The sequence below is a fragment of the Cnephaeus nilssonii genome (assembly GCF_951640355.1).
Source record: "Cnephaeus nilssonii genome assembly, chromosome: X".
NCBI lineage: Eukaryota > Metazoa > Chordata > Mammalia > Chiroptera > Vespertilionidae > Cnephaeus > Cnephaeus nilssonii.
This window is the reverse complement of record NC_137071.1, coordinates 23979415-24051503: the sequence shown is the minus strand read 5'-3', so window position 1 is coordinate 24051503 and position 72089 is coordinate 23979415. Positions and strand designations below refer to the sequence as shown.

Sequence of the window (72089 nt, the reverse complement as noted above, 5' to 3'; positions counted from 1 at the left end):
TCAGGCCTCCGCTCTCACCCACCTTGGCCTGGTGCCTCCTGCTCACCTGCTGCACCATCCCACCATGGTCCAGCTCTTGTTGGGGCCCATCGGGGCCAGCAGCGCCTTCACTGCCACCTGCAATGTTCCATGCCGCCCCTTGATGGTCAGTGTATGTCATAGCAAGTGGTCGCACTCCCGGTGGAACAATTTGCATAATAGGCTTTTATTACATAGGATGTTTTCTGTATTAGATTCAGAAATTCCATTTTCAAGTTCTTCTGCACATTGACAAATACACAGTTACATTTTTAACAGTTTCAGTGTATACAAAAGACTTCAGTGGGAATTAGGTGACTCTGGTCAGGAGAATTTTAATTTTTACTTCCTTTTCTATATCCTCATTTGAAAAATAAAATCCATCTTGCTGTGTAAATATCTAATGAAAAACTGAACACATTCAGATCACTAGATTCTTCTTAGAGTGTCAATCTTGCACACATGAAAGGAATCTCAAGTAGCCTGGAAGATTTGGACCTTCAAAGTATATAACTTTTTTTTTTTTATCATTGTCTACTTCCCCAAACTCCATTAATTTCCTGAACAAGAAAAGACTATGATTCATTTTAAGTGTTTTCTATTATTAAATGTAAAATGTTTCTTTCACTCTTATAAATCATGGGCCAACAAGGAGCATATTTGCGAAGTCATTCAATTTCAATAAATTAATCATATTGATGTTTGCTGTTCATTTGGGCTTATGAAAGAAATATCTAAAACTCAGCTGAAGCGCTTAACTCACATGTATTTTGGTCCCAAAGGTACCCATGCCTGTTTTAGCACAGTGTCCTTTAGTACAATGAAAGGACAGTACCTTCTTGGGGAAATGCATTAGGAACGATTTGTACATGTAGACAGAAAGCACAAGCATTGCTATTAGGTTTGGGTCACAAATGTGACCCATTTTTTTAAGGAAGAAAAATATAAATTGTGAAGATAGACAGATTAATTAAAATATATTTAAAAAGTGAAACATAGTACAGTAATAACTATTATATTTTTAAATTTACTGATGGTCAATAACTGACATAAAGAAACAGCAAACAGGAAAATTTAAACTAAATCAGAAGAGCTTGCCCTCTGTGTTAAAAGATTAATTAGAATTACTAAAGGATAAATGAGTTGTATTCTTTGTACAATACTGACCTCGCAGCCTCATAGAGTCTTTAATAATGTCAGAGCTTAGAATACTAGACTCTAGAAACAACTAATGTGACTGAGACGCTCCTCCTGTCTTACAGAATAATATACTATACATAAAAAGTGGGCAAACTACTAAGCAATAAAGAAAGGATGGCAAGAGATTTTCAATAAAAACCCATTGGAGGAGGTTGCATTTGAAATGGGCATTAAAGAGTGCTAGGATAGTGACTAGGTTATGTTTAGGGTAAGGAAATGGTATATTCTATCAAAAAGAAAAAGCTGTATTAGACACTCAAGATATATAAAACTGTATAAGCTATATAAAACACTTAAAGGCAAGGAAATAGGTAAGCATAATTAATGCTTGTTCAATAATGAAAAGGAAGTACAACTTTGATCATGCATAAGATAAGAAGGATAAGTAGTCAGTGATGAGAAAAAGGAGTGTCAGAGCCTCATTTAAAGTTTTGGATGTCAGAGTGGTGTTTGAACAAGGAATGACAGAACAAGGGTAACTATTCAGGCAGATCAAACAGAAGTGGTTGGAGAAAGGACCATGAAAGACATATTACATATAATAAAACAGAAATGATAATTATATTGATAAGCAAAAATAATTAGAAATGGGAGTAGGGAGATTTTTTAATAAAATTGAAAAGTATGGAGGAATAACAAACAGTAGAGCCAATAAATATATCCAAAATGTAAGCTGGAGCCAAAAATAGGACCAGGATCTAAAAAGGGAAGGATCCCTAGGATCTCTTAGAGAACAGTAGAGGTAGTGGAGGAGAGTTTTTCACAGAAAGGGAGTATTGAGATAGATGTGAAGTGAGGATTAAAAGACATACTGATACCAAGTAAGCCATCATCTTTCTGCACTTGTATAAAATGAAGATCAGCTATGTCTTGATGTCACATACTCAAGTTAGCAACTGAAAATTATCTGGGCCTGAGCTGTAAATGCAAGTGGTAAAATATTAGAGAAAACCTCAAATGCCATGCAATTGATGGTATTTGGTAGCAGTTATTAGAGAATAACACTATCCTCTCTGATAATCCAATAGTACCTATTTCTTCATAAACTCCTCTCCTTTGGAAGGCGGACAGGTTTGTTCTTTCTCTCTTTTTGTCAACAAGCAGTAAGGCTTACTGATAAAAGTGCCTTGGGAGGGGATTGTTAGTAAAAAAATAAGGGAGCTGGATTGCCTCAGCAAGGTAGAAAGCTGCTTGTGATTATGATAATACTAGAGGCCCGGTGCACAAAATTCATGCATGGGGGGTGTCCCTCAGCCCAGCCTGCACCCTTTCCAATCTGGGACCCCTTGAGGGATGTCCGACTGCCCGTTTAGGCCTGATTTTGGTAGGATCGGGCCTAAACAGGCAGTCGGACATCCCTCTCACAATCCAGGACTGCTGGCTCCCAACTGCTCGCCTTCCTGCCTTGCTAATTGCCCCTAACTGCTTCTGCCTGTGAGCCTGATCACCCCCTAACCACTCCACTGCCATCCTGATTAATGTCTATCTGCTCCCCTGCCAGCCTGTTTGCCCCTAACTGTCCTCCCCTGCAGGCCTGGTCACTCCTAACTGCCTTCCCCTGCAGGCCTGGTTCCCCCCAACTGCTCTTCCCTGCAGGCCTGGGTCCCACCCAACTGCCCTTCCCTGCAGGCCCGGTCACCCCCAACTTCCCTCCTCTGCCGTCTGGTCACCCCTAACTGCTCTACCCTGCAGGCCTGGTCACCCTCAACTGCCCCCCCCTGCCAGCCTGGTCGCCCCTAACTGCCCTCCCCTGCAGGCTTGGGTCCCCCCGCAACTGCCCTTTCCTGCAGGCCCGGTCGCCCCCAACTTCCCTCCTCTGCCAGCCTGGTCACCCCTAATTGCCCTCCCCTGCAGGCTTGATTGCCCCAACTGCCTTCCCTTGCAGGCCTTGTCCCTCCCAACTGCCCTCCCCTGCTGGCCATCTTGTGGTGGCCATCTTGTGTCCACATGGGGGCAGCCATCTTTGACCACATGGAGGTAGCCATCTTGTGTGTTGGAGTGATGGTCAATTTGCATATTACCTTTTTATTAGATAGGCTACCAGGACCTCAAAGTTTTTCATCTGTATTCTGTGGTTTCACATTTCTTCAATAGAGACTCTATTACACAACAGACACAAGGAAATGATTTAGCTACTAAATTTTAGGAGATCAACAAAATAAAAAACAAAATTAAATACTTTAATTCTTGGATTTACTTTTGTAGCCTAAGAAGATAAATATCAAAATGAAAAATATGTTCCTGTGCTATTGGCCAGCCTATGGGTGTGATCCAAAGAAGGCTGTCTAGGGTTATGGAAAATGTGTTTGTTGGGGAAAGCAGGGGAAATTAGTAGCAGAATACTCTGGGTTCAAGTTTTGGGTTAATAAAATTCTTTTGAATCCATTTTTAGTATATATGACTTAAAATAGGTAACAGTATCAAGCTCATGAAGTAATCTTTGAAAAAATACATAATAGTATGGGTATGCAGTAATTTGACAAAAAATATTTCTCTCAAAGGAAAAATATACTTGATAATTAAGACAAGGTGAGAAAACAGATAAAACTGTTTAAATAAAAGAACATTCATAACAACATTCATAACTTTCCTTATGATATATTTCAATAAAAAAGCAAAAGAAATTATACCTTTGTTACTTTTTTGTTTAAAAATGTTAAGATAAATAATTTTTTTTAAAAACAAGATTCTCCTCTGAAATGTCTTTAAAACCTAACAATTCTTCTATCTCTAAAGATCTAACCAAAAATAACTCCAATTTTTCAGATCTTTGATTTTTTTCTTCTGAATATAGTGTTTTGCTATTGGACTAGTGAAGATAGGGGATTAAACCAACAAATTATAGGGGCAAGGGGCGGACCTCATACAAAAAATGCTCGTGGGGGAAAAAGGGAGACATATGTAATACTTTCAACAATAGAGATTTAAAAAAAAGAAAAAGAAAAAATGCTGGAGTAGAAATCTGGTAAACTAGATGCAAGTTCTATTGTACAGAACCATGACCTTGGATGGATAGCATTATATTAGATTCCCTAGGTCTTAGTTTCCTCATCAGTGATTGGAAGATAAGAGATGATCATGACCTTCATGGTCAAATTAATATACAATGATTTTGTGATATCACCAGCTTTTACACTAGACCCTATCTATATAAATAGCAGTATTCATCGATGTATTATAATTCTAAAGAGGACTCTGTTGATTGCCTCCTTAATAGGTGTTTATCCTTTCTTCTTCACTAATAATCCTACTTTTGGTGGGTGTACTATTCCCTTTACCAAAGACTGTTTTATCTACAGGTATGGTATGCAATTCTGGACAATAAGATGAAAAGGGCACTCTTCTATGTAGCTACAGGGAAAAGTTTGCCTCCTAGAAGAATAGAAGCACAAAGGAGAGGTGTCATTTATCTTCCACTAGGGATAGCTGAATGAAGATTTTATATAAAAACTTTAGTAGCTTTCTAGGGTCTATTAATGCAAATACCTAAAACAAAGTCACCAGGCTGGGAGGGCTAAACAAAAATGAATTCCTTATAATATTGATGGCAAATTAAATAATTATTCATATAACTTTCTACCGTTGGATTTAAGGAAATACAAATATTGAATTATTTAATTTTTAAAACACTTGTACTCATATATGCTGTTATTTGTGGCTTAAAAATCTTAAGTGACAAAAATAAAAGTGAAACAAATATTTAAGTACAAAGTTTGAGTATCTATTCACCTTTAAGTCCTTCTAGTGTTTAGTATATACTATACAGTAAAATTTACATAAATGTTCATTAATTTTATTTTTTGATATCTTACTTTCTTTATGCATACATACCTTCTATGATGAGTCAAACGTTTCCATAATTTTTGTTGTTGTTCTTAAAGAAAATCTGAATCAGCAATGGACAAATGAAAATAAAAATATACCATTTACAATACCACACACAAAAAAAATGAAATACTTAGGTCAGTGATGGCGAACCTATGACATGTGTGTCAACACTGACACGCGTAGCCATTTCTGATGACATGCGGCCGCTAAGGCGGCCACATGCCGAGGATGAAACATTTGCAAAATAATGTTTTTTCCTCAAAGTGACACACTACCCGAGTTATGCTCAGTTTTTTGGCGAAGTTTGACACACCAAGCTCAAAAGGTTGCCCATCACTGACTTAGGTATAAATCTAACAAAATATGAACAAGATCTATATGATGAAAACTAAAAACTCTGCTGAAAGATATCACAAAACTAAGTAAGTGGAGAGAAATTCCATGTTCATGATAGGAAAAGTCAGTGTTGTTAAGATATCAGTTCTTCCCAACTTAATTTATAAAGTCATTGAAATTCAAATAAAAATCCCAGCTAGTTATTTTGCATATATTAGCAAAGTGATTCTAAAGTTTATGTGGAGAGGCAAAATATCTAAATAATCAACACAATATTGAAGGAGAAGAACAAAGTCAGAGCACTAGCACTACCTGACTTGAAGACTTACAATGAAGCTACAGTAATAAAGACAATGTGGTACTGATGATAGAATAGACAAATAGATCAATGGAAAACCTAGAAATAAGCTTACATAAATGTAATCAATTGACCTTTAACAAAGGAGCAAAGATATTACAGTGGAGCAAAGATAGTCTTTTCAACAAATGGTTCTGAAAATATTGGACATCCACATGCATAAAAAAAATAATCTAGACACAGACTTAATACCCTTCACAAAACTTAACTCAAAATGGATACATGTAAAACACAAAACTATAAAACTCCTAGGAGATAATATTAAAAAAAATCTAGATGAACTTGGGTAGGGAAATGAAATGTAGATACAACAGCAAAGGCATGATTCATGAAAGAAATAATAGACATTATTAAAATAAAAAACATAATATGAGGAGCTCCCAGCCAACCTCCTCTATGAGCTGAGTGCCTGACCTGGCCCACCCCCTCCACCAATAGAGCAGCACACAGCCAGGCATGCCCCCTCCACCAGCTGAGTAGTGCCCAGCCTGGCCCTGCTTGCCCCCCCCCCACCACCAGTGAAACAGCTCCCAATTTGGCCCACCCCTCCACCAACAGAGTAGTGCTTGGCCCAGCCCAACGCCTCCACCAGCAGAGCACTTGGCCCACCTCTTCACCTTGACATGAAGCATGCCTGAACACATAGACCTGCCACCCCAACCCAGCACTCCTGATCCAATGGCTCTAGATCAGTGGTTCTCAACCTGTGGGTCGTGACCCCTTTGGGGTCGAACGACCCTTTCACCGGGGTTGCCTAAGACCATTGGAAAACACATATTTCCGATGGTCTTAGGAACCGAGACACCGCTCCTCTATCCATCTCCAGGCGGGTCCACCCACATGCAGATACGCCCACATACGAGTACCCGGCATGATGACATCATCACGCCAACCCCATCACATACACCCCATACAAATACAGGTGTATGTGACAGGGTTGGTGCCATAATGTACTTATGCAGACCAGTCACACATATGTAGAGAGCAGCTACTGTGTAGAAAGCAGCTGCTGTGTTGAAAGCAGCTACTCTGTTAAAAGCAGCTACTGTGTTGAAAGCAGCAGTATTGGAGGTAAAATGACACTTCATGAATTATAATTACTGGGTAAATGTAAAATCGTGTACTGTAAAATCATCAACTACTTCATGTACAATATCATGTCGTCTGCAAATAAAGACAGCTTTACTTGTTCTTTTCCAATTTGGATGCCTTTTATTTCTTCTTCTTGTCTAATTGCAATGGCTAATACTTCCAGTACTATGTCAAACAGGAGTGGTGAGAGTGGGCATCCCTGTCTTGTTCCTGTTCTTAGGGGAAATGTTTTTAGTTTTTGTCCATTGAGTATGATGTTTGCTGTGGGTTTATCATATATAGCTTGTATTATGTTGAGGTATGAGCCTTTTATTCCCATCTTGTTGAGAGTTTTTATCAAGAAAGGGTGTTGGATTTTGTCAAATGCTTTTTCTGCATCAATTGATATGACTATGTGATTTTTATCTTTCAATTTGTTTATGTGATGTATCACGTTTATTGATTTGCGGATATTGTACCATCCTTGCATTCCTGGGATAAATCCTACTTGGTCATGGTGTATGATCTTTCTGATGTACTGCTGGAGCCAATTTGCTAGAATTTTGTTGAGGATTTTGGCATCTATGTTCATGAGGGATATTGGTCTGTAATTCTCTTTCATTGTGTTGTCTTTATCTGGTTTTGGTATTAGGGTGATGCTGGCTTCATAGAAGAAGCTTGGAAGTGTTCCTTCCACTTGAATTTTTTGGAATAGTCTGAGGAGGATAGGTTTTAGTTCTTCCTTGAATGTTTGGTAAAACTCTCCTGTGAAGCCATCAGGCCCCGGGCTTTTGTTTGCCGGAAGCTTTTTGATGACTTAGTTATTGGCCTATTGAGCTGTTTAGATTCTTCTTGATTGATTTTTGGAAGGTTATATTTTTCTAGGAATATGTCCATTTCCTCCAGGTTGTCCAGTTTGTTGGAATAGAGTTGTTCGTAGTATTTAGTAACAATCCTTTGTATCTCAGCAGGGTCTGTTGTTATTTCACCTCTTTCATTTCTGATTTTGTTTATTTGGGTCCTCTCTCTTTGCTTCTTGGTGAGCCTGGCTAAAGGTCCATCAATCTTGTTTATCCTTTCAAAGAACCAGCTCTTGGTTTTGTTGATCTTATGTATTGTTTCTTTGGTCTCTATGTCATTTATCTCCGCTCTGATCTTTGTTATTTCCTTCCTTCTGGTTACACTGGGCTTTTCTTGCTGCTCTTTTTCTAGCTCTTTGAGTTGTAGGGTTAAGTAATTTATTACCATTGTTTCTTGTTTTTTGCAATAGGCTTGTAGAGCTATGAACTTCCCTCTCAAGACTGCTTTCGCTGTGTCCCATAGATTTTGGATTGTTGTGTTTTCATTGTCATTTGTTGCCATGATGTTTTTTATTTCTTCCTTGATCTCTCTGGTGACCCAGTCCTTGTTTAATAGCATGCTGTTTAGTCTCCATGTGTTTGATTTCTTTGGATTGTATTTATTGTAGTTGATTTCCAGTTTTATGCCACTGTGATCTGAGAAGATGCTTGATATAATTTCTATCTTCTTGAATTTGAAAAGACTTTGCCTGTGACCCAGCATATGGTCTATCTTTGAAAATGACCCATGTGCACTTGAGAAGAATGTATATTCTGTGGCTTTGGGGTGAAATGTTCTGAAGATGTCAATTAATTCCATCTGGTCTAGTGAGTCATTTAAGATTGCTGTTTCTTTGCTGATTTTTTGTTTAGAGAATTTGTCCAGTGGTGATAGTGGGGTATTAAAGTCTCCTACTATGATTGTATTGCTATTAATCTCTCCCTTGATATCCTCCAGGAGTTTTTTTAACTACTTCAAAAAAAAAAAAATCTGTACCATGGGAACTTAATCTGGATGCTGATTGGTCTTTTTATATTCAGCTGTGGTTGATGTGAATACTGCCCCCTTGTGATAGTAACAGGTATGTAAAAAAACAACAACACAGAGAATGGTAAATCATAGGAAACTTTAATGAACTGTATTGACTGAACTATGCCATGTATCATCTTTTGTGTTATTAAAGCTATTGTTATATATTATTTTCATTAGCAAACCATCCCATGACAATGGATCGTGTAGAGAAGAAAGTTAAGAAAAGAAAATATAGTGAGGATTTTTTACAGTATGGTTTTACCTCAATAATTACAGCAGGAATTGAGAAACTACAATGTGTTATTTGTTGTGAAGTTCTATCAGCCGAATCTATGAAGCCAAACAAACTAAAACGCCATTTTGATAGCGAGCATCCGAGCTTTGCCAGCAAGGATACCAACTATTTTAGAAGCAAAGCTGATGGACTCAAGAAAGCCAGTCTTGACACTGGTGGCAAGTACCACAAACAAAATGTAGCAGCCGTTGAAGCTTCATATTTGTGGCACTCAGAATCGCCAGAGCTATGAAACCTCACACCATTGCTGAGGATTTACTGTTGCCAGCGGCCAAAGACATTGTTTGAGTTATGATCGAATTTGTTACAAAATTGAGTGCAATTTACTTATCTAATGACACTGTCCACAGAAGAATAGATGCCATGTCTGCTGATATTCTTGATCAGGTAATTCAGGAAATTAAATCTGCTCCACTTCCAATATTTAGTATCCAGCTTGATGAATCTACAGACATTGCAAACTGTTCACAGTTACTGGTTTACATGAGGTATATTAATGATGGCGACTTTAAAGATGACTTTCTTTTTTGCAAACCTCTTGAAACGACAACTACTGCACGTGATGTATTTAACACAGTTGGTTCATTTCTGAAAGAGCATAAGATCTCTTGGGAAAAGGTTTGTGGTGTTTGCACAGATGGTGCTCCAGCTATGCTTGGATGTCGATCTGGATTTCAACATTTGGTACTGAATGAGTCAACAAAAGTCATTGGAACTCACTGTGTGATTCATTGGCAAATATTAGCAATGAAGACGCTGCCACGAGAGTTACAAGAAGTAATGAAAAACGTCATAAGTTCTGTCATTTTGTAAAGGTGAGCACTTTAAACAGTCGCCTGTTTTCGCAACTATGCAACGAGTTGGATGCGCCAAACAATGCTCTGCTATTTCACACTGAAGTGAGATGGTTGTCGAGAGGAAAAGTTTTAAAACGTGTTTTGAGCTTCGTGATGAACTCAAAATGTTTTTTTAATCAGAAAGCAAGACCGCAGTTCGAAGCACTTTTCAGCGATAAAAGTGAACTGCAGAAAATAGCTTACTTGGTTGACATCTTTGCCATCTTGAATGAGTTAAATTTATCAGTGCAAGGACCAAATGCAACATGCCTCCATTTGTCTGAAAAGATCTGATCATTGCAAATGAAACTTCAGCTTTGGCAAAAAAAATTGGATGAAAATAAAATTTACATGTTACCTACCTTATCTGCTTTCTTTTTTTAAATATTTTTTATTGATTTTTTACAGAGAGGAAGGGAGAGGGATAGAGAGATAAAAACATCAATCAGCTGCCTCCTGCACACCCCCCCACCGGGGATGTGCCCGCAACCAAGGTACATGCCCTTGACCGGAATCGAACCTAGGACCCTTCAGTCCGCAGGCTGACGCTCTATTCACTGAGCCAAACCGGTTTCGGCTTATCTGCTTTCTTTGAGGAACATGACATTGAACCAGACAAAAGGATTACGATGATAATTTCTGTGAAAGAACACTTGTACATGCTTGCAGACGAATTTCATCGTACTTTCCAAATCTACCTGACACCCCATTTGCACTTGCCAGAGCCCATTCACAGTCAAAGTTGAAGATGTTCCAGAGACAGCACAAGAGGAGTTAATTGAACTTATTAACAGTGATGCAGCGAGAACTGATTTCTCTACAATGCCAGTTACAAAATTCTGGATAAAGTGTTTGCAGTCATATCCTGTTTTGTCTGAGACTGTGTTGCGCCTTCTTTTTCCATTTCCAACAACATATCTTTGTGAGACAGGGTTTTCAAGCTTGTTGGTTATCAAGTCTAAATACAGAAGTAGACTTGTTGTGGAAGATGACCTTCGTTGTGCTCTTGCAAAGACTGCCCCGAGAATTTCTGATCTGGTGAGAAAGAAGCAATCTCAACCTTCGCACTGACGTTGGCTTTTTATGCACACTGTCGCAAAATGTAACAATGTAGTTTACTGTTGTTATATTAAGACTGTTACCCATGCTACCCCATGCTTCAAGACAAAATTTCATTTATTTGTAATTAGAAATAAATATTTCACAATATATAATTACATATTGTTTTGTGATTAATCACTATGCTTTAATTATGTTCAATTTGTAATAATGAAAATACATCCTGCATATCAGATATTTACATTATGATTCATAACAGTAGCAAAATTACAGTTATGAAGTAGCAACTAAAATAATTTTATGGTTGGGGGTCACCACAACATGAGGAACTGTATTAAAGGGTCGTGGCATTAGGAAAGTTGAGAACCACTGCCCTAGATGAATGGCCCCACTGCCTTGACATGGGAAAAACGACCCTGCCACCATGACCCAACTCCCCCAGATCCACATACCTGCCACTGTGACCCACTGTACCTGAACTGGCACCTCTGAACAAACAGCCCTGATGCCTGACACTACCTAGTAGACGTGATCTGACCCCCACCCCCAGAAACAAGGACCTGCCACAGTACCCCAGTGACTAACCCAGCTCCACCAGATCAGACCCACCACTGGGACCCTGCAGGACCTGACATCTCTGGATGCACGGACCCACTCCTGTGTCCCAGCCTGCCTCACCCTGGACTACTGGACTGATAACATGAGGAGACAAAGAAACAACCACCAAATGCAAGTAAAGATCAACCACCAGAAAAGGAACTAAAAGAAATGAAGGCAAGTGATTTATCAAAATAAATAAATAAATAAATAAATAAATAAATAAATAAATAAATGTAACTTTTAAGGGTGCTCAAATAAATTAGTAAGAACTACAAGCAACTTAAAGGAACTATAAGGAACTAAATGAGAACTACAGCAACATGAAAGAAAAGGTTGAAATGATGAATGAGAATCAATAAGAAATGAAGAATGACATAGCTGAAATAAAGAATACTCAGGAAGGATTCAACATTTGACTAGAAGAAGCTGAGGACCAAATCAGCAAATGAGAAGGTAGAAAAATACACCCATTAAGAGCAGTAATTGGTAAAAGAAAAAAAAGAAGAGTTCAAGGGAGTTTTGGGACAACATGAAACATAACAACATCCTCATAATAGAGGTTACAGAAGGAGAAGAATCTGAGCACAGAATAGTGAACTTGTTTGAAGAAATAATGACAGAAAACTTCCCTGATCTGGTAAAGTAAAAATTCATACAAGTCCAGAAAACATAGAGTCCCAATCAAGATAACCCAAAAAGACTCACACCAAGACACATCATAATTAAAATGGCAAATGTTAAAGACAAAGAAAGAATCTTAAAGGCAGCAAGGGAGAGACAGAATGTTACCTATAAGAGAGCTACCATTAGACCAGGGGTAGGGTACATTTTTTCTGCCAACGGCCATTTGGATACTTATAACATTATTCACAAGTCATATCAACTTAAAAATTAGCCTGCTATATTTAGGCAAACATTTAATTAACAAACCCATAATGCCTTGGCAGGGCCAAACCAGATGTTTTTGTGGGACTTATATGACCTGTAGGCCAGATGTTCCCCATCCCTGCATTAGACTGGCAATAGAAACACTTGAGGCCAGAAGGGAATGGCATGAACTATACAAAGTAATGAAAAGCAAGAGACAGAATCCAAGACTACTCTATCCAGTAAGGCTATCATTCAATATTGAAGGTGAAATTAGTAGCTCTGCAGACAAAAAAAAAAAAAAAAAAAAAAAAAAAAAAAGGATAAAAGAGTTTATTACCACCAAACCAGCACTGCAAGAAATGCTTAAGGGACTGTTGCTAGAATAAGAAACAGAGAGAGGATGAGGAACACAGTCATAAAGAATGAAAATGGCAGCAAATTAGTACCTATCAGTAATATCTTTACATGAAAATGGCTTAAATGCTCCAATCAAAAGACATATGGTAGCTGAATGGATAAGAAAACAAGGCCCATATATATGCTATCTACAGGAGACCTACCTCAAAACAAAAGACACACAGGATGAGAGTGAATGGATGAAAAAAATTTTCCATGGAAATGGAAATGAAAAAAAAAAAAACAAAACAAAAAGAAAAGCTGGGGTAGCAATACTCATATCCCACGAAATGGACTTCAAAATGAAGGCCTTAACAAAAGACAATTAAGGCCACTTCATAATGCTAAAGGGACCGATACAACAAGAGGATATAACCATGGTAAACATATATGAACCCAATATATGAGCACCCAAATATATATAAAAGAAACTTCTGGAGGAATTAAAGGGAAAGATCCACAGCAATACAATCATAATGGGGGACATCAACACCCCAATAGCATCACTGGATAGATCTTCTAGATAAAAATTCAACAAGGAAACAGTGCGCCTAAATAAAAAACTAGATGAAATGGTTTTAATCAGTATTTACAGAACATTTTAACCCAACACTACAAAATAACATTCATCTAAATTGCACATGGGACATTTTCAAAGTTAGACCTCATGTTAGGACACTAACTAAGTCTCTACAAATTCAAGAGGATTGAAATCATATCAAGCACCTTCTCAGATCACAATGGCATAAAACTAAAGATTAACTACAATAAAAACACCCCAAAACATTTAAACAGATAGCATGTTATTAAACAACTAGAGGCTTGGTGCACAAATTCTTTCACGGGTGGGGTCCAGCCAGCCTGCCCCAATGGGGCTGATTGGGCCAGGCCAGGGGGGCATAGGGGACATGGGGGGGGGGCAATCAGGGCCGGGCTGGCCAGGGGGAGGGGCCGCAGGAGGTTGGTGGGGGGGGGGGGGGCTTATTGGGGCCCTTTTCGGGCCGGTTGGCCACTGCAGTACTTTCTCCTCAATTTTATTCTGAATCTAAAAATTCTCTGGGAAATAAAGTCTATTTTAAAGGGAAATAATGATAGGAAAATAAGAATATAACTATATATTTCTGCTGGCAGTTTTCTATAATAGCGCATGTTATTGGCACAGAAACTCATCCAGTTGCCTTCCATTTGCCAAAGTAGACATAAGAAAGAAGAAATGAAACATTAATAAACAAATGCACTGCTGAATTGCATAGTATATTATTGTGCAATGCTAAGCATCAGCAATAATTACCAGTGAAGGCATCCATTTAAGATTGATCTTTTAAAATCTAATTCTTTCTACCATGTAATGTGGTAGATAAATTAGGCTAATAAAATGTTAGGGCATTGGAACTGACTGGCAGAAGCTTGATTATTATTCACTACGTTAACTGCCTACATATCCATTCATCAAACCTTAGACATATGTACATTTTAAACCAAAATATATTCAAATTTGTTAATTTAAAATTTTAGCTAAACAATAAAATAAACATATCATGACACACCATAGTTATGAAAATTTGATTTAAAAATCAAAGGAGTGAAGCACATATAATACTTGCAATGAGTTTCTTTTAAATTTAATAATGCTTTAGCTAGTTTTTAAAGATTAAATTTATTGGGGTGACCTTGTCTAACAGGGTCATATAAGTTTCAAGTGTTTATTACTATGACACACAATCTGTACATTGCATTGTGTACCTACCAATCAAAGTCAAATCATCATCTTCTTTCACCATATATTTGGCCCCTCTACCATCCATCCACCCCCTTTCTTCTGGTATCCACCATACTGTTGTTGTCTGTCTGTGTCTCTCTAAGTTTCAGTTTTATATCCCACATATGAGTGAAATAGCATCGTTCTTAGCTTTTTCTGACTTACTTCTTTCTCTTAGAATAATATTCTCAAGGTCCATCCATGTTGTCACAAATGACGGTATTTCACAGTTTCTTATGGTTGAGTAGTATGCCATTGTGTTTATGTACCATATCCTCTTTATCCAGTGCTCTACCAAAGGACACTTGGGTTGTCTCCATGTCTTGGCCACTATGAATAATGCTTCAATGAACATAAGGGTGCATATATCTTAGCAAATACGTGTTTTTGAGTTTTGGGGGTTAGATACCCAGAAGAGGGATTGCTGAGCCATATGGTAAGTCTACTTCTAATTTTTTGAAGAAGCACCATACTGATTTCAATAGTGGCTGTGCAAGTTTACATTCCTATCAGAAGTAAATGAGGGTTCCTTTTCTCTAAAACCTCTCCAGCACTTGTTATTACTTGTCTTATTGATAATAGCCATTCCAATTTTATTTTCTTCAAAGAAATGGCTTATTACATCTCTTGCTTCAGTGAGTGCAGTCATGTGCTGGGACATCCTTGACCTCTACAAATGCCCCATTGCAAAAAATAGTCTTTGCTAGTGACATTGGTTTCCTAGAACATGATCACTAATTTCTGTAATACAATCAGACAGACAAAATAACACTTTTTATATTATAACTAGAAGCCCAGTGCACGAAATTCGTGCACGGCAGGGGGGTTGTCCCTCAGCCCAGCCTGTACCCTCTCCAATATGGGACTCCTGGAGGGATGTCCAACTGCCCGTTTAGGATCAGGCCTAAACGGGCAGTTGGACATCCCTCTCACAATCCAGGACTGCTGGCTCCCAAATGCTTGCCTGCCTGCCTTCCTGATTGCCCCCTAACCACTCTGCTGCCAGCCTGGTTGATGCTTAACTGCTCCTCTGCCAGCCTGTTTGCCCCCAGCTTCCTTCCTCTGCCAGCCTGGTCACCCCTAACTGCCCTCTCCTGCAGGGTTGATCACCTCCAACTGCCCTCCCTTGCAAGCCTGGTCCCTCTCAACTACCCTCCCTTGCAGGCTGGGTGCCTCCCAACTGCCCTCTCCTGCTGGCCATCTTGTGGTGGCCATCTTGTGTCCACATGGGGGCAGGATCTTTGACCATGTGGGGGCAGCTATATTGTGTGTTGCAGTGATGATCAATCTGCATATTACTCTTTTATTAGATAAGACTAGCGTTCCCGTTGCAGGAAAAATCCTGCAATAGGGTTTCCTGCTGCACTCTACCCCACCCTGCCTGCTCTCCTCCCTTGTCCCCCGCCCCGCGATCTCCGCCAGCCCCCCTGCTTTTCTAACTTCTCCGCCAGCCCGCTCTCCTTCCTTCTTCTCTGGCCCCGCCTCCGTTCCTCCCTTCTCCCCCGGCCCGCCTTCTTTGCCAGCCCGCCTGCTTTTCCCTTCTCCCCCAGCCCCGCCTCCGCTCTTCCCTTCTCCCCCGGCCCCGCCTTCTCCGCCAGCCCCCCTGCTTTTCTAACTTCTCCGCCAGCCCGCTCTCCTTCCTTCTCCCCTGGCCCCGCCTCCGCTCCTCCCTTCTCCCCAGGCCCACCTTCTCCGCCAGCCCGCTCTCCTTCCTTCTCCCCTGGCCCCGCCTCCGCTCCTCCCTTCTCCCCCGGCCCCGCCTCCGCTCCTCCCTTCTCCCCTGGCCCCGCCTCCGCTCCTCCCTTCTCCTCCCCCCCCCGGCTTGCTTGCTTCTCTGCAGCTTTGCTCCCTTCTGCAGCTCTTGGCTTCTTTCTACGCTGTTGCGATATGCAAATTAGCCGCCATCTTTGTTTGGATAATTTGCATATTCATCCTGATTGGTTGGTGGGCGTGGCTTGGCTAGTGGGCGTGGCTTGGGTGTAGAGAAGGTGCGGTCAATTTGCATATTTGTCTATTATTAGATTAGATAGAGGCCTGGTGCATGGGTGGGGGCCAGCTGGTTTGCCCTGAAGGGTGTCCCGGATCAGGGTGGGGTTCCCTTGGGGCGTGGGGCAGCCTGAGCGAGGGGCCTGTGGTGGTTTGCAGGCCGGCCATGCCCCTTGGCAACCCAAGCGGAGGCCTGGTATCTGGAATTTATTTTCCTTCTACAATTGAAACTTTGTAGCCTGGAGTGGAGCCAAGCCTGCTGTTCCCTCCGGGGTGGCAGCCATTTCTATGGTAGTTAATTCACCTTCTACAATTGAAACTTTGTAGCCTTAAGCGGGTGAGCCCGGCCAGGGTGTGTGGAAAGCTTTGCTTCCCCTGTTGCTGCCGGCAACCCTGGCCTGCTCTCTCAAGCTCCATTCTGCCGCCATTTGTTTGAATTTGTTTACCTTCTATAATTGAAACTTTATAGCTTGAGTGGAGGCTTAGGCCTGCAATGCTATGGGAAAGCTTGGCTTGTTCTGTTACCTGGGAAACCTTGTTCTCTGTGGCTGTAGCCATCTTGGATGGGGGCTAATTTGCATACTCGCCCTGATTGGCTGGTGGGTGTGACTTGGTTGGTGGGCATGGCTTGTGTAGCAGAGTGATAGTTAATTTGCATATTACCATTTTATTAGCGAGGATAAAGAATGCATTTCTATATTATGATAGAGAAAGAGATAATTGATTAACAGAGGAGTTTGATCAAGGAGATAACTAGATATTTTCCAGTAAAATAATGCGATGGCAAGGGATAAATATAGTTGAAAGAAGACGGTAAAAAGAGCAGCTAAGCATGAAATGTCATAGACATTTGAGTGGCAAATTCTGAGGATGGTTTGTAAGAAATGACAATAGTGTGTAGAGGTAGAAGAGTGTATGGGGGGATGAATGGTGATGGAAGGAAACTTGACTTGCAGTGGTGAACACGCAATGCAATATACAGATGTAGTATAAAATTTTACACCTGAAGCAACAATGACAACAACAAAAGAAATGACAATGAATTAGCTGCATGGATAGGACAAAATGATATTGAGAGTTTTCATGTAAATTCTGCCCAAACACATTCACAGCCTTCTCCACTATGAACACCCCATACCACACACTGGTAAATTTTAAGTTGAATAAATTAGGTTTTGCTTTATCAAAGGCAGGAACTAAGTGGAATGTATTGATCACAGGCAAAATCTGATTTTAACTTTGTTTTACAAATTGGAGTCTCTGAAGAGTACATTAAAAATTGGGTACTGGAATTATCAGGGGGAACACTTTGTAAAGTATATGATTGTCTAACCACTATGCTATACACCCGAAACTAATACAAAATAATATGCAATGTAAACTATAATTGAAAAAGTAAAAAAAAAAATTAAAAAAGAGTGTCTAGGGAGTACATTACGAATTGGAGACAGACACTAGAATCAGGCTATATTGGCTAATGAGCTCTGATAATTTATCTCTACTGCTCTCTGATTTTCCTTCTGTGATTCTGACAAGGGATACCTAAGAGTCAATATTTGATTACTAGTGGCAGAAAGAGCAAGAGCGATGTGAGAAGCAATTGTGAAAACAAAGGTGAAAATATTGCACTTGAGGGAAGGAATAGGAAGAAGGAAAAGGGGGACATGGGGAAATTGTTAAAATGAATTTGGTTGTAATGAACAATCTCAATGGTTTGGGTGATGGTCACACTTGAAAGAAAGCAAAGTTTAATTTACTTTCAGAGCAAATTGGTGGCAAATTTTTAAGTAGAAACTCTTTTTCCAAGAAATGTGGAATGTTGGGGAGGAAAAGTGTTAATTTATTGCCACAGTGACTTGTAGAATGTAGGGGTAGCTTCTGTGTATTTGCTGAAGTAGTGTCATATAACACATACTATATTTTTATTAAGCAATCCATTTGTATGTTAGTCCATTTAAATATTTATTACCTTCTCAAAATGTCTGTTGCACTTAAATTACTCTTCAAAAATGTGTACACAGCTGTAACTACTTTATCAGTATCAATATTTTTTTCATAGAAAAATTTGGGTTTGCACTAAAGGCTTTTTTTTCCCCCAGAAAGAGAGCTCAGTTATTTTTTCTTATCTCACTAAATAATATATTTGAAACAAATTGTTCTACTATGTAATCTTAGGCAGTACAATACAGTCATTTTATAGTAGTTCTCAATTCCGGCTGCACATTAAAATGCCCTGGAGAACTTAAAATAATAACACACCCAGGCCCCACTCCAGAACAATTAAATATGGGGAGGAGATGTTTGAAAAGTTGCCCAGGATTTTCTACTGTGCATCCATGGAGGGTTGTTTCTGGGATCAGGTTACCAGGCCAAGAATCTGGACCCTAACACTGTCCAGCTGCTTGACTGTGGGCTGGTTACTTAAAAACTCCTTAAGCCTCTATTTTCACATTTGTAATACAGAGATATCGAGCATTAATGAAAACAAAGTGAGGTAATTACAGAATATATAAAGTGCTTAATATATGACCTAGTATTACTATTACAATAGACTCTCTCTCTCTCTCTCTCTCTCTCTCTCTCTCTCTCTCTCTATATATATATATATATATATATATATATATATATATATATATATTTTCGTAATCCTCACCCAAGGATATTTTTCCATTGATTTTTAGAGAGAGTTGAAGGGAAGGATAGAGACAGGGAGAGAGAAACATTGATGTGAGAGGGACACATCGATTGGTTCTCTCTCGAATGTGCCCCGACAAGGGCCAGGGGTTAAGCTTGCAACCGAGGTACCTGCCCTTGACCAGAATTGAACCCAGGACCCTTCAGTCCGCAGGCCGACGCTCTATCCACTGAGCCAAACCATCTATGACTAGACTCTATTATTACAGCTTAAATTCCATTTTATAATTGAAATAAGGTACAGTCTAGTCACCAGAGATGCTTTATCCACAGGTTCACTCCCACGGTTTCAGTTACCTGTGGTCAACTGTGGTCTGAAAATAAATGGAAAATTCCAGAAATGAACAATTCATAAGTTTTAAATTGCATGCCCTTCCGAGTAACATGATGAAATCTGTCCATTCACCTCTGTCTCACCGAGGATGTGAATCATCCCTTTGTCCAGCATCTCCACTCTATATATGCTCCTGCCCATTAGTCACTTAGTGGCCGTCTGTTACCAGATTAACTGCCGCAGTACTGCAGTGCTTGTGTTCAAGTCACCCTTATTTTATGTAATATTGGCCCCAAAGCACAAGAGTAGTGATGCTGGCAATTTGGATATACCAAAAGGAAGCTGTAAAGTGCTTTCTTTAGGTGAAAATGTGAAAGTTCTTAACTTAATAAAGAAAGAAATCATATCCTGAGGTTGCTAAGGTAAGAGTGAATCTTATATCCTTGAAATTGCTGCATTTATAAATTAAACTTTATCATAGTTATGTATGTACAGGAAAAATGTAGTATACAGTATATATGGTTTGGTACCATCTGAGGTTTCAGGCATCCATTGAGGGGCCTGGAATGTATGGCGGGGGTGGGGGGGCTCCTTTATTCCCTGTAACTAAGTCAGTCTCCAGCTGGATTTTGTAGCTATCACATGGGTGTTTGTAAACATTCCAATCTCACCTTTCCTAGTGATTTGCTAGACATAGTACTTTCTTGTTACTGTGAGAAAAGTACAAAAAGAAGCATCAACCATAGGAAGTTAAATTCATTTCTCCCCTGCTGAAATGCAAAAAAAAAAAAAAAAAAAAGGTGCAGAATTCTACTTTGGGGCTTGAAGCTATTTTCCTTGCACTTTAAATGATATTCATCTCAGTCTTGCATAAACTAATGGGATCCTGGTGTGCTCTAACAACATTCAAACTGAAGAGCAGTGAGTAGTTTCATACTTTTTCAAGCATTGCAAACTCTTTTAATCTCAGACCATGTACCAGATCCTCTATATGAGAGTACTTAAATTTTACTGCTTTTTGAGAAAACATGACGAAAAGTTACTCTAAACTCAACAACTCTTTAAAGTAAAACTTCATTTTATTAACTATTAGGGCATGCATTGACATCTATAACATCATGTTTTAAAATGTCAGGCAAATTATTTGTCAGACTCTTTGATGCACATAACACAATACTGGACCTAAACTGTGTCTCAGGTTTCTGATGCCCCTCAGGTATCTGCAGCCCAGAGATCAGGATCTATTTTCAAAGATGATGGAAACCTGTTGGTAACTTTACCATTGCAAGTCTATTATTAACATTGATCAGAGATATTTTTGATGGATTTCACTGATCTCTTATTGGAAAGGAACAACACATGCAATACAAAGTTTGCCTATTTTCCTCATTGGAATTATAACCAATGTGAATATTTTGAAAATCATCCATCTTTGAAAAATTAAATGAGATAATGCTACCTTCTACTAAAATTGGTACATCACAGTTCCTGGTTAATTTTATATTTTACTTCTGAGCCATTCCAGTATGGTCAGGAGTTCCCACATAATCCCACCTTCTGCCACCATATTCCTACTGAAAGTGATATATTGAAAATATATATGAAAATATTAAATGGAAAATATTATAAGTTATTGGGTATATTCCTACTGAAAGTGATGCCAGACCATCTTCTGGTTTCATTTAAAAGATGCTGTAGATATTTCATTATATATAGCCTAGTTGATCTCCAATATCTGTTCTTAGACATCAATATTTAACCTTCAAGCTACAAATTTACGGTCAGCATATATTCTTCTTTAGCATTGCTCCAACCAATGAGAATACACATTACTTGGTGGGGTTTCAGGCATTTGACTACATGGTTGGGAAATTTATATATATTACTAGAGGCCTGGTGCACGAAATTCATGCATGGGGCTGTGTTCCCCAGCCCAGCCTGCACCCTCCCCAATCTGGGACCCCTCAAGGGATGTCCGACTGCCCGTTTAGGTCCGATCCCACTGGGCCTAAACGGGCGGTTGGACATCTCTCTCACAATCCAGGACTGCTGGCTCCCAACCGGTCGCCTGCCTGCCTGCCTGCCTGATTGCCCATAACCGCTTCTGCCTGCCAGCCTGATCACCCCCTAACCACTCCCCTGCCAGCCTGATTGATGCCTAACTGCTCCCCTGCTGGCCTGGTCCCCCCCAACTGCTCTCCCCTGTGGGCCTGGTCCCCCCTCAACTGCTCTCCCCTGCAGGCCTGGTCCCTCCCCAACTGCCCTCCCCTACTGGCCTGATCGCCCACAACTGCCCTCCACTGCTGGCCATCTTGTGTCCACATGGGGGTGGCCATCTTTGACCACATGGGGCAGCCATTTTGTGTGTTGGAGTGATGGTCAATTTGCATATTAGTCTTTTATTAGATAGGATGTCCCTCACCTGAGGATATTTTTCCATTGATTTTTTTTAAAATCCTCTGACCTCAACTTTTCCCCACATCTCATTTTATTTATTTATTTATTTTAAATATATATTTTTATTGATTTTTTACAGAGAGGAAGGGAGAGGGACAGAGAGTTAGAAACATCGATCAGCTGCCTCCTGCACACCCCCCACTGGGGATGTGCCCTAAACCAAGGTACATGCCCTTGACCGGAATTGAACCCGGGACCCTTCATTCCTCAGGATGACACTCTATCCACTGAGCCAAACCGGTTTTGGTTCCATTGATTTTTAGAGAGAGGGAAAGACAGAGAGAAATATCCATGTGAGAGAAACATATCAATTGGTTGCCTCCTGCACAAGCCCTAACCAGGGCTAGGGAGGATCCTGCAACCAAGGTACAAGCCCTTGATTGGAATCGAACCTGGGACCCTTCAGTCGCAGGCCCATGCTCTATCCACTCAGCCAAACTGGCTATGGGGGGGATATATTTTAATAAGGATTTCTATCAGGGGGAGTTCCATAATGACACAGGATTGATGACCTCCTTTAATAACTTTAAGACCAGCTCTGACCTTAGCCTGTGTTACTATCTGTTTATAAAAGTCTTCTCAATAGAATAGTTTGATATCAGGTATTTGAAACACAACTATTATTTCTTTTTATGCTCATTTAAGAATCCTAAAATCTAAGAGATAAAATAACTTATAAATATTACCCAGTCTATAATGGCTGCCTTAAAATAAAGTGCATTAAAATTTGAAGGAATAGTTTAATGGAAATGAGCTTACTGTGTTCATATGAGTTTATGCCAATTCAGTGGGAGTTTTAGTTTTTGGTTACCAGCAGGATGCAGCTGTTGATTCACATAATATATTTAATGGCTTTTGACTCTGCATAAAATTCTCTGAGCTTAACCATTAAATATGTAAGGGTGCAAGCAGAAGAAATGCTATTGTATCATATAGTTTACAAGTAATTTTTAGATTAAGCTTTATTAGGTATTTTAAAGCTAATCATGTTACTAGAGCAATCTACCATGTATCACATGTCTACTCTTTGGGCATTAAGACAGTGCTATTTAGTACTCTTGTATATCTTTCTGAGTACTTAAAATTTATATTTTGTCTTTGTATCTCTTTGTAATGATAGTTATTTACATACATCCTTGTAAAGGCAAAAGAAGTTCATAAATTTAGTATATACACTGAGTGGCCAGATTATTATGATCTCTGAATGCATAATAATCTGGCCATTCAGTGTATGTATGTGTGTGTATATATATATATTAGAAGCCCAGTGCATGAATTAGTGCATGAGTGGGGTCCGGCCAGCCTGGCCAAAGGGAGGGGACATGAGTGGTTGGCTGGCCTGCCTGCTGGTCGAACTTCTGGTTGAGGGGGCAATTTGCATATTAGCCTTTTATTATATAGGATATACATTGAGTGGCCAGATTATTATGCCTTCAGAGATCATAATAATCTGGTCACTCAGTGTATATACAAACACATATATTTATGATTTTTCCCAAATATAAATATTTGTAGGGATTGGTAGTTTTTATTTTTTGTCACAATTCATTTCTAGAAACTACATTTTGAAAAATTTAGACAATTGATTATAGTATTTTCCTCTAGAAACATTATCTTGAAAATAAAATATATATTGGTAGATATCAATCAAAGGTAATGTTTTTAAATACTTAAAATAAGCTCTAAGAGAAATAGTCAGATTTCTCAAATGCATCATAAAAATTTCATTTTCTTCTTATTTTACCAGATTATTGGGTATCCAGCAAATGAAATTATTCATGTGAAAATAGCATATAAATTTAAGTTATTGCTAAGTGGGTATAAATTTCTATACTTGATGAATATCTACACATCTCTTATGTAATCTGAAAAATAATGCTCTGCCCTTACTCTGCTGTCATGCAAATCGATGGAAGACATTCACATATGCAACATGCTTTCATAGATTTAAGTAATTTTAGCTTAAAGTGAAAATCTAGTTTAAGGCATTAAATTAGTTAATATAAAGTTGATATCATTATTATTTTCCATAAATAACAGTGACTATACTAGTATAATCTAAGTTACTGCACTAGTAACTAGTAATTATACTAGACTACACTAGTATAATATAAGTTACTGCAACACCTAAAAGAGTAGCTATAACTCTACTCCTCTTTCCCCTCTAAAGAAAGATAAATAAATGAGAATCATATTATCCTCAAAAATACAGGATGGGGCAAAAGTGAGTTTACAGTTGTTTGTATGGACATTAATACAATCCTACCTAATAAAATGGTAATATGTAAATTACCATCACTCCGCTATGCCCACGATTGGGCACAGGGGGCGGGACTCGGGGTGGCCGGGGTAGCTGATTGGGCCAGCGGGACTCTGAGCTCGCGTCGCCAGTGGCAGTGCGAGCTCAGCGTCTGCGCCATGGCTGTGCTGCTGAACAGAAGGGACCTCTGGGGCAGTGAGCTCACGTCCAGCCGCAGACCATCAAAAGTGGGGGAGCTGGGTGCCTGTCTGCTCCGGCACCAGGCACCCAGCTCCCCCGCGATCAAAAGCAAAAGTGTGTAGGGGACCCTACACGTGCATGATTCAATCATGCACTGGGCCTCTAGTAAATAATAATACAAGAATAAACTCTGTTTTGTGTACTCACCATTGTATACCTACTTTTGACCCACTCTGTATTTAAGCCTGCTTTGATTTTTCAAAATAAATGAAAAAATTAAAACTCTGGAAATTTATTTCTCATTTAAAAAAATGACTTGTGAAAGAGACATTCTTATGTTTTACAACACCATAGATGAACCCTGTCCTTATAAACATCCATTACCACACCAGAGTTAAATTTCACTTATTCCATCAATTGTTCTAACATAGATACACTATCTATAATAAGCACTGCATATTTAAATAAACATTAATTAACCTTTTGTGTGTAAGTTTACATGTGGATATTTTTGCTACCAGTTATTAAATAGAGAAATATTTTGAGTATGTGTGGACAGTATAATTTGCTTTTGAATGCTTGCTAAATAAAATTTGTTTTCTATAATAACGTTCTCTGAAACAAGCACAGTAATTCAAAATGATTCTACTGATTTTACCTTTTTACTTAAATAGTAGGTGGATAGTAATAATTATTTGTGTTGAATGGTGATGGTGGGTGGTAGCAGATATCCTACCTAATAAAAGAGTAATATGAAAATTAACCATCACTCTGCTATACCCACAAGCCATGCCCACCAGCCATGCCCACCAACCAATCAGTGCGAGTATGCAAATTAACACCAACCAAAATGGTTGCTGCCACAGAGAGCAGGAGGGAGGCTTGGGTTTCCCCAGCAATAGAGGAAGCCAAGCTTTCCACACACCCTGGCAGGCCCAGGCCTCCACTCAAGAATACAAAGTTTCAATTATAGAAGATAAACCCCAAGAAAAATGGCGGCAGTCACGGACCTGGAGAGAGCAGGCTAGGGTTGCCCCCGGCAACCGAGGAAGCCAAGCTTTCAACCTGCCCTCGCCGGCCCAGACCTCCGCTTAAGCCTACAAAGTTTCAATTATAGAAAGTAAACAAAGCCAAACAAATGGCGACAGCCACGGAGCAAGCAGAAGGCTTAGCTTTGCTCCAGGCTACAAAGTTTCAATTGTAGAAGATAAATATATCCCAGATACCAGGGCCTCTGCTTGGCTCTCCGGGGGGCATGGCCTGCCTGCAAACCACCACAGGCCCCTTGCCCAGGCTGCCCCACGCCCCAAGGGAACCCCCACCCTGATCTGGGACACCCTTTAGGGCAAACCATCTGGCCCCCACCCATGCACCAGGCCTCTATCCTATCAAATAAAAGAGTAATATGAAGATTGACCATCACTCCAACACACAAGATCAAGATAGCTGCCCCTATGTGGTCAAAGATGCTACCCCCATGTGGACACAAGATGGCCAGCAGGGGAGGGCAGTTGAGAGGGACCAGGCCTGCAAGGGAGGGCAGTTGGGGGCAATCAAGCCTGCAGGGGAGGGCAGTTAGGGGTGTCCAGATCAGCAGAGGAGAGAAGTTGGGGGCAAACAGGCTGGCAGGGGAGCAGTTAGACATCAATCAGGCTGGCAGGGCAATGGTTAGGGGGTGATCAGGCTGGCAGGCAAAAGTGGTTAGGGGCACTCAGGAAGGCAGGCAGGTGAGCAGTTGGGAGCCAGCAGTCCTGGATTGTGAGAGGGATGTCCCCCGAGGGGTCCCAGATTGGAGAGGGTGGAGGCTGGGCTGAGGGACACTTCCCTCCCCCCCCCCATGCACGAATTTCATGCACCGGGCTTCTAGTCATAATATAAAGCATTTTCAAAGGGTTGATACAGAATATTTTCTTTTCATTCTCTTATTCTGAGTTTATTTAACCCCATAAAAAGAGTTGTGGTGTCATTGGTTAATAAGATTAAAATTTGAAAAATTAAAAAAAAAAAAAAGATTTGTTGTGTATCAATCCAGCAATGTTAGCAATGAACTCTACATTAACCTTTCATAGCCAGCTACCAGTTTTGTTAACATGTAATTTTTGGTTTAGATGCCTTGTGGAGAAAGTTTAGATACAACCATCCTATCTAATAAAAGAGTAATATGCAAATTGACCATCACTCCAACTCACAAGATGACTACCCTCATGTCGTCAAAGATGGCTGCCCCCATGTGGACACAAGATGGCCATCACAAGATGGCCTTCAGGGGAGGGCAGTTGTGGGCAATAAGACCAGCAGGGGAGGACAGTTAGGGGGGGACCGAGGCCTGCTGGGAGGGCAGTTGGGGGGAACTAGGCCTGCAGGGGAGGGCAGTTGGCAGGGACCAGGGCCTGCAGTGGAGGGCAGTTGGGAGTGACCAGGCCTGCAGGGGAGGGTAGTTAGGAGCGACCAGGCTGGCAATGGAGGGAAGTTAGGGGTGACCAGGCCAGCATGGGAGGATAGTTAGGGACCACCAGGCCAGCAGGGGAGGAGAGTTAGAGGCAATCAGGCCAGCAGGGGAGCAGTTAGGCATCGATCAGGCTGGCAGGGGAGTGGTTAAGAGGTGATCAGACTGGTAGGCACAAGCGGTTAGGGACAATCAGGCAGGCGAGTGGTTGGGAGCCAGCAGTCCTGGATTGTGAGAGGGATGTCCAACTGCCCGTTTAGGCCCTATCCACTGGACATCCCTTGAAGGGTCCCAGATTGGAGAGGGTGCACGCTGGGCTGAAGGACAACCCCCTCCCGCCCCGTGCATGAATTTCGTGCCCCAGGCCTCTACTTTAAGACTATAAAGACCTACTCTTAGCAACCACATTATATTAAGTATAATGTGAACTGAAGGGTTTTTGTAGATATATTTTATCTAGTCTGATAACATTGTTTTAACATGTATGCATGAATGCTGATATTTTTATAAACCAGTTTCATAATTTAGGATGGAGCTTTGTCCCTTCCTCTTGCTTGGACCCTGTTTCTATGAACTAAATGCATGTTCAGTTGAACTCCTTTTTGAACACAAGTTCTGTCTTTCATAATGCATATAGGAAGAGAACCTTACTTAAGAGCAAAAAGATATAAATAATGTCACAATCTTTAGCCATTACAGTACTTCATACTGAAGCAGGAATTTTAGGGGGATATAGGCAGGATTATGGATTTTTTAGAATTGGGGTCCATGGAAAAACACAGGGCTAACAGACTGGGGGAAGGTACATCTCCATAACACAAGGAAGCCAGGTGCAGTTACATTTCCATAAGACAAGGAAGCAGCAACAGGTATATTTCCATAAGAAAAGGGAATTAGAAGTAGCCAAGAAAGGTCTATATTTATAAAATAAAGAGAAGGAAGTTCTTCATTCAGGAGGAGAAGAAGAAAGCCCAAAAGGAATAGGAAAACAATAAGGAAGGAGGAGGGGAGAACCTCACATGTCCCATGTGAGGTTCAACCTTTGAACCTAGGAGTTACAATAGTGACCAGTCTAAGGGAATAGTGACCAATCAGAAGGGATATCAAGGCACCAGGATCTGCAGCCTATATAAGCCATAGGGAAAGGGAATCCAGTGGGACCCTTTTCGCCCTCCCTACATGGGAGTCAGTTCTGTGGGACTGTTTCCCTCTCCCATGTGGGAGTCTGTACTTGTTCTTCAATATATTTCCACCTTTGCTATACCACTTTCTGTCCGTGGATTCATTCTTTGATTCCAGCAGACAAAGAATCCAGATTCCAGTCCAAAAATTTGGTATCAGATGGTGCGTCTGCCAGGAATTTTTCTGTAAGCCAGTCAACCCTCTTCATGTCGAATGGTGAGTAGCCATGGATTCTGTCACTTTTCTGTCTCTTGTATGATTTTGGAGGCTGATGGATGCCTGCTAGTCACTTAAACTTGGCTGCCGTCTAAAAAGCGGGCATCTCTCTTTCTTTCACTGCTCCTTTCTGGATGTATTCTCCAGAGCCAAAACCAAAAGCGGGCATGGGTCAGTCAAGTAAAAGTCGCTAGGGCGACTGCTACTAGAAGAAAAAGTCTCCCATGGAAGGATAAACTGGTGCCGGGTCGGGTTAGAGCGTTAGGCATTAGCCAGTTGCAAGTCAAAGCCCAGCCATCGACTAAATGAGTGCTTGGGTCCCTGCCCAGCTCCGAAGATCAAAGAGGCAATTCCTCTCCCTGGTTCGAGAATCTCTTCGCAGGGGTGTCTAGGGTTGTTGAACCTAAAAGACTGTGCAGGGGCCTCACAGAAACAACACATGTAATTCTGACCTGTCCAGGGGATGCATACGAGGGTTGATCACCCAGCATCCCAGGTCCTCGCAGCTGTCTTAGACAGCTGGGAGAGAAACTGAGACACAGTTCCAAAAACAGCACATTTCTGACCCACTACATACGTCCACTCCCCTGGCCCAGATCCCAAGCAGGTTTTAATTGGAGAATCATCTGCCTTTTTCTTCTGCTTTCTATCTCAGTCAGGTAAAATAGTATCCAGCCAAGACCGCTGCCTCCGCGGTCCAGGATCCACTAAGCTTAAGATCCTAAGTCTCCATTGGTGCAGGCCTTTATAGTAAGGGTCCTGGAAAAAAAATTTCTAGGCAAGAATTAAGAAAGGAGAGCCAGCTAATTGTTTTCCACCCCTGTAGAAGTTTTAGCCTTTCAGAGAATTCAGCATTAGAGCCAGACATAGCTGTTAAGTTATCTCATTAATTACTGGGTAATTCGTCTCTCGCCTTCATTGTGATTCTGTAAAATGGTCGCACACTCTCAGGAGCATTCTTAAAAGTCCCATTTTCGCCAGGTTTTATTTCCCAGTCCATTTGAAATTTGGAAAGGTGAGCCATTTCTCATAAATTACGGGATGCTTCTGGGACTTTTCTATACCCGTGTAGGGGGAAAGGCTAGTTCAAGGAGAGGCCAAATAGTCCATTGGAAAATGCTGAGGTTCTGGTGAGGGCCAGTCCCAAACCCGGGACAAGAGACATTGCTTTTTTAAAAATTTATTTATTTTATTTTTTAAATTTCTTTATTAATTAAGGTATTATATGTCTCCTTATTCCCCCATTACCCGCCCAACCCCCCTATTCATGCCCTTACCCCCCCTGTTGTCTGTGTCCATTGCTTAGGCTTATATGCATGCATACAAGTCCTTTGGTTGATCTCTCCCCCATACCCCCACCCTCCCCTACCTTCCATTAGGTTTGACATTCTGATAGACAGTATGGAGTTTCCTCAAAAAACTAAAAATGGAACTCCCATTTGACCCAGTAATCCCACTTCTAGGAATATATCCCAAGAAACTAGAAACACCAGTCAGAAAGGATATATGCACCCCTATGTTCATAGCAACACAATTCACCATAGGTAAGATTTGGAAACAGCCTAAGTGCCCATCAGCAGATGAATGGATTAAAAAACTGTGGTACATCTACACAATGGAATACTATGCTGCGGTAAAAAAGAAGGAGTTCTTACCATTTGCAACAGCATGGATGGAGCTGGAGAGTATTATGCTGAGTGAAATAAGCCAGGCAGAGAAAGATAATATCACATGATCTCACTCATTTATGGAAAATAATGAACAACATAAACTGATGAACAAAAACAGATCCAGAGACATTGCTTTTAATGGAGTGACCAGGCTGGCAATGGAGGGAAGTTAGGGGTGACCGGGCCAGCAGGGAGGGCAGTTAGAGGCAATCAGGCCAGCAGGGGAGCAGTTAGGGCAGTTAGGGGTGACCAGGCCTGCAAGGGAGGGCAGTTGGGGGAGTTAGCAATGTCTCTTGTCCCGGGTTTGGAACTGGCCCTCACCAGAACCTCAGCATTTTCCATTTCCAAGTCTGTTAGCTCTGTGTTTTTCCATGGACCCCAATTCTAAAAAATCCCTAACTTCCCTCCCCTGCAGTCCTGGTCACCCCTAACTGCCCTCCCCTGCTGGCTTGGCTTTGTGGAGTGTCTATGGATTGTGCATACTTGTTTCTGTTAATGTTTCATGTTGATGTTTGCATCAGTCTGTTTGAAGATAAGGAACGTCCCAATTTGCCAAGGCTCAGCTGCTTGTAAAGAGGAGGAACACATGGCAGGGTTTGAATCTTGAGAGTCTCTTTGTCTGTAATAGTACTTTGGTTACTAATTGCTAGCTTGGTTTGCTCTCGCCATCTTTATGAAAATAGAAAGCACTCAGTCTCTGTTCTGTGTAGGCTTTGTGTCACTCAGAACCAAAGGTTGTTCAGTTACATTAAAATTTTAAGATCCTGAAGCTAATTTGAAAGTGTAAATTTGTGAAGGTTGCATATATGTTAACCCAGGGAAGTTTGCATTAAGACCACTAGCTAAAGTTGTATGATTGTCTTCCCTACCTGGGGCAAAGCGGGAAAAGGAAAAAAGAGTGCTTTTACTCAGACAAGTGGCTTTTAGTTCCAAAGGCCGTGGCAGGGCAGGGAAATTGGCAAAGCCCCGCCCAGCATCATGTCTATTAAAACATCCTATAGGCAGCTTTGGCAGTAAGGGGTACTGGGTAGTCCACGCCTCCCTGTGACGTCACCAACCCACGCAGGCCATGCCAAAGTGGGAACTAAGGTTATCTATGAGGTGACCACACCTTTGTGGCTTCTGTGCCCTTGAGGGCATGGCAGGAATGCAGCAAAGAAATGGGTGGGCAGGAGGCATGTCCTCAAAGCATTTTCTATGACATTCAAAGAATCCTCTATAATAAAAGCCTAATATGCAAATTGACCTAATGGCAAAACAACCGGTCGCTATGATGAGCACTGACCACCAAGGGGCAGACGCTCAACACAGGAGCTGCCCCCTGGTGGTCAGTGTGCTCCCACAGGGGAAGTGCCACTCAGCCAGAAGCCAGCCCCTGCAGCAGCGCTAAGGAGGAGCGAGCCGAGTGGTAAGGAGCAGCAAGCAGGTGGACAGTAAGGAGCGAGGGGTCCCAGACTGTGCGAGGAATGTCCGACTGCCAGGGAACGGGCCTAAGCAGGCAGTCAGACATCCCCTGAGGGCTCCCAGACTCCAAGAGGGTGCAGACCGGGCTGAGGGGACCCATCCCCTCCCCCCAGTGCATGAATTTCATGCACCGGGCCTCTAGTCCTATCTAATAATAGAGTAATATGCAAATCATCACTCCGCTACACTCAGAAGCCATGCCCACCAGCCACGCCCCAGCCATGCCCACCATCTAATCAGAGTGAGTATGCAATTAAACTGAAAACATGGCGGCAGCCCCGCCCCCCAGCCTCTCCTGGTCTCTGGGAGTCGGAGAAGTCAGGCGCCAGCGCCTGAGGCTGGCTGCAGCCACGGAGACCAAGAAGCCTCCTGCTCCATGATCCCAGGCTGCAGCCAGCCTCAGAAGCCTCAGGTCCGCCTGCCCAACGTCCTGGGGAGACAGAGAAACCGGGCCCCAGCGCCTGAGGCTGGCTGCAGCCATGGAGACCAAGAAGCTGCCTGCCCCATGATCCCAGGTTGCAGCCAGCCTCAGAAGCCTCAGGTCCACCCGCCCCACATCCCGGGAGATGGAGAAACCAGGCCCAGCGCCTGAGGCTGGCTGCAGCCATGGAGACCAAGAAGCTGCCTGCCCTGTGATCTCAGGCATCAGCCAGCTGGAGAAGCGGTTCACCCCACATCCTGGGGGAGACAAGAAACCAGGTGCCAGTGCCTGAGGCTGGCTGCAGCCCGGGAGATGAAGAAGCCGCCTGCCCTGTGATCCCAGGCTGCAGCCAGCAGCAGAAACCTCAGGTCTGCCTGCCCCACATCCTGGGGGAGACTGAGAAACCGGGCCTTAGCGTCTGAGGCTGGCTGCGACCTGGGAGATGAAGAAGCCGCCTGCCCTGTGATCCTAAGCCGCAGCCAGCTGGAGAAGCCACCCTCCCCACCTCCTGGGGGAGACAAGAAACCGGGTGCCAGCACCTGAGGGTGGATGCGATCTGGGAGACGAAGAAGCCGCCTGCCCTATGATCCCAGGCTACAGCCAGCTGGAGAAGCTGCCCACCCCATGTCCACCCGCCCCACGTCCTGGGGGAGATGGAGAAACCAGGCCCCAGTACCTGAGGCTGGCTGCAGCCCGGGAGATGGAGAAGCCGCCCACCCTGCGGTCCTGGGCACCAGTACCTGCGGCTGGCTGTGGTCTGGGAGACAGAGAAGCCACGCACCCTGCGGTCCTGGGCACCAGCACCTGCAGCTGGCTGTGGCCTGGGAGACAGAGAAGCCACCCACCCTGTGGTCCTGGTGCCAGCACCTGTAGCTGGCTGTGGCCTAGGAGACAGAGAAGCCACCCACCCTGCAGTCCAGGTGCCAGCACCTATGGCTGGCTGTGGCCTAGGAGACAGAGAAGCCACCCACCCTGCAGTCCAGGTGCCAGCACCTGTGGCTGGCTGTGGCCTGGGAGACAAAAAAGCCACCCACCCTGCGGTCCTCGGCACCAGTAACTGCAGCTGGCTGTGGCTTGGGAGACAGAGAAGCTGCCCACCCTACGGTCCAGGTGCCAGCATCTGCAGCTGGCTACAGCCTGGTAGATGGAGAAGCCGCCCACCCTGCAGTCCCGGGCACCAGCACTTGCAGCTGCAGCACAGGCGAAGCCCCCTGTCCACCATCCCCTGAGGCTGCAGCCAGCCTGGGCGCCTATGGCTGACCAGAGGGAGGGAAGCCCGGATCCTGGGTGCCTGTGGTCAGCTGGAGGAGGGAATCCTGGGTACCAGGTGCGGGCCGCGGCAGAGGTGGTTAGGGACAATCAAGCCAGCAGGGGAGCAGTTAGGGACAATCAGGCTGGTAGGAAGAAGCAGTTAGGGGCAATCAGGCAGGCAGGTGAGCGGTTAGGAGCCAGCAGTTCTGAATTGTGAGAGGGATGTCCAACTGCTGGTTATCCCATGAGGGGTCCCAGATTGGAGAGGGTGCAGGCCAGGCTGAGGGACACCCTCCCCGCTGCCCCCCTTGCACGAATTTCGTGCACCAGGCCTCTAGTATCATATAAAATTTAATGGCCAAATTGAAAAGCATTAATCCACTGGTCTGGACCAAATTTTTAATGTCAAAAACTGGTTTAAGTTTTAATAATCTTTAAATTGGGTATATTTGACAGCTTTTCCGAATGTAATATTTCAAGAATTTAACTGAAGGACAGATTTTTGTGACACCCCAAGGGCCCTGGGGTGCTGCAAAAACATTTATTCTTTCTCCCTAAAAAGAAATATCTTTGAACTAAGTTAGATCAATGCAATATACTTGAAGTTGCATGAGGAAACTCTGCAAAATAAAAAATTAATAGCAATGTTCTATTTAAATACATATACTTTGAATGTCATAAAGGTTTTCGTCTACTTCAGGAAAAAATTTACGCAGATTCAAAGCCAAGTTTAAACAGGAAACTTTCAGTCAGGGAAAAATGGCAAGTGTGATAATTCTCTGTGTCCGCCAGTGACATTCTGGGGTTTTACGTTTCTCTTATTAAGATTTATAAATTGTTTCCAATGTTTTAATGTGCCGTCTGCAATAAGCCATGTGCCACATCTTATACACAAATTGTTTGTTGTACTAGAAAGTTGTTGTCTCAGAATATTATGTAACAAAGGTTTTATCAATTACATTTTAAACAAATCTATAACCATGCCACTTTTGGATTTTGTCATTGGATAGCCATTGCCTTACTTTGGTGCATTTAAGTCTTTAAAAACCCAGAGACAGGACTCTGACTTACTCTAAATTGCAGGCTTCTAAGCAAGTCATGTTTGAACCAAAAGGTATTTGTAAAACTTCAGGAAATTATGGCACCCCTTTCCAAGCATACCTGAATAATTTAAACTTAAAAAGGGGGAGATAAAAATATCTTCCACCAATATACACCATTAATAAAAGTTAGAAAGGGGTGCCTTTGTAATTTCCTGCAAAGTCAACTAGCATGTCCCTCTACCAGCAGGTGAAACAACCAAGTTGGTTGCCCAATTTAAAAGAAGTTAACATTCTTAAAGTTTGAAAATAAAACAGCAGAAATTAAGGGTCAGTAGAAACTAAAAGTTAAGCCAGTGAGCACGAAGTTTAAAATATAAAATTAGGCAGAGGATAAATCCTTTAATGACTGGTGGGGGTTGGGGGGAGCGTTATACAAGGGGTGGTGGCCGGAGCTGTTGATACTTTACCCGGATGACTGGATACTGGCCGGACCAGGGTTCCAGGTACTGTGTAAACTCTCTTAAGTCCTCATCCTAGAGTAGACCCCTTGGAAATTCAGTTCAGCAGATACTTCAACCCATCTAGTTCAGTGGGTACTTCAAAACACTATAGCCAACTCAGGCCCTTTTTAATCACAGACAAAGGGCCTGAGGACAAGACGGGGTATACATGCTTCCCCCATGAGACAAGGAGGAAACCACGACCTCTGCGTGAGCTTGGGTTGTCGGGTGCAGTGGTCAGTGCGGTTAGTCCACCCACAGCTTGATCTGCGACCATACGCAGTAAGGGCCACTCACTTCAGATTTTACGAGTGAGGTCTTCACTCCATAATACACCCTTGGCCAGAAGAGGAGGAGCCTCACTGGCAAAGGTACCCTTGGTTGGGAAGGGGACGTTCCCCTGCCCCCGCCAAAGGGGTGTACACAGTGGACGCAGGACGTCCTTTGTGGGTACAAGGATGCTGGTCATCCTTGTACATTTTCCTTTCTTTCTTCTTTTCTTCTTTTAGATAGGAAGCGGAAACATATTCTGTACACTACATTAAATAGTCCACTAAAACGTATCCTCAAGAATTGGGATAAGTTTGACCCACAAAGCTTAAAGAAATAATGCCTGATCTCTCTCTGCTTTCAAATGCCAATTAGAAAATAGTAAAAACTAGCCCCAGAAGGAAGTTTTAATCTTTTCTGTAGGAAAAATAGGAAATGGTCAGAAGTCCCATATGTCCAAACTTTCTTTACCCTAAGGGACAGGCCAAATTTATATAAAAAATGTAAAGTAAATCCCTCGCTCCTGGCAATAATAACCCAAGTTTACCGAGAGAGAAGGCAGAGGCTACGCCCCCGCCCAGGGCTGAACCAACCTTAGCTTGCTCCAAGTCAGATGAAGGATCTGGCCATACATTAGCTCAGATCCTCTTCTTATCACGGGACATGAGACAAATTAAAAGTGACCTAGGAAAGTTCTCAGAAGACCCTGACAAATATATTGAGGTCTTCCAAAACCTCATTCAAGTATTTGATCTCTCATATAGAGACATCATGCTCATATTAAACCTGGCCCTCTCAGCCACTGAAAAGCAAAATATACTAGAAAATAAAGCACTGTCAGTTTTGTATTATAGAAGGCCTCAGACATAGTAAAACAAAGCCTGTTAATTACTCTAAATTAACCACCATTAATCAAGGGGATAACAAAAACCCCTCAGCCTTTTTGGAAGGCTCAGGGAGGTGTTGGTTAAGCATACCAACATTACCCCAGATTCAGAATTGGGACAACTAATTTTAAAGGACAAATTTATCACTCAGGCTATCCCAGATATCAGGAGGTTGCAAGAATTGGCTATTGGTCCCAAGAGTACTTTAAAAAATCTCCTGAAAGTTACCACCTCTGTGTTCTATAATGGAGACCAGAATGAGGAAAAAGGAGAAACAAGGGAAGCCAAACCAAAGCCAAGGCTCTTATTGCCATGTTTTGGCAAGGCAAGGAACCCCAGTCAGAGCCCAGAGGCGAAGGTCAGTCCCGGTCACCTACTACAACTGTAGACAGGTTGGACTTATGCACCGAGGTTGCCCCAAGGGGCATGGTGGACTCCTGAAGCCCTGTTCTGCCTGTCAAGGAAACCACTGGAAGTTGGACTGCTCCTGGAGACTGAGGTCTTGTGGGGCAGGGATGGTGACCAGTTGGCCCAACAGGACTGATGGGGCCTGGGGTCTCTCAATCTGGCTCATCAGAGGACTGACACCTCCACCCAGGAGCCCCGGGTAAGCCTGTCAGTGGGAAAGGGCAAGGAAATAAATTTCCTGCTCCATGCTGGAGCCACCTTCTCTGTACTCCTCCCAAACCCTGGTAAATCATCCTCAGAGGTTGTAGCCATTACAGGCAGGTCTGGGAAGCCAAGAAAGAGATCTTTTTCTCAGCCTTTAGGTCATAGCTGGGGTGAGTTGTTCCTTTCCCATGCCTTCCTGACCCTGCAAAAAGCCTCACATTCACATCAGAAACACTGTCTCCTCAACCCTGAGGCTCTAGAAGTACTCAATATTTTAAGCCCAAGGTTTACTGACACCTTGACATAGTCCTCACAATACCCTATCTTAGGGTATTACAGAAAACCGGAGAAGAACCAAGCAATACTTAGAGAGATGGAGTTACATTTATTACGTGCAGGTCCAGAGGAAAATGTCTCTCAAATTCTGGGCCCCAACATGCAGGAATTCTCCCTATTTATATGTTTTTACCTTCTTTGTCTCCCAAATATAGGGTGTTTCCGGCCCCTTTTGCAAGTTCTTAAAGAGCCTGTATGTGCTGGGGCCTTGAGACCTCAACCAGAGGCCTGGCCTGGTGCCAGCACTGATAACTTCATCCGGGGAAGGTTTAATGGCCTCTCTGAAGTGGGAGTAGTCTTAGCAAGCAAGAATTTACAGAAGCCAAATAGCAGGGTTAAAATTTCAAACAGCAGTTTTTATGTAAGATGGATGCTTCAAGGGTACAAGAGCCTAAGAAGGGGAGGACTAGTTCAGAATCAAAGCCATCAGCTAACATAGACAATACTGCTCCAGAGCTTTCGGGAATAGCCCTCACTTATTTAGGCAGGCCTTTAAACAGCCTAAGAGGCTCTTTTACAGGCCCAGTCTTTAAGTCTCCCCACAGGTCAGCAGCGTTAACTCCTAAATTCGTCCGTCTCCAGTGAGTCTTGAATGCCAGCACAGGAGGAGGATGAAGCTGTATTGCCATCAGCTAAATCACCAGATTTCTACTCATGCGAGCCTCGAAAGGACCTGAAACTTCTCTTTCAAAGGGATCCTGGGAAGACAATGAGTGCCAGATAAGTAACATACTCTGGTATTTCTAAATATTCAGTATTTTAATCTTTTTAACAATTCTTATTCTGTCTTTTCATAAGTGTCATCTAAACCCTAGGCTGGTACCTGAAGGAGACCTTCTCTGTCCTTACTGGAACCCAGAAACACCACAAGATACTCCTGAAGTATGGTAGCAACCATACTTGGGTAAAAATTGCTGTTTAATATTTTAACTTCGCTGTTTTGGGTTCTGTACTCATTTAAAAGTTATTTTGATTTTCTGAACTTATGTATGCTATCCCAATACTCCATTGATGATGGTTTGAATATCCTATTGATTGTGATCTCACTGGTCATTGAAGCACATTTTTGGGACCCAGGACAGATCAATTATCCTAAACTGTCTCAGTAGCTACAGATAACTGAGTTTCAGTTGACTCAGTGGTCCCGGAATCAGAAGAGCACAAATTATCCTAAATTGCTACAGATAGTGCATTCCTGTTGACTCAGTGATCCCAGAATCTGGACAGCACAATTATTCTAAATTGTCCAGGTGGTCCGTCCCAGATAATGTGTTTCCGTTGATTCAGTGATTCGTAGATAACTAAGTTGCTCAGATTCTGCTTCTGTGAAAATGCTTTTTCGCAAAACAGGTTCCTCATTCCAGACCCAAAGATGTAATTGATACCTTTGTGATATTCTGCCAATATAAGCCAGATGTGGCAAACTGTTCGGGGCTGCGAGGTCTGGAGCACTTTTGCTCCCTCGTATGCCGCCGGCTTTTAATAAATGACTCCATAATTCGATTTTTTGAGGCGTCCTTTGTAAAATGGAGGTTACATCAAAACACTCCTACTTATAGCCCCTCTCTGTAACCCTGATACAGTACATTTCTCAAGCCATACTGGCTCCCCAAATCCCTAACTACTAAGTATATTATAAGCAGCCCAATTCAGAGTAAAATGTGTTAAATCTTGGTCTATAGGACAACTTATGCTACCACTACCACCAACCAAAACCACTCCCTCAGGCCTTTGTTCATACTGTTTTATTATTACTCATCTTTAACCACTGCTTGTTATGTTTTTATTCTCCCATTTAGAAGCCCTAAAGCTGCAACTGGTCCTCCACATGGAACAGCAAATGGAGGCCACTACATCCATCTTCCGTGGAGCCTTAAACCACCCACTTCCGATGGGACCCTGACTGCCGCCCCAAACTACAACCCCTTTACCAGCAGGAAGCAGCCAGAAAGACGCGGCGTCCCCTGTTCCCAATTGCAGTTGGGTTTTCCTAATTGGAGTGGGGACTGAAGCAGGAATTTTAGGGGGATATAGACAGGTTTATGGATATTTTTTTTTTTTTTTTAGAATTGGGGTCCATGGAAAAACACAGGGCTAACAGACTAGGGGAAGGTACATCTCCATAACACAAGGAAGCCAGGTACAGTTACATCTCCATAAGACAAGGAAGCAGCAACAGGTATATGTCTATAAGAAAAGGGAACTGAAAGTAGCCAAGAAAGGTCTATATTTACAAAATAAAAAGAAGGAAGCCCTTCTTTCGGGAGGAGAAGAAGAAAGCCCAAAGGGAATAGGAAAACAATAAGGAAGGAGGAGGGGAGAACCTCACATGTCCCATGTGAGGTTCAGCCTTTGAACCTAGGAGTTACAATAGTAACCAGTCTAAGGAAATAGTGACCAATCAGAAGGGATATCAAGGCACCAGGATCTGCAGCCTATATAAGCCATAGGGAAAGGGAACCCAGTGGGACCCTTTTCGCCCTCCCTACATGGGAGTCAGTTCTGTGGGACTCTTTCCCTCTCCCATGTGGGAGTCTGTACTTGTTCGTCAATAAATTTCCACCTTTGCTATACCACTTTCTGTCCATGTATTCATTCTTTGATTCTGGCGGACAAAGAATCCAGGTTCCATTCCAAAAATTCAGTATCAATACTCTATTGGAAAGCAATAAAGTACTTTAATTGAAAAGTCTTTTAACACATTTACTATGACGTTTCAGAATTTAAACCCTAACATAATTTCAAAGACAAGGGTAAGGTTCACTTATCTTAAGTAATGATGGAAAAGATATATGTGAGATTTGAGTGTTATTATTAATCATTTAATGACTGATGTCAATAAATGGTGAGACTTTATGCATCTTTTCTAATGTGCTATATATATTCAACATGTCACTCAGCTTTAAAATTATGGTGCTTAAAACCATCATTTACATTCTATTGGTTATTTTCTTCTGTGAATTTAATTTTTTTGAGTGATTTATGTTCATGGTTTTTAAATTAAAATATCTTTTTCTTTGTTTTCCCCTTTTATAGCAGAGTGTGATTCCTTTCCTACAATCTGGCAATGAGGGGGAATGGAAAATAGAATTAAGACAGTAATGTGTGCCTGTGCCTGGGGAGAGGAATGTGATATATCTGTGTGCATGCAAGTCTGTGTGTGTGTGTTCATTATATTAGGGAGGCAGATGTATTAGATGAATCAAATTAAATTGCCATTTATGTAGTTGACAATTTCATGTGGTTCAAGCCAACTTTTAAATATCATTTTGATGCAAACAGCCTTAATGTTGATCTAGTAAGTGCCACTTGTAGCATCCAGAAGAGGATGCCACAGATACAAAATATATTTTTACACATTCATATTATACCCAGCAACCTTTATAAATACTTTTATTGATTTGATAAATTACCATTAATAGTTTTCTTCAGATGCATTCTAATAATCTATTAATGATAACTAGCTTTATTTTACAATCCCAATCCCTATGGTATTTCTGTTTCCATTACCTCCCTATGTAGTACCTTTATTAAATTATTGAAGAAAAATGGTGATAGCAGCCAACCTCCTCTCCTCAATTTCATTTTAGTTTTTTTTTTAAATATAGTTTTAATAATTTCAGAGAGGAATGGAGAAGGAGATAGAAATATCAATGATGAGAGAGAATCATTGATCAGCTGTCTCCTGCACAGCCCACACTGGGGATTGAGCCAGCAACCCGGGCATGAACCTTGACTGGGAATCGAACTGTGACCTCCTGGTTCATAGGTCAATGTTCAACCACTGAGCCATGCCAGCTGGGCTCCTTCCCAATTTTAAATAAAATCTCTCAATTATTCTATATTAAGTATAATGTTTAATGAAGGGTTTTTGTAGATATATTTTATCTAGTCGGATAATATGGTTTAACATGCATGAATGCTGATTTTTAAATCAGTTTCATAATTTAGGCATGATTTTAAAAATTTTAATCTGGTAAAATAGTATTCCCTTCTCTTATGTAAGTATGAATAATTTTAGAGTAAGACATTTAAAGGTAAGTTTTTAACCACTTGGAATTGGAATTTCTGTTAAGTGTGAGGAAGAGTTTTAGTCACATTTTGTTTTTAATATGGATATCAAAATGTAGACACTTCTCCAAAGAGGACATACAGATGCCAATGGACATATGAAAAGATGCTCAATGCCACCAATCATCAGAGAAATGCAAATTAAAATCACAATTAAATATCACCTCACACCTGTCAGAATGGCTATCATCAATAAATCAACAAACAAGTGTTGATGAGGATGTGGAGAAAAGGGAACCCTCGTGCACTGCTGGTAGGAATGCAGATTGGTGCAGCCACTGTGGAGATACCTGAAAAAATTAAAAATGGAACTGCCTTATGACTGAGATTCTACTTCTGGGAATTTATCCAAAGAAACCCAAAAACTGATTCAAAAGAATATACGCACCCCTATGTTCATTGCAGCATTATTTACAACTAGAGGCCCGGTGCACGAAATTTGTGCACGGAGGGGGGTTGTCCCTCAGCCCAGCCTGTACCCTCTCCAATCTGGGACCCCTCAAGGGATGTCCGACTGCCTTGAGGGCAGTCGGACATCCATCTCACAATCCAGGACTGCTGGCTCCCAACTGCTTGCCTGCCTGCCTTCCTGATTGCCCCTAACCGCTTCTGCCTGCCAGCCTGATCACCCCCTAACCACTCTGCTGCCAGCCTGTTTGCCCCCAACTTCCCTCCTCTGCCGGCCTGGTTACCCCTAACTGCCCTCTCCTGCAGGGTTGATCACCTCCAACTGCCCTCCCTTGCAGGCCTGGTCCTTCTCAACTGCCCTCCCTTGCAGGCCGGGTGCCTCCCAACTGCCTTCTCCTGCTGGCCATCTTGTGGTGGCCATCTTGTGTCCACATGGGGGCAGGATCTTTGACCACATGGGGGCAGCTATATTGTGTGTTGCAGTGATGATCAATCTGCATAGTACTCTTTTATTAGATAGGATGACATTTCTTTCTTTCTTTTTTTTTTTTTATCCTCACCTGAGTATATGTTTCCATTGACTTTTAGAGAATGTGAAAGAGAAAGGGAAAGACAGAGAGAAACATCAAAGTGAGAGGAATACTTAGATTGCTTGCCTCCTTCCTGAGCCCTGACCTGGGCCCCAGCCAGGGAGGAGCCTGCAACTTAGGTACATGCCCTTGATCAGAATCTAACCTGGACTCTGCGGTTGGCAAACCTAGACATTATCCACTGAGCCAAACCATGTAGGGCAGGTTATGACATTTCTTAGCCCTCCAGCAGTGGACCTTCATTTTTTTCTCCAGGAGTGTGGTAGAAAATCCCTAGATCACTTTTTTGGATTCTTATACCCAAGTTACTAAGAATATTACCAGTGGCATACAGGGAGCTTAGCCAATGAGTGGTCAGAAAAGGTATTTCCTCTGTAGTTCACACCTATCTCCTGTGATCTCCGGCTCCACCCCTGCCAAGGCCTAAAGCCTCCAGCCCTGGGCAGGGACCCCCAGCTGGCTCTGATCGCCCTGCTCTACCCCCAGCCAAGGCCGCAAGCCTCTGTTTGAGGGTCGGGCCCTGGGCAGAGACCCCCAGCTGGTTCCAATTGCCCACAGACACCCACAGCTGGCTCTATCGCCCGGCTCCACCCATGGCCAAGGCTGCAAGCCTCTAGGCTTGGGCTCTGGGCAGGGACCCCCAGCTGGCTCCGATTGCCCACAGGGGACCCCAGCTTGCTCTGATTGCCAGGCTCCGCCCCAGCGGCCAAGGCCGCAAGCCTCTGGCAGAGGCTTGGGCTCTGGGCAGGGACCTCCAGCTGGCTCGGATCACCTGCAAGGGACGCCAGATGGCTCCGCTGGAGGGCTCCACCCCAAGCCAAGGCCTAAAGCCTCTGGCTGAGGCTTGGGCCCTGGGCAGGGACCCCCAGCTGGCTCCAATCACCTGCAGGGACCCCCAGCTGGCTCCGCTCGTGGGCTCCACCTCCAGCCAAGGCCTAAAGCCTCTGGCAGAGGCTTGGGCTCTGGGCAGGGACCCCCAGCTGGCTCCGATCACCCTCAGGGGACCCCAGCTGGCTCTGATCGCCAGGCTCCCATCACCAGGCTCCGCCCCAACGGCCAAGGCTGCAAGCCTCTGGCCAAGGCTTGGGCTCTGGGCAGGACGCCCAGCTGGCTCTGATCTCCCCGCTCCGCCCCCATCCAATGCCGCAAGCCTCTGTTTGAGGCTCAGCCCCTGGGCAGGGACCCCCAGATGGCTCTATTCCCCGCTCCATCCAAGGCCAAGGTCTCAAGCTTCTGTTTGAGGCTTGGGCCCTGGTCAGGGACCCCCAGCTGGCTCCAATCACCGCAGGGGACCCCAGCTGGCTCTGATCACCTGTGGGGGACCCCTGCTGGCTCTGATCTTCCCCTCTGATCTTTGGCTCCAATATCCCAGTTCCAACAACTGCTCTCCGAGGCTGCAGCCATCTTGGTTAGGTGTATTTGCATATTCCCTTTCTGATTGGCCGGTGGGCGTGGCTTGTGAGTGTAGCGGAGTGATGATTTGCATATTACTGTTTTATAGATAGGATAGCCAAGATTTGGAAGCAGCCCAAGTGTCCTATCAATAGATGATTTGATAAAACAGCCATGGTACATTTGCAGAATGGAATACTACTCGGCTGTAAAAAGGAAGAAAATTTTATCCTTTACAACATCATGAATTGGCCCGGAGAACATTATGCTAAATGAAATAAGCCAGTCAGAGAAAGACAAGTGCCCTATGCTTCACTCATATGTGTAATTTAATGAACAAACTGGACTAACAAGCAAAATAGAGACAGACTCATAGATAGAGAGCAGGCTAACAGCTCTGGTCATAATGAGTTGTGCTGGTTTGAGCTAAAAAGAAAAAAAGAACTCATGGAGACCTACAATAGCATGGTGATTGAGGGGGTAAGAGGAGTAGATAGAGGTAGAAGGGGGTATAGGGGGGGATAAATGGTTATGGGGAAAAATAAGATAAAGAGAAAAATGTTCTACTGCAATTTCATATTAAAAACTATTCTTTCTCCCATTTAAGGACTCAAGAAAGCCCTAAATGAGGAAATGGTAATCTTATATTTTTTCTGAACTATATTTTTTTAACAAGAGTTAACATTAATTATCTACAATAGTTTGAAAACTAATCTCAAAGACAAACCCCACGGTACAAATTTCAATGACCACATCTAATGTCAGCACCAAGGAATGAGTCCATGGTGGTCACGGTGAGACCCACACAAAACTGACACCTGCACATGTATGTCCGTATTCTCCTGTTTAAATCTCTGGAACTTTATTTTGTAACAAAATTTCACACACACACACACACACACACACACACACACACATAACAAAAACAAAACATCAAAAGACCCCTGGACCTTCAACTGCATCTAAAAAAATATATTTTTCCTCTTCTTTACAGCTTACACAAGATAATCAGGAGTATTTATATATATTTTAAAAATTTAAACATATAAGTAATATGCTCTATAGAACAAATTATGTGAAACAGATCAAAAGGTATTCATGGATATATTTATAGCCTTTTAAAAGATTTCTAGAGCAAAGGATATATTTGAAATATCCAAACATTTTTAAAAATGCAAGAGAAGAAATGCAAATTTAAGCTCAAATATGAGAAATGATGAAAATAAACATAAATTAATGAGTTAGAAGATAGTAGAACCAACTCAAAATAGCCAATTCTTAAAAAAAGATGACACGACAGATAATTCTATAAGTATTGTCAATAAAAAAAGGAAGAAAAAGAAATAAATGATATTAGTTAAATATTGCTGTATAAAATATAGGTGCAGAGGAGATTTAAATATTATAAGAGAACATGAGAAATATATAATAACAACAACATAGGATAAACAAACAGACAGACAAGGAAAGATTTCTACCTATAGAAAAATTTCATGTTGCCCAGCAGGCATGACTCAGTGGTTGAGCGTTGACCTATGAACCAGGAGGTCAAGGTTCAATTCCCAGTCAGGGCACATGCCCAGGTTGTGGGCTTGATCCCTAATGTGGGCTGTTCAGGAGGCAGTCAATCAGTGATTTTCTGTCACCATTGATGTTTCCAGCTCTATCTCCCTCTCCCTTCATCTCTGAAATCAATAAAAATACATTTTAAGAAAAGAAAACTTTCATGTAATAAATTTAAAACAAGTGAGAGAATTACCACACACAGCCTATAATTAAGAACAGATAATGATCATAATTATCACATCTTACCTGGTTCTACTTAAAACTGTTGATAATCCTTATGTTGAGTGTCAGGTAAATAGGGTGCATTGTGTTATTTGTGTAAATGAACTATATGTCTCAAAATTTCAAAGCATATGACTGAGAATATGTCTGAAAGTTTCTATAAAAATGATTTATTATGAATACCATACCTTCATATTTTAAAACTCAATTGAAATGCTATTTTTAAGCAAAATATGAATTTCAAAAACTGACCATTAGAAATATAAAATTGTAGGAGAACCCAAGATGGCAGCATAGGTAAACACCTAAATGGCGGCCATGCACAACAATTTCAAAAACTACAACTAAAAGACAAAACCTCTATCACCCAGAGCCATGGGAGGGCTGGCTCAATTAAAGCCCCACAGCTAGACGGAAAGAGAGAGGAGCGTTCAGGACACAAACGCTGAAAAGCTGAGGTACCGGGGCACGTGCGCGATACGGGCTGGTGGTGTATCCCAGCTGGCAGTGGGTGTTGCTTTCTTCATCCCGAAGGGGAAACGCTAGGGACCCAAACTCCTACGGGGAGAAGCATCCTCGATGCTTCTCTGTCTCTGGACTGTTTGCCATCGGGTCAGAAAGTGAGGGTGGCTTGCTTGCAGAGCTGTGCAGAGGAATAATTGTTGGCTGCACTGGGGCGTGAGATGTGGGGTCATGCTCGGAGACGTGGGAAGGCTGGCTCCCAGCCATTCTGTTTGCCATGCTTTAGCCTAGTAACACCCTGAGAACCCGCCCTGCACAACCTACAAACCCACCCAAGCTCAAAGCAGCGGCTTTTGCATATGAATGGATCGCCACTTAACCTAGCAACCAGTTCAGACAGCTCCAAAATCTCCAAATTCCAAGCAGGGAGGAGAGGACTGGAATTCTCCTGTAGCTCCTGCAGAGTGGTCTCAGATAGTAGCTGACCTGCACCCCATTGGAGATACAGAAGCCAGTGAACCTAGAGGTCAGTGTGAGACACAGACTTCAACTCCTCACATCCATAAGTGACACATTTAGGAGGTGGACTCAGAGAGCACCAAAGCCCCACTGAAACAAGTCCTGCACCAGAAGCGTGTCTCCAGCGCAGCAGTTATAAAAACAGCAGGTCCCCACAGCCAATTGGCCTGGAGGACAATTCCTCCCAGTGTACCAACAGCAATCAAGGCTTAACTACACCAAGACTTTGCACTCAGCTCATAAAGGGGTGCACCAAGACCGTCCACCTCAGGTGATTGGGGAGGCTGAGCTACTGGCCCTATAGGTCACCTACAACACAAAGCCACTCCATCAACACAGGGAGGCAGCCAAAATGCGGAGGCACAGAAACATGTCACGAATGAAAGAAATGGAGGAAAGTAAACTACGGGACGATATAGAGTTCAAAACCACATTTATAAGGTTACTCAAGAATCTTCTAAAAACTGTGGAAAAACTTGATGAGGACTTCAAGGACCTCAATGAGAATGTCAAAAAAATGGAAAAGGACCAGTCAGAAATTAAGCATACACTGTCTGAAATAAAGAATATACAGAAACTCAACTGTAAATCAACGTACCCCAAGAATCAAACCAAAGATCTGAAATATGAAGAAACAAAAAACACCCAACCAGAGAAAACAAAAAATACAAAGAAACAAAAAACACCCAACCAAAAAGTAAAAAAGATCCAAAAATATGAAGATAATGTAAGGAGCCTCTGGGACAACTTTAAGCGTACCAAGATCCGAATTTTTGGGGTGCCAGAAGAAGAGAGAGAGCAGAATAATGAAAACCTATTAGAAGAAATAATGACAGAAAACTTTCCCCACCTGGTGAAAGAAATAGACTTACAGGTTCAGGAAGCGCACAGAACCCCAAACAAGAGGACTCCAAAGAGGACCACACCAAGACACATCATAATCAAAATGCCAAGGGCAAAAGACAAAGAGAGAATCTTGAAAGCAGCAAGAGAAAAACAGTTAGTTACCTACAAGGGAGTACGCATACGACTGTCAGCTGATTTCTCAACAGAAACTATGCAGGTCAGAAGGGAGTGGCAAGAAATATTCAAAATGAACGGCAAGAACCTACAACCAAGATTACTCTACCCAGCAAAGCTATCATCCAGAATAGAAGGTCAGATAAAGAGCTTCACAGACAAGAAAAAGCAAAAGTAGTTCATCACCACCAAACAGGGATTACATGAAATGCTGAAGGGTATTCTTTAAGAAGGGGAAGAAGAAGAAAAAGGTAAAGATAAAAATTATGAACAACAAAAAGTCATCAAATACATACCTACCAATGAGTGAATCTAAAAAGCAAGTGAATAAAAAGTCTGAAGAACGGAATGGACTGGTGAATATAATGGAATCAGGGACATAGAAAGGGAGTGGACTGACAATTCTCAGGGGGAAGGAGGTCTGAAGGGTGTGAGAAGAGATTGGACAAAGGTCTTACACCTATGGATAAAGACAATGGCGGGGGGTGAGGGCATGGGTGGGGTGGGGAATCAGGTGGAGGGGAAGTATGGGGGGGAAAGAGGAACACCTGTAATAAAGTGAACAATAAAGATTTATAAAAAAATAAAATTTAAAAAAATTACAAAAAAAAGAAATAGAAAATTGTAATCAACAATTACAAAGTGAAAGTTGAGTTGAAAAGCTCCCAGATCAGATCAGGTTTAGAAATCAGTTACACCATTTAATCAGGCAAAAACCGTTCAGTATCTTAGGTAAGCTTTTTCAAATCTCACAGAAAGATTTGAAATTACTTAACACATTTTAACAAGCGAAGATTTCCTTGATGCAAACACTAGATAGATGAAAGACCCAAGAAAATAATATTTGAGCCTAGCCCACTACACTATTCACAACTGAACTGGAAAGTAAAGCCAGAGCAATAAAAATTTAAAAAAATGAGAATTATGAAAAATGCAAATAGAGATGTAATATTTATCATGCCTATATAACTTATACACATGGAATGTCTAATATTCTAAAAACAAACAAACACAACTTTCAAAATGATCTCAGTCCCTCCCAAGAGAAAGTAAATTATTATAAAAGAACTAGTGGCCCGGTGCACAGGGGTGTGTGTCCCTCAGCCCGGCCTGCACCTTCTCCAATCTGGGACCCCTCAAGGCATGTCCGACTGCCGGTTTAGGCCTGATCCCTCTTGCAATCTGGGACTGCTGGCTCCTAACCACTCACCTGCCTTCCTTCCTGATAGCCCCCAAATGCCCCTACCCTGACGGCCAGCTCACCCTCAACTGACCCCCTGCTGGCCTGATCGCCCCCAACTGCCCCCTGCCTGCTTAATTGCCCCCAACTGCCCCCCACTGCCAACCTTCTTGCCCTCAACTGACCCCCCAGTGGTCTGCTTGACCCCAACTGGCCCCCCTGCCGGCCTGATCACCCACAACTGCCCTCCCCTCCTGGCTTGATCACCCCTAACCACCTCTGCCTTGGCCCCGCCACCTTGGCTTTGTCCAGAAGTACATTCAGAAGGTCTCCCGGACTAATTAGCATATTACCCTTTTATTAGTATAGATAGAGGCCTGGTGCACGTTTATATATATTTTAAAAATGCACGGTTGGGAGTCGCCTGGTCTGCCCTGTAGGGGGTCCTGGATCAGGGTGGGGGTCCCCTTGGGGGGTGGGGCCAGCCTTGGGGAGGGTCCTGGGCAGTTTGCAGGCCAGCCACGCCCCCATTGGGGTGGGGGTCCCAGCTAGGAGGCATGGCCACCCTGGGCAAGGGGCTGAGGGCTGTTTGCAGGCTGGCCATGCCCCCATTGGGATGAGGGGCCCCACTGGGGGGTGTGGCTGGCCTGGATGAGGGGCTGAGGGCTGTTTGGGGGCAGCTTGCAGGTTGGCCAAGACCCCGACTTTGTCTGGAAGGACGCCCGGAAGGTCTTTAGAATGTCTCCTGGTCTAATTAGCATATTACTTTTTTATTAGTATCTATATGTATAAAGAGGTAATATGCAAATTTGTCTGGGATGCCTTAACAGTCACGACTGCCTCCAAGCCTTAACAATCATGACCAACATGGCTCGGAGCATGCCCCTACCCCAACGGACACACACGCCTCCACCCCAGCAGACACACACAGGGGTGGGGGCCTGCTCCCACCGGCCACGGTGCGGCTCGGGGAGTAGGTTCCAAGTGGACATGCACAGGGGTGCCTCTGTGCGTGAGCTACAGAGGAAACACCTTTTCTGACTGCTCATTGGCTAAGCTCCCTGTATGCCACTGGTAATGTTCTTTGTAACTTGGGTAATAAGAATCCAAAAAGGTGATCTAGGGTTTTCCACCACACTCCTGGAGAAAAAAACAAAGGACTGCTGCTGGAGGGCTAAGAAATGTCATATCCTGCCCTAGCCGGTTTGGCTCAGTGGATCATGCCTAGGCCTGCCAACCACAGGGTCTGGGTTTGATTCTGATCAAGGCCATGTACCTAGGTTGCAGGCTCCTCCCTGGCTGGGGCCCAGGTCAGGACTCATGCAGGAGGCAACCAATCTAAGTGTCCCTCTCACACTGATGTTTCTCTCTCTCTTTCCCTCTATCTTCAATGCTCTATAAAAATCAATGGAAAAATATCCTCAAGTGAGGATAAAAAAAAAAAAAAAGAGAAAGAAATGTGATATCCTATGAAAGAGACATCTTGAAAATGCCTAAAGAAAGTTGCCATTTTTTCGTGGTGAAGGGACTGAAGTCTGTGTTGATGAAAACACCTTGGCAGCCCTGGCAGCCGGCAATGGCAGCAGCAGTGGGGTGATGGGGGTGGCTCCTTCCCCTGATCAGCCTGGTCACCTCTTGTAGAGGGAGGCCAGACTGTGGCTTAGGCCCACTCCCTATGGGGAACGGGTATAAGTCATCAGTAGGACATCTGCTGAGGGCTCCCAAACTGTGAGAGGGGACAGGCTGGGCTGAGGGACGCCCCCCCCCCCCCCCACACACACACCAGTGCATGAATTTCGTGCACCCGGCCTCTAGTAGATTTATATGAGACAAAGTCTGATTGTTGAAGAGAAAGAATAGGTCAGCATGATTTTCCTCTGGCAGCCCTCCAGCTGCCCTGGACCCTGACTGCCATGTGCTCTGACTTCATCTTTGACAAGGAGACTGGGACAGGACTTAGTCCAAGCTCTGCAAGTGGTGGAAAGTAAGTGCATCAAGGGTTCGCTAGGTTGTGGCATTTCCCAGGAAGCCTTGGGTCATGAGAAAGGAGCCCAAAGGAAACCCCATGAGTGAGCTCAGAGGGCCCACCACCAGAGAATAAAGGCCGGGTGGTGGTGGTGGTGGTGGGGGTCACACAGAGAGGGGCCAATGCCTGCTTTCAGCGCTAAAAGGCCCTGCAGAGCTCTGGTCTGCGGAGTCCCCTGTTACTCTGCAGGCTCTCAGGGGCCTGAGGACATGGGCATGAGGGGCATGAGCTGGCTCAGCATCGGGAGGTATTCCCGGGACTGAGACCTCATGGCGAGGACTGTGAGCAGGACCAGCCACCACCGCGTTACGAAGCTCAGCTGGAAGTGGGGAGGGGGGTGCGCAAAGCCCACCTTTGCGGTGACCCCAGCCACTCGGGGGCGCTACCCACTAGCCGGATGTACCTCCCCTGGACTTCCGCCTCAGACTCCGGACTGAGAGAGCTTCCATTTGAGGCGTGGTGCGTGGGCTCTCCACCGCTGAGGGGTCACCGACAGGGCTGCCAGGCATCAGGTGAGACTTTTCATGAGGAGTCACGGCAGCTCCCACCAGAGAAAAGGGGGAGCCCCACCGGATAGCAGCCCCACCCTTCCTTTGGCGGACCGCGTAGGGTGTGAGGTGGCCCGGCCCACACTGCCTCCTGGGCAACAGGCTGGGGGGATGGCAGCCATTCTGTGTGGGCAGACGTGCAGTGGGGGGAGATGGTGTGGGGTTGGGTGTTGGGGTGCAGTGGGGGTGGATGGTAATGGTTTCAGAGCCCCAGTCATCATGAAAAGGCCCATGAGGACCTAGGGCTAGGGGACGGCGACCATTCTGTGCAGCAGCCATTCTGTGCCAGGGGAGGTGCAGTGGGGGGAGATGGTGTGGGGGTTGGGTGTTGGGGTGAAGTGGGTGTTGGGTGTTGGGGTGAAGTGGGGGTGGGTGGTAATGGTTTCAGAGCCAAAGTCATCATGAAAAGGCCCGTGAGTGAGGACCTAGGGCTGAGGGACAACCCTCCCCTCAGAGTGGCGGCCTTCCTGAGGCTGGGCCCTTCCCCCAGCCTTGAGTCCCCGAGCAGCGGGGCTGCAAGTGTCCCTGACGGATTTCAGCCTCCGAATCTGAGGGATGTGAGGCCTGGGCGGAGGTTGGCAGTGTCATGTCAGCAAAGAAAGGCGTCCCAGGCCCCGTGGAAATCCCGAGTGCACCACGGGGAATTCTTAGGTTTCCACTGACCCCAGGGCTGAGTGTGATGTGTTTTGTCAGCCCTGGTAGCCCTGTGCATAAGGTGTCTGCTCACTTCTAGTTTGGGGTCTCAGGGAGATGGGGCCTCCATTGGAAGGTGGCACCTGAGGGAATAGAGTGCAGCGAGCATATGGCCATCCTGTACCCACCTGAGGACAGCATTCGGAGACTGAGGGGCTAACCAATACTTCCCCTGCTGTCAGCCTTGCATGGCCCAGGGCCAGATGGCAGCCACCCCTACCTTGCTACTCTGGGTCCCAGAAGGTGAATTTGTTATGAATAGATTATTTGCAGAAGGAGACCTATGCCTTGGCAGGTGTCGGTGAGTTCTGTCTGAAGGGCAAACTCAGCACATGAAAGGGTGGTCACAGGGGTCTCAGGGAACCCTTTGGAAAGCCCAAGTCGTGAGAGTCAGATGAGAGAACTAATCACTCTTCCATGGTGTTCACTGGGAAGTGAGGCCTTAGGGTAATGGGCAAAATCAGGACAAAAGGAGAAGTCCCAGGCCATGCCAGGCTTCCAGGTGAAGAACCCATGACAAGACCATCTCATGTTTTGCTTCTCAGTGTCTCAATGAAAATAAGCCTTTTCTGGCAGGGTTTGCATCAGGTATCAGAAGCTATGGACTGAGGTTTGACCAGTAGCCAGACTAAAGACCTTGACCAAAGGCTGAGAAAACCACCCATCCAGTAAGCCAGGAGCCAACATAACTCTGCTGAGCCTGCTTTTTCCCCTGGGAGGCCCTGAGGAGAGCTGTGAGGCTGAGATATCACCTTACATCCTGTTCCTTGAACTATGGATGAACATGATTGCTCTGTAGAAGTCTTGTCTGATCTCAGGACCTATAATTAGTCATGGGAAGGACCCTAAGTGAGGCTGATGGGGACACCCACTCTAGAACAGAATGTTCTCAACAGAGCCCTGTCCTACTGTCACACTTGGGAAACTTTGGATGTTACAGCCTCTTAATTCATCCTCAGAACTGTTTAGTGGGAGAGAGTGACATCAGGTTAGCAGAGGGGAGGAGTCTCAGATATTGTCAAGTTTCAAGGCATAGACCTTGTTTGAGCAAAGAGCTGACCATCCACTTGTGAAGATTGGATCCCTTGGTATGTATGTACCCTGCCCCTGTAGTCAGCCCTGGGATGTTTCAAACAAGTATGGCTAGTAATCTTTTTCTTTTTGTCTTTTTTGCAGTTTACAAATTTAATTAAGTTATACATATTTTCAATATCAAAATATTTTGTGTTTCCTGATCATAAAAAATGATACATGCTTGTATGAAAAAATTGAAACAGTACAGCTATGAATAACATTCTCAAAAATACCCCACCTCCACAGACAGCCAGAGTAAATATTTTGGTGTATATCCTTCCAGAATTTTCAATATGCATATACATTGTTTTTAAATATAATAAAAGAACGCCTATTGCAACATTTTTATTGAAGTATAATTCACATATGACATATATTTTTTAATTTTAGCAAAAATTTTGGAACCACCACTGTACATCAGTAAGCATATAATCCTATTTAATAAAAGCATAGTATGCAAATTGTCCCCTCGACAGGAGTTCTTCCGGGAGTTCGACCACGGGGCGTGTGGCCAGGGGAAGGGAGGGAGGCCCTTGCCAGGGTCTAGCAGCCTGTAGGTACCCTACCAGTGCACAAATTTTGTGCCCTGGGCCTCTACTATTAAATTATAAGGTATCTGTATAGCAGAATACTTTGCAGCTACTAAGAGGAAGAGATAGATCTATACACATCGACAATAGCAGATGCCCACGGTACATTGTTAAGTGAGAAAAGCAAGTTTTAGACTAGTAAATGGCATTCCAAAGTTTAAGCATCTTGTCATTTTATCTCATTTTTGGTTACTTATATTTGGGTGAATGCAAAACTGTCAGGTCAACATATAGGAGGTTGAGGGTACTCATTCTTTGGGAAGTTTTTCGTTCATACAGGAAACCACTTCCTGCAGACCAGCTCTGGTCCACCAGCACTCTCCAGTGAAATTACTGTTAGACTGGCCCTGGGGACCAGTTCCCACAGGACCTCATCCTCTAGTGAGCTCTCCCTGTAAACCACCTCAGGCCTGAGCTCTCTGGCAGAGTTTTTCACCACCAATACCCTGCATGGAAACTGATAGACATGCAAATTCTGTCCTATTTGGTAGAAGCTGAAATAAATTTCCTTATTCCTTCAGTGGGAAAAAAAAAAATAGTTTGGGTTCCCCTTGCCTGTTCATTTCAACATTCTTTATTCTGTATACATTTGTGCTTCGTGACTTTTTTTTTTTTTGAACCAGTTAAATCATCAGCTTGTTTTCCTCAGGAGTTAAATAAAGTCTCTAACTTAAGTTTACTTTTATATGTGTGTTAAGATTTTCTAGTTTTTCGAAAGTTTTTTTTTAACAATGGTAAGAAAGTATGACCAGCTATTAGTTTCCTATTGCGGCTGTAATGAATTAACACAAACTTAGTGACTTACAAAAGCAGAAGTCCAAAATGAGTCTCACGGATCAAATCAAGATGTCTGCAGGACTAGTTCCTTCTGGAGGCTACAGAAGAGATTCTGTTACTTCCAGCTCCCAAAGCCTGCAGGCATCCCCTGACTTGTGGCAGCATCATTATAATCTCAGCTTCTATCATCACATTCTTCTCATTTCTCACTCTGAATCCTCTAGCATCCTCCTTTCTTTATTATTTGTTTATTTATTTAAATTATAATTTACATTCAATATTATTTTGTACTATAGGCCTGGTGCATGGATTTGTGCACCGGTGGGGTCCCTCAGCCTGGCCTGCATCCTCTTGCAATCTGGGACCCCTCAGGATGTAATAGTGTGCGAAGTAGCAGGCAGCCATGGAGGAGCCCGAGACTGGGCTGGGTGCTGCGCTTCTCTTGCTCACCCCAGCCCCGCTGTGCCTGCCACTTGGTAGTGCTGCCTCGTAGGTGGGAGAGGCTTGTGCTGCTGCAGCTGCATTTGCCAGCCATGAGCCTGTCATCTGGCACCCATTGGTCAGCTGAGTGGTGTTCCCGCTGTGGGAGCACACTGACCACCAGGGGGCAGCTCCTGTGTTGAGCATCTGCCCCCTGGTGGTCAGTACACCTCATAGCGACTGGTCAAACAGTCCACCAGTTGCTTAGGGTTTTATATGTATAGATTTGTTTCAGGTGTATAGCATAGTGGTTAGATAATCATATACTTTAGAAAGTGTTCCCCCTGATAGTTCCAGTACTCAACTAGCACAGTACATAGTTATTACAATATTGACTATATTCCTTATGCTGTACTTTACATCCCCATGATAATTTTATAAATATATATGGCTAGTGTCTGTCTAACCAGTAGCTATGACATGCACTGACCTCCAGAGGGAAGACGGTCAGTGCAGGAGCTGCCATGATGCACACTGGCCATTTAAAAATAAACGGCACCATCGACCTGACTCAGACATATCGACACTCGGCTTCCCCCATGTAGGACACCAACCCGGAGCGACACCCCACCAAATTGCGGCCAATGCTGCCAAGACCCAGTGGTGCAAAATGTGGCCCACAGCCCAGCCCAGCCTGGAAATGGTTGCTGTCAGTGCCGGGTAATGACATCACTTAGCAACACCTGGCTTCCTCTCCAGAGCAGCTAGCCTCCTTGTAGTTTCTTCAACCCAGGAATATGACTTGCTTTATAGCCAGGTGCAAACATTTTCCAGTTCAACCAAATGTTTGTGAAGCCTGTGCCTCATCTCATTTGATATGATCCCCACAGAAGTCTTATAGTAGGTAGATAGGAAACTCAGTAGAATCCTATTTTCTTTTCATTAGCAAGGCAATGGAGATTTAGGAAGTTTAGAAACTTGACCCGACAAAAAAGAAGTAAGAAATGGTGAAACTTGAAAATGACTTCAGGTTTTCTCACTGCACAAAATATAGTCAAACACTGCTACAGTTAAATATTTTACCCTTTGTTGTCCTTGTGTGATCTACAATAATAATCTGCTTTGTGTTGATATTTACTGCTGTGTTGCTGAGAATTACCTGAAAGAGAAGTTGGGGTGCTTCACTGGGCTGGAAAAAGTTTAGCTAACTCAGAATGCAGGTCCAATTAAGCAAGCTTATTCTTTATATACAAAAGGCTAAGTTGACTCACGCATGCTTGATATGTATAAAGCTCTCACTGGCGCCAATCACACATGTGTGTTTTGATCTGGCATTGTTAATTGTGAATTTGGTTGACATTTCTATTATAGAGAAAGGGAAATAGCAATATTAAAATACTTCTAATTAATTTCCTTTCAATGTGCATGAATCTGTGCACTGGGAGACTAGTCAATCTATACTTCTCAATCCCTTCACCTTTTTCACCCTGTCCCCAATACCCCTCCTTGCAGGCAACCATCAGTCTGTTTTCTCTATCTGTGAGTCTGTTTCTGTTGTTTGTTTGTGTGGATGGCTAGTAGTCTTAACACCTCATTTTACACACTGTATTCTTTCCCTGGAAGTTTTAGTCTGAAGGGGCCAGGTTGAGATCAGCTTTAGATAGAGTTAACAAGCAGTGCAGATTCCTTAGGGTGATACAGAATAAGGACTGAAAGGAGATGTGACTTGGTCTTAGGGGGGCAGTATATATAGCATGAGGGAGATGATTAACAGACCCTAGGGAATGCCTCGGTAATGAAACTGAGTGAGGATTTGAAGGGACCACACTCCTCAGAACACAAATGGCTCTACAGAGCCCATCCACACCTGCCTACTGTCATCCCTGAGAATCCTCAGCCTGGCTTGCCTTGTTGTACCCTGAGGAGCATTGAGTGTTTGTCTTTCATGTCCCTGGGGGGACACAGCATCCAGGAGGTCAGGTGATCTGTGAGACCCTGGAACACTGTTGTCAGGAGAGGACCATTGGAGGCGGCTTTTATCAGAGCCATCACAGTTGAGATTGGAAGCTGAGGCCACTCACATCTTCCTTCTTTCCCTTAGGGAGTGATTCTCCATTGTCTTCCTGTTCACACTCCTAATTACCACCACCCACAAGTATCTCATGGATTTTCCTCAGAAGAATCCACAATGTTTACCTGATGAACTCCTTCAGACCCACAGTGAGACCCAGGGCCTGGAGGTTGCACAGGACTCTAAGGCTCTGGAGGAGGCCTGCCTCTCCTCCCATCCTGCAATTCCTGGCAATCTGAAGGAGGCTCCTGATGCTGGTATCACCAGTACCTCTGAGAGTGCTCAGGGTTTCTGCTCCTCCTCAATTATCACCACAGTCTCCTCATCAAGCAAATATGGTGAGGGCTGCACTAGCGAAGAGGAGGAGGATAGTACCTTAGAGGCAGATCCAGACCCCAAGAATGTGCCCATAGATGCTCTAGATGAAAATGTGGCTTCATTGGTGAATTTCCTCCTGCTCAAGTATCAAATGAATGAGCTAATAACCAAGGCAGAGATGTTGAAGATTGTCAGCAAAGGTAATGAAGATCACTTCATTGAGATCTTCCTGAGAACTTTTATGCGCATGGAGATAATCTTTGGCCTTGATCTGAAGGAAGTGGATCTCACCAACCACTGCTATGCCATCTTCATCAAAATGGGCCTCACCTATGTTGGGATGCTGCATGATAAAAAGGGTATGCCTAAAACTGGCATCCTGATTCTTATATTGGCTGTGATCTTCATGAAGGGCAACCGTTCCACTGAAGAGGAAATCTGGCAATTTCTGAAGGTGACGGGGGTATATTCTGGGAGAATGCACCACATCTTTGGAGAGCCCAGGAAGCTCATCCTACCTAATAAAATAGTAATATGCTAATTGACCGTACCTTCACTATGCCCACAGCCAATCAGGGTGCTATGCAAATTCACCCAGCAATGATGGCGGGGGGAAGGGGCAGCGCCTGCCACCAACGGGATCCAAGCCAAGATGGTGGACCGGGGCAGGTGGCATGGGTTAGCACCCGCAGCCACCTGACCAGGTCCCTGATCGGGGCAGGTGGTGTGGGTTAGCGCCCGCAGCTGCCTGACCAGGTCCCTGATCGGGGCAGGTGGTGTGGGTTAGCGCCCGCAGCTGCCTGACCAGGTCCCCAATGGGGCATCACGGACCGGGGCAGGTGGTGTGGGTTAGTGCCAGCAGCCACCTGCCCAGGTCCCCGATCACGGATCACGGACCAGGGCAGGCGGCGTGGGTTAGAGCCCACAGCCGCCTGCCCATGTCCGTGATCACGGATCGCAGACTTGGGAAGGGGCATGGGTTAGCACCTGCAGCCGCTGGCCCAGGTCTGCAATGGGGGATTGGAGTCAGCCACCGCCAGTGGCGGCTGACTCGAAGCCCCTATCAGGGATCATGGACCAGGGTAGGCAGGCGTGATCACAGATCACTGACAGGGGCAGGCAGCGTGGGTTAGCGCCCGCAACCGCCTGACCAGGTCCCCTATAGGGACTTGGATTCTAGCATAACAAAAAGAATATTCAGCAAAAGCAGGAGACAAGGTTTCATAAGTTCTCCCCCAGGTCACCACTGTTCTCTTATATATTTTAATTATCCCAGACTTTGCCTGATGGGATTTGATTTGAATTATGCCTGATAGAGATTACATGGCATGAATTGTAGGCTCATTCTTTCTTTTTGTGGTTGCCTGACTGAGAAAGGCCTTGGAATGAGAGAAGGCACTTTTATTTTCCTTTTTCATTCTATAGAGACTGAGGAATTACAGTTATATGAAGAAGTTAGTGATAGAATGAAAGTCTCATGCTGTAGTTTTTCTGTAAGTTTTATCATATGGACTATCAAAAACTTGGTGGGATCCTTTTCAAGAGGTGTTACAAAATTATTTTGGAATTAACATTCAAGAGTAAAAGGAGAGAAGTGAGTGGTGGGTAAAGGAAAGAACTTTGTCCTAGAAACCATATAGAAGCCACATAAACCTTCAGATTCTTACTCATTGTGCTTTGGAGGTATTAAAGGATAATTTTTTTAAAAAAGGTAAAATCATGGCTCATAATCTGTATAAAGGCTAAGTGACCGACATTTGTCCATCCTTCTGACCAACTGATACATATGATGCACACTGGAAATTTAAAAATAAACTTTGACTCGCACACGTGCCATACATATAAAGCTCTTGCTGGCGCTAATTTGAATGTTGCATTTGGTGGGAAAGTTCTTTTCAGAGGGGATTTTTGTGTCACCATGCTATACGATTGGCCATAGTACAAACGAGTTTAAAGTACTGTAGTGTTTGGGGATGTTTCAGACAGTTGTCTCTTAAAACAAATATGAGATCAGAGGATTCTGCTTATAGTGAATGGTTAGTAAAACTTGGAGATGGTAAACTTGATAGCAGTTTTCATTTAGGAATGGATATTATTGAAATTCCCCATGAAATGATTTTTAATGGATCTATTATTGAAGCCACCTTTGGAAATAGTATATCTATCGATAATATTAAAATATATATCTAAACGTGCAATTCTTTGTCCAAAAAATGAGCACTTTCAAAAATTAAATGAAGAAATTTTGGATATACTTGATGGAGATTTTCACACCTATTTGAGTAATGATTTCATTGACTCAACAGATGATGCTGAAAAGGAAAATTTTCCCATTGAATTTCTTAATAGTATTACTCGTTCAGGAATCCTGTGTCATAAATTAAAAGTGAAAGTCGGTGCAATCATCATGCTATTGAGAAATCTTAATATTAAATGGGGTCTTTGTAATGGTACCAGATTTATTATCAAAAGATTGCAACCTAACATTATCAAAGCTGAAATATTAACAGGATCTGCAGAGAGAGAGGTTGTTCTGATTCCAAGAATTGATTTGTCCCCATCTGACACTGGCCTCCCATTTAAATTAATTCGACAACAGTTTCCCATGATGCCAGCATTTGCGATGGCTATTAATAAATCACAAGGACAAACTCTAGACAGAGTAGGAATATTCCTACCTGAACCCGTTTTCTCACATGGTCAATTGTATGTTGCTTTCTCTGGAGTTCGAAGAGGATATGACGTTAAAGTTAAAGTTGTAAATATTTTATCTCAAGGGAAATTAGTCAAGCACTCTGAAAGTGTTTTCACTCTTAATGTGGTATACACGGAGATATTAGAATAAGTTTAATCACTTTATCAGTCATTATTTGCATCAATGTTGTTTTTATATTATGAGTTTGTTATTGTTGGTACATCATTTTGTTGTTTATTTATTAATAAAATTATGTATTATTTTCATATACATTGTACTCATTTCCTTTTATCTCTCACACTTTTATTCTAGAGAAAGGGCAAATAGCAATATTAAAATATTTCCTCTAATTAATTCTCTTTCAATGTGCACGAATTTCGTGCACCGGGCCACTAGTCACCAAATATTTTGTGAAGGAGGAATACCTGATACAAGCAGGTGCCTAACAGTGATCTAGCACAATTTGAATTTCTGTGGGGCCCAAGAGCCCATGCTGAAACCACCAAGATGCAAGTCCTAGAATTCATGGCCAAGGTTCATGGGATTGACCCAAGTTGTTTCCCATCTCAGTATGAAGATGCATTGCAAGATGAAGAAGACAGAATCCAAGCCAGAATTTCAGCCAGGGCTGTCTTGACTTTCATGGCCACTGCCCGTTCTATGGCCAAGCCTCACAGCTCCTGCCACACCTAGAGAAGTCAGGGATAATTTACTCATGCATTGTTTGAAGAGGCAGTTCGTGTTCATAGAATTTAGGTCTGTGATGAGGCTGAAAGAAACACACTATACATGTCTGTGTTCTTCTTTTACATGTGTAACTTGAAAATGTATTATTTTATTTGTTGAAATCCGTATTACTCAAATATTGTCATTTTTTAAGTATAGGTTTAATTAGCTTCAAAATATCCAAGTTTATGAATGATATTGGTCATTCATGTAATGCTCTAAGGAGCTTTTGTATTAAGAATTTTTGTTTTGTTTTGGAAAACAAAATGTGAAACCATCCATCTTATGTTGTCATCTGGAAAAAGACAAAATGTCATTGCTATAGCCATGTCCCTGGAAATGTAAAGGAAATGAGCTTTAAGAAAGTTGGGATCAATAGAGAAAGAGAAGGAAATCTGAATGATACTCAAATCTTGGCTTTATATTCTTTTAGCTCTTGTTGTGTAACATTAAGTGATACGTACATGTATTTGCCAAGCTTTTTCAAGAAGCTGCAAGACATAAATGTTAATAAATTAGACCTTATGGTCTCTGGCTTATTTCCCCTTGAAAACTTCATTGAACACCTGTCCTTTTGAAAGCACTGCACCAATACTGGGAATGCTAGGATTTAAGGAATCAGGACCTGGTCATTATATTATAGCATAGAGAAGCAATAATCTTTTAAGGACATGGTGTGATCTTCTAGTCTCCAAAGGATTAGTAAAATGAAGGCAAAAGTAGGTAGGTGGAAAGTCCATATGAGATTGTCTATTTGTTAATGCTGTTAAGCATGGCAATTTGGGGCCTTGGCAAACTTCAAGTCCTTAAGTGGGAATTAATTTAATATTTAACTGGCTGAGGACATCGTGAGCAGGGAGCAACCCAGACAGTGTCTCAAAGTTGAAACCCAAAGTCTGTAGTGCAAAGCTGCTGTTAACTCTTTTTTAAAATTTAGTTCTTTATTGTTTAAAGTATTACATATATTTCCTTTCCCCCATTTACCTCTCCCTGGCCACTTACTTGTGTGTGTGTGTGTGTGTGTGTGTGTGTGTGTGTGTGTGTATGTGTGTGTGTGTGTGTATGTGTGTGTGTGTGTTTGTTTTTGTTTTTTACAATACCATTGTGTATTGTAAAAATATAATAATAATAAACATATGATAAAATTTTTGGATCCTGAGTAAACCAGAGGCGCATTCTCACCTGGTACTGGAATGGAAGGTGTCCTGAATTCCTATGCCTGTTCAGTGGGACTCAGTGCACAAATTAGTTGTTTCATTTATATATATCATCTGTGAGAAACAGAAATGATACTCCCTGGAGATTGAACACCCAGAAACCACCATGCTGGAACTCTGCCATGGCTGAGGAGAGTCAGTGCCCTCTTCATTCCAAGGAAAATTTAAGTAAGCTTTATTTAGTGTAATTTGGCAAACTATTAACAAAGGCTAAATTTTTAGAAGAATGAAAAGGTGTCTGTGTGTGTGTGTGTGTGTGGGGGGGTGTTGGCTGGTGTGGCTCAGTTGGTTGGAGCATTGTCTCATACACTGAAAGGTCTCTGGTTTGATTCCTGAGGTTCTGGATTTGGTCCCTGGTTGGTGTATGTGCCAGTGGCAACCAATCAATGTTTCTCACATTGACATCTCTCTCTCTCAGCCCCCTCTAAAATCATTAAACATATCCTTAGGTAAGGATTATAAAATAAGTGGGGATTACAATTTAAATATAGGGGAGAAAAAATAATTTTACTTTTATCCTAGTATCTTGGCTATGAATCCCCATTATATAAAAAGTTAATAGAGAAACAAATTTAATTATGTACATAGGTACGAGAGTCACAAAGAGAGACTCAAAGAAGTGACTAAAGTAGGAAGCATTTATATATTTTAGGCAAATAATAAATTTGTTTAGAATTGACAAGGTAAAGGGGTTTGAGCCTAGGATAGTAAATTGATGAAGAAGAAACAAGGTTTATTTATAAAACCTTCTAGGCTCTAAATCCCCTGTCCACTGATAGGGATGACTTCTAGCTCCCTGGCATAGGGAGGTTACCTTTCACATGGGAGATTTATATCCTGCTTTCAGGGGGGGAAAGGAGGGTCAGAGTATCCCTCCTGCTCCTGCAGTTTTTCTGATACCTTTAATTCAAAATAAACAATATACCAAAGTGACATATTTTGGGGTGACATATTCTCATGTCTTATAAAGGACACCTGGAAGGAGGTGAGGAGTTGATCCTTGACACAGATTCTAGGAAATTTGAGTTCCATGAATCTGGTGTGGACGAAAGGGGCTATGTGCTAACCTGACAAGCTCAGGAAAGGCCTGCATGGCAGTCTTGCAAACTCAGAGACCTAAAGTAACCACAAAGAATGGTCTGAAATTAAACTTTAACTAAAATCAGTTATGGTGGGTAGTTACATCCTAGGCTGGTATCTTCACTGACAAGGTCAACCTTTACCTTAAATGAGCCTACCTGTCTTTTTGCATCTGTAATAACACACCCTTGAAATGTCTAGGTAAGTTGTAACTTCCCTTTTTCTGGACCCCTTGGGGAACAACCTAATGTGCTGAGCGGCAGGACAGATACCACAAATTCCTTCACTATTATCATGTTAATTGTCCCTGCACCCACCTAACTATGTGTCTATCATTTTACTTTATATCCAATCCCAGGGGTTTCCCTCGCCCCCTGCTTTGCTTTCTCTTCCCTCGCTAGTCTTATCACCAATGGATTTCATGTAACCCACCTATGTCCCTTCTTTTGATTGTAATACTATACAATAAAGAGGTAATATGCAAATTGACTATCACACCCTCCCACAAGATGGCTGCCCCCATGTGGTTACAAGATGGCTGGCAGGGGAGTGCAGTTGGGGGCAATCAAGCCAGCAGGGGAGGGCAGTTTGGGTGACCAGGCTGGCAGGGGAGGGCAGTTGGGGGGGACCAGGCCTGCAGGGGAAGGCAGTTGGGGGCGACCAGGCCAGCAGAGGAGGGCAGTTGGGGGTGACTAGGCTGTCAGGTGAGGGCAGTTAGGGCAATCGGGCTGTCAGGGGAGGGTAGTTAGGGGCAATTGGACCAGCAGGGGAGCAGTTAGGCGTCGCTCATGCTGGAAGGCGAGTGATCAGGCTGGCAGGCAGAAGTGGTTAGGGGCAATCAGGCAGGCAGGCAGGTGAGCAGTTGGGAGCCAGCAGTCCTGGATTGTGAGAGGGATGTCAGACATCCCTCGAGGGGTCCCATATTGGAGAGGGTGCAGCCTGGGCTGAGGGACACACACACCCTCGTGCATGAATTTGTGCACCGGGCCTCTCTCTATATAAAAGCCCAGTGACCAGAACTGTGGAACAACCAGAATGACCAGTGGCTATGACCCCCACTGCGGCAGCCAAACAGCCTGATCTGGGTCCCGTTCGTCCCCCAGCTGGCCCCACTGCTGATCGGCCCCCAACACCCCAATCCAGGGTGGGGCTGGCCTGCCAACCCCCTTGGCCCCTCCCCCTAGCTGGCCATGGCTCCTGCTCCCTGCCGGCCTAGCCCAATGGGCCCCCATTGGGGTGGGCCAGTCAGACCCTACCCATGCACGAATTCATGCACTGAGCCTCCAGTGTATAAATATAGATGTAACCCACCATTTTTCAGAGCATTATCTCAATTCGTTGAGGTTCTGCTTCCCAACATATGTCAACAGTTTGGCTCCAATAAACTCACAAAAATTCTTTACAGGTTTTGATGTTTTTTTACGTTAACATTACTTGGCGTAGTCCCAGCAGGATTCCAAAGAAGCTCACCAGGACCATCCCTTGAACTTGGACTCAGTGCTAGGATCCAGCAAAGGGCCCATGGAGCCCACCGGTTCTCCACCCATTGGGTGAAGTTGGGTGGGTGAGTTGTCTGTTGGATCCAGGACCTTCCCTTGCTTTTGGTAGAGGGTCTGACTTTATTTGAGTTGTGTTTTAAAATCCTTGAGGTGGAACCAGGGTTGACAGAACCCAGGCTAAGGTGAGACTGGAGGAAAAAATGAGTGGCTGGTTTTGATTTTGGATTTTCAATTGGAATTGCTGAGAGTCTGAGCAAAAAACCCTTCACTATATAAATAAGCTGAACTCATTCAGCTCCAAAGATAAAGGGGTGCATCCTCCCTCCAGTTCGATTCTGGGGTGTTCTTAGGTGACTAAGGATCTTTGTGGAGGTGTCAGAAATATAGGAGCCCCATAGGGAAGTCCCAACTCAACTGTAATTAACTAAATGGCTCATCTAGGGGGCCATCATAAGGCCTGGTCAGCCCAGGTCCCGAACCCTTCCTGTGGTTTTAGACAGCCAGGAGAGAAACTTAGGCCACACTTGACCCACTACATAACATGTCTAGAAAGTTTGCTCAGACTACAGATTCAAAAAAAAAAAAAAAAATTAACATGGGACATTGTGCCTCCAAGGCCAGAAGCTCCCAAACCCCAGCCCTCATTTAATACTCCTGATCAGAAGCCTTTACTTGCAAGTGCTATACAGAAACTGGAAGATTTAACTAGAAGAAATCAACTTAGAAATGGCCAAAATGCAGTTGTTTTGGGGTACATACATTAATATTTTGCATGCAGAAATTTGAAAAATGCTGGCTTTGAAATTAAACTGAATGACTATATGGGAAGCATATATTGATTTGGAAATTAGAAGCTTCTAAGGAAAAACATAGAAAAAATATTCCAGAAAAGATGAAATTAATAAGAAATTTTAGAGACTGTCTCAGAACTATTCTGAAGTTAATAAAAACCTACACCCCATTTTCCCTCCTGTAGGAAGCATGCCTCTGATTTATCTTCATAGGAAAGAAACAGTAGGTTGCCAGGCCATTACTGGATTTCCCCAGAACAAATAGAATGTGGGGGTGGGGAAAGAGGGTATGAACGATACACATGGCTGATAGCACAGGTCCTAGGAAGATTTCCCCAGACAAAGGGAGGTAGAGGCAAGTAGAAAAGGCCCCAGTCCATTTTTAAATAGTCCATTGAGAGAATGCTGAGGTACTAGAGAGGGGCAGTTCCTGAACCAGGGACAAAAGACATTGCTTTGGTGGTTTTTAATGCCAGACATTCTGTGGTGTAAACTTTTAGTGTGTTGTGCATGCCTGTATAAGAGTGTTGATGTTTTGTGTCTCTTTGTTGTTTGTGTTATGGGGTCAAACCCTGGAGTCAAAAATAAGACCACCGGAGGCTGCTGATTGATTAAAAAAAGCAGGCAAGGATTTATTGAACTGGCCAGGTCGGCCGCGAGGGCACCACACGCAGGTGGCCACCCTCACGACCGTGCCGTTTCAGGTGTAGGCAGTCCTTTTAAAGGTCTAAACCACAAAAATTTTCCTTTGTTCTAAATTCTGGGAACAGCCCGCAGCGGGGGTCCCAGCCACATCCTGCTGGACGTTGGAATGAAGAAGCAGAACTATTACTAATCTGAGAAATGTTAAGTATTTAATTTGCCACCTAAAATTTGAGGTTTCTAAGAGTTAAAAGTTCAAACTAAATCAGAAGAAATTATATGGTTGTGATAATAGAATGCATGAAGTATGGAAATTCATTTTTGAGGAAAATAATTCTTGTGTTTTCTCTGGAGAATTAGTAGTTCAAAATATAATATAGTCATTATGTGTCTGTGTGTCTGTGTACTATGTGTGGTAAAATTTCAACCTAGGATATAATATTTTATTGGCCTGGAAAAAAAAAGAATTGTATGGTCTGGACCAAATTTTTTATATTAAAACGAGTTTGAGTTTGATTGTTGTCTTTAAGAATAATTGCAAAGAATGTGTGATATAATCTTTGGATTGTGTATATTTGACAGTCTTCCCAAGTTAAATTTCAAGACTTTAACCGAGAGATTGAGAAGACTAAAAAGGGCTATTTCCAATGTAATCCTTATATTTTGGGGTGGCTAGCAATCTGAATCTGTGCCAGTGTACATTCTTGATAACCTATAATTAAGTTATTGCCTCTTTTCCAGAAACCGGTCTTGCAAGAGCTGTTACCTAAATGCTCACATTTTACAGAGGTCATAAACCATGACACAGACCCTAGAGGGGAGTTATCAGCGCTAGCGCCAGGCCAGGCCCTTAGGTATGGTCTCAAGACCCCCAACACCTGGGGCTTTTTGCAAAGCCTGCTAAAGGTCCGGAAATATAATCCATGTTTGGGGCACAAAGACACCAAAAGGGGATAAAAGAGGGGTTTCCACCATATTGGTTTGCTCAGAATTTGAGAGGCAACCTTCTCTGAGTCAGCCCTCATAATAAAGCTGTGTAACTCCATTTCTCTAAGCGTTGCTTGGTTTTTCTCTGGTCTTCTATAACAGTATGATTCCATTTACATAAAATACCCAGAATAGGTAAATCCATAGTACAGAAAGCATATTGGTGCTTACCAGAGGCTGGAGGAGAGAGCTTTAGGGAGTGACTGCCTAATGGCTACTAGGTTTCCTTTTGCAGAAATAACACTTTGGGAACTAGACAGAGATAGTGGTTGCACAACATTGTGAATGTACTAAATACCAATCAAATGTACACTTTCATAATGGTTAATTTTATGTTGATTTTACCGCAGTTGAAAAAATTCTCGTTAAAAATATTTCTGGCTGTATTATTTTGAGCAGAAATTTGAGGCTTTCATGGTCTGTGCATTAAAGCAGTCTCACAATTATTTCCTAAGAATTTTGGCTCCATTTACAGGAACTTCCTGAGTGGGGTGGGTTGCCTTCCACTCAGGCATAAGTCCTTATTATGTTCCTCAATTTTCACATGAGTTATGTGAACTCAACCTTTTATTCAACTGTTAATTATAGCATATTGTTTGTTTACTTGTAACTTAACTGCTATAATTTAGTGCTATGTAATAGTTACTATTTAAGATGTGATTTATGATAGACACTTTACAAGGCACTTTATTTTATTTCAGGACATTTTTGGTTTCCCGTATGAAATTTATTTAGGTCATCTCCCATCTGCCAATAACCACAGATCTTTTCCTAGGACAGTGATGGCAAACCTATGACACGCGTGTCAGCACTGACACGCGTAGCCATTTCTGATGACATGTGGCCGCCTCAGCGGCCGCATGCCGGGGATGAAACATTTGCTGCTCTGAGTATGAAACATTTGCAACTAGAGTCTTGGAGTTAGAGTCTAACTCCAAGACTCTAGTCGCAAATGTTTCATCATCCCCTATTAGACACTCTGTGCCGGAGGTCTGTAGGCCAAAACAACAGAAGTCCGGCACAGAGCGTCTAGTTCTGGAACTTCTGGTTAAGCCGGGATCTTTGCCCTCACTTCTGCCGGCAGAGCAGGGAGCAGTGGAACGCAGCGGGGGACGCATCTCTGGGGGCCCTGCCATTACCAGTAACCAAATAACAGTTAACCACAGCAACCATTATCTACTGTTCTGGGGTGTCATGGATTTCTAATCCATCATTACTGAGATAAGTGAGGGGGAGGCTGGGAGAGGTGAGGGTTTGTGGCGTGCTATGGGTGCCGTTTCCCGCCATTAGAAATAGCGGCAGCCATTTTAATTCACATAAGGAACACCATCTTGCTCCATAGTGCAGACTCCATTTCACCACTATTACTGTTGTGCATCCTTATTAACTCCTATTTCTGCTTATTAACCCTGCCCTTTCCTAAAAGACAGTTATATGCACCATTTTGTGGTTAGTTAGGCTAGTAAACCCCTAATTGCCTGCAGGCCTAACAAACTGTCTATAATTCTATCTTCTGTCACTGCCCCCCTGATGGAGAACCCAAAAATAAAAAACTAAGGTTAAGTAAAGGAAGTGGTAGTAGCAGTGGCCGACCCTTTCAAGAGACATGGACCGAGATGTATGGCTTTATAGAAAAAAATGGCAGATCATTTTGTGTTCTATGTACTGAAACAGTAGTAAGCAGAACGTGGAATATAAATAGACATTTTGAAACTAATCATTCCTAGCTCTTGGAAAAAAGTGAGGATTAAAGGAAGGAATACATTTCCAGGCAGCTTTATAAGAGCCAATCTAATTCCATCCTTAAATTTATGAAAGGCTCTACAAATTTAACATCTGCAAGTTTGAGCATTGCTCACTCTATAGCTCAGCATGGAAAAGCGCTCAGTGAGGGAGAATTTATTAAAGAAACTCTCCTAAGATGTGCACCAGTTCTATTTCACGATATGCAGAATAAAGATGCAATTATTAAGAGAATATCTGAGTTACCACTCAGTAGAAATATCATAAAAGACCGAATAATGAGACTGAACACAAACATATAACATCAATTAAAGAGAGACATAAGGAAGTGTAAATATTTTTCGATCTCTCTTGATGAAACTACTGATGTCACATCACATGCTCAGTTGGCCATTATTGGTCGATATTCTGATGGTCTCACAATGAGAGAAGAGTTGATAAAGTTAGTATCAGTGTCAACAAGTAAATCAGGAAGCTAAATATGTAAGGTTGTTATACAAACATTTCGTGACCTAAGCATTGATATCTCTAAAGTTGTGTCAGTGACGACAGATGGGGCACCAAATATGGTGGGGGGAAAAAGTCGGATTTGTCAAATTGTTTAAAGAAGCTATTGGACATCCGATTGTGCCTTTTCATTGTATTATCCATCAGGAGGCTTTATGTGCCAAGGCAGGATTCACTGACTTAAACGACTTAATGTCAGTTGTTACAAAAATAGTTAATTTAATAGCTGCTCGCCCCCTTCACAAGCGAGAATTTTCGGCACTTTTACTGGAGGTTGATTCCACCTACAGTGGACTGCTGATGTACAATAATGTAAGATGGCTGAGCTGAGGCAAAGTTCTTGAGCGCTTTGTAGAGTGCTTTGAAGAAATTAAGGTATTTCTTGACGATAAGGATCTGGGAAACTTTCCTCAGCTTAATGATGATAAGTGGGTCAACACCCTGATGTTTTTACAGATCTCTCTGTTCATATTAATGAACTGAACTTAAAGTTACAAGGTTTTGGCAAAAGTATTGACGTTATGTTTGGATACATAAAAGCTTTTGAAAGTAAAGTTAAAATTTTCAAGCGAGATGTAGAAACTAAAACTTACAAGTATTTTCCTCGAGTAACAAAGTATTTTGAGAAGGCCATTGCAGCTGTACAAAATGAAATGGAACTCTTGCATATGAAGTACCAGCATGTTTTAGACTCGTTACTTGACCAGTTTAGTGATAGATTTAGTCAATTTAGAAGTCTAGAACAGACCATGAAAATAATTAAGTATCCTGATGTAGTAGTCTACAGTAGTTTGGAATTAAATGGTTTCCAATGGATGCAAATTGATGATTTGGAGATGCAACTTGCAGAATTTCAAGACAGTATCTGGGCTCAGGTGTTTGTCGACTGGAGGTCAAAGCTTGAGAATCTGGAAAGGTGCCGCTTGGAGAATCAAGAGGAGTGCCACTACGAACAGGAAATTTGGAGTGCCTGGAACCGACTACCAGACACTTTTAGCACCCTGAAAAATAGAGCAATGGCTTTACTCACAATTTTCCCTCTACATACTTTTGTGAGGCCTTATTCTCAGCATTAAATAATATCAAAACCAACAAAAGAAACAGATTGACAGATGAAGTTAGTAGCGCTTGCTTGGGCCTGAAGTGTACAAAATACCAACCTTCAATTGAAGATTTAGCCAATGAAATTCAGCAACAAAAAAGTCACTAATAGGCAGGTTAGTTAAAGAATTCCCCCTCCCCCTCACTTATCTTAGTTCACGGCACCCGTCACAAGCTAAATAATATCAAGACCAACAAAAGAAACGACTGACGGTTGAACAAAGAAATCACTAAGCAGGTAAGTTAAATATTTAGTTTTTGGTTTATTAAATACAATTATATATAACAATTATACATTTATGTTATTTAAACTATAAATATCGCGAAATAATGTTTTTTTTCCTCAAAGTGACACACTACCCAAGTTATGCTCAGTTTTTTGGCGCAGTTTGACACACCAAGCTCAAAAGGTTGCCCATCACTGTCCTAGGAGCTTTTTCTGGGTGCCAGAGCCTGCATAGTCTCTGAAATAGGGTTTTTTTTTCTTTTACATTTTTTAAAATGAGAAAACCGAGGCATAGAGAGGCTTAGCAACTTGCTCAAGATCACAGAACTATTAAGTGATGTTGATGTCATAAAAACTCAATAGCCCATGGACACAGACAATAGGGTGGTGAAAGCCTGGGGTGGGGGGCGGGGGTAGGCTAAAAGAGGTCAATGGGAGAAAAGGGGGAACTTAGGCAATACTTTCAAGAATAAAGATTTAAAAAATAAAACAAACAAAAACACACAAAACTCAAGATTTTATAGTTGGGTCTCGGAATCCCTTTGCACACGGCCTCTCTAAGCAGGCAGAACACTATCTCACTAATACCTATTGAAGAAGTAATTCTAGTAAATGATTAGAGGAAAGACTTGTAATGTATGTTTTCCTTTAAGTGCTCTAAAATCTACTCAGTGATTAAATCGAATGACCAAAAGCCTTGTGCCTGAAATTTACATCCTCCCCTAATCACACTAAGATTGCATTCAGTAAATTTCACTATGTCTTAATGTCATCTATTCACATCAGATGACACAGAAATATTCTAAGGGATTCATTATAATGTGTAGGTAAGAATGTTATTAAAGGCTTTCTTGTTATATTGCAGTCTTTTTATGAAAACTTTGGGAGAAATTTCTTTCAGATGATAGTATCAGGAAGAGTGGGTGACTCTTAAGCAATTAGTTTTTATCCTGTGGAACATGATTGTGTCACTCGTCATCTTTCCTCTATACACAGCCTGCTAGAAATGTACTTTGGTTTATCCAGAGAAGTATGATGACCATCACTGACTGCAGGTGGTGTTCCTAATCTTGTTTCCATTTCCTAAAAAAAAATATTTGCAATTAATATTTTCTTGTGTTTTATATCTTTGTGTTACCTTTAAAAGTTTTTGTAATAGATGAGGGCATAAATAAATGCACTTATGAGACAGTTAGCACCATAGTTTATTTCAAAGCTTTTAATTGCTGAAGAACTATCCTACACATGATGTGGTAAATCAATAATAATGAATTGTGGCTCTCAACTTTTTTTGGATTTATCCTGTCTTCGTTTAGGAATAGCACTATCCAAGCAAGAACATGTACAGATTACAATAGGAACATAGCAAACCAAAGGAACTTTCAGTTGAGCATTATGCAAGGTAATGTATAGAAAAGATTATGTTTCAGGGATCCATACAAATCTGAAGGCCTGCCAACTACAAAAAGTGAATGGGATAGGATGGGGTGGTTGGATGAAGATTTAAAGCTGCATTAACAAGTCATAACTATTTACTTGTGTTCTTGATTATCTGTTTGGGGAATTTTCACTTGTATGCTGGTTGTGGCATTGAAGCATGGCAGATGCACTCAGTTTCTTGTTCTTGGATAACCACTAGGTATAATTATTTAAGTACATGAACCCTGTTTTATCTCAATTTATTCAAATATGTCCTTAGTGGGGGGAGAGGTGGGTACATCAAGTAATAAATGTGTGCTTATTTGAAGGCCTGATAGGTAGACCACATAAAACTTTGTTTATAATAAATGTACAAGATTTTTTTACAATCCATTTAGTTATAAGTGTTCAAAATGTGTTACTTATATTATCTATGGTAATCACTGATGAGGTTTATTGACCTCAGCAATTAGCAAAAGGCCAAGAAGTTACACATTGAATCATCATGTGATAGGAGAGCATTCAGCTATGCTGTCAAACCAATTTTCTTAAATTCTGTCTGATTTCAACAGATGTAATGACTATATAGGTTGTCGATCAGAGTACAGAATATTACTTTTAAAGTAGCTAGTACTTCCAATTATAACTCTATCACTTTAAGTTTTTCTATAATTGCCTTACCTGTGGTTTTTATTATATTCCTATTTAGGAGATCAGTGGTATTCAGGAAAATAATTTCCTGTAAAGATGAATGACAGTTTTTTGCCATAGTTTGTGCTTAATTATGGTATGCCAATCATGATGATTCACAGTGACATAGGCCCTTAGGGCCCACAAAATAATCTGGCATTGGAAAAGTCAT

General features: G+C 42.7%; 1 protein-coding gene across 1 annotated transcript; it reads left to right on the top strand.

Annotated features, from left to right (window-relative positions):
• Positions 1–56367: 56367 nt before the first annotated feature.
• On the top strand, positions 56368–59982 carry LOC307095988 (melanoma-associated antigen B16-like; the record flags this gene model as incomplete). The annotated part of the gene is given in 3 exon segments (XM_079765617.1): positions 56368–57106; positions 59686–59716; positions 59718–59982. Coding segments are annotated over 3 exon segments (1035 nt in total).
• Positions 59983–72089: the final 12107 nt, after the last annotated feature.